This window comes from Solanum verrucosum, unplaced genomic scaffold (genome assembly GCF_900185275.1).
Source record: "Solanum verrucosum unplaced genomic scaffold, falcon-dt-bn FXZP01000177.1, whole genome shotgun sequence".
Classification (NCBI taxonomy): domain Eukaryota; kingdom Viridiplantae; phylum Streptophyta; class Magnoliopsida; order Solanales; family Solanaceae; genus Solanum; species Solanum verrucosum.
The window spans coordinates 1,595,566-1,667,654 of record NW_026020401.1 but is presented as its reverse complement, the minus strand read 5'-3'; the positions used below and the strand labels follow the sequence as shown (position 1 = coordinate 1,667,654).

The 72,089-nt window shown below is 33.3% G+C and overlaps 1 protein-coding gene across 1 annotated transcript; it reads right to left on the bottom strand.

The window, feature by feature from the left end:
* Positions 1-24,410: 24,410 nt before the first annotated feature.
* LOC125840029 (geraniol 8-hydroxylase-like) lies at positions 24,411-29,844 on the bottom strand. Its single transcript, XM_049519012.1, has 3 exons — positions 29,203-29,844; positions 28,693-28,977; positions 24,411-25,016 (listed from the first exon to the last, which is right to left on the bottom strand). Exons 1-3 carry the CDS (start codon positions 29,800-29,802, stop codon positions 24,411-24,413), a joined length of 1,491 nt encoding a protein of 496 aa, XP_049374969.1. The 5' UTR covers positions 29,803-29,844.
* Between the last annotated feature and the right edge of the window lie 42,245 nt (positions 29,845-72,089).

Below are 72,089 nucleotides of genomic sequence, written 5' to 3'. Positions count from 1 at the left end.
AAACAAAATCCATATAGTCTTGAAAAAGATAATGGAAACTTTAAAAGAAAATACTTAGATAATCTAAGAAAAATCACATGTAAGTGTCTTAATCTAGAAAGAATTAAAGAAAATTTACAAAAATCTTATGGTGAAAATCCATTAGAAAAATGGGAAAAAAATCATGAGAGGGCAATTTTGACCCTAAAAGATCCCAGTATAATCATCAGAGTAAGACCTATGCTCTATAATGAAGATGATAAAATTGAATTTAAGATTCAAATCAAGGAATTACTCAACTTAAAATTAATAAGAATGAGTAAAAGTCTACATAGTAGCCCAGCATTTATGGTAAGAAACCATGCTGAAATAAAAAGAGGAAAAGCTCGAATGGTAATAAACTATAAAGAGCTAAATAAAAACTGCTTATTTGATGGATATTTTATCCCAAATAAAAATAATCTAATAAACCTTGCAAAAGGAAAAACTTATTTCTCAAAATTTGACTGTAAAAGTGGATTTTGGCAAATAAAGTTAGCAGAGAACTCAATACAGTTAACTGCATTTAGTACACCTAATGGTCATTATGAGTGGTTAGTTATGCCTTTTGGGCTAAAAAATGCACCACAAATATTCCATAGGAAAATGGATAAAATATTTTCTGAAAAAGAATTTTTAATAGTCTATATAGATGATATCTTAATATGTTCTAAAACATATGAAGAACATTTAAAACATCTGAAAGAATTTTCAGAAATTTGTTTAAAAAATGGAATAGTGTTAAGCCAGAAAAAGGCTGACATAAATAAAAATGAAATAGAATTCTTAGGGATGATTATTTCAAAAAATGGAATAGAACTCCAATCACATATCTCAAAGAAGATAATAGAGTTCCCTGATAAATTAACAACAAAGCAAGAAATTCAAAAATTTCTAGGTTGTTTAAATTACGCAGGAGAATTTATTCCGGATTTAGCAAAAAAATGGAATATTCTACAAAAATTAATTAGGAAATCCAATAGACTTGGATGGACTGAAGAACACACACAGTGTGTTAAAAGTCTAAAAGAGGAATGCGCGAAATTGCCAAAACTAAGATTACCAGAAGATAATGATAATCTAGTTTTATAAACTGATGCATCCGACTATCATTGGGGAGCATTATTGCAAACCGATTTAAATGAAATTTGCAGGTACACAAGTGGTACATTTAACGATGCAGAAACAAGATATTCCACTAATGAAAAGGAATTGTTAGCAATTGTTAGAGGAATCAGAAAATTTTCTGCTTTTCTTTTACCAAAACAATTTGTCATTAGAACTGATAATACTCAAGTTTCAGGGCTAATATTCAATAAACTACCTTCAGAACCGCAATACAGGAGATTGCACAGATGGCAGGTGTTATTATCTTTTTATTCGTTTTCAATCGAATATATTAAAGGAAATGAAAATTTTCTTGCAGACTTCATTTCAAGAAACGTCCAATATGGACAATCATACAAAGATCCTAGTGAACAGGATATATGATGGAATGAAGAAAGTGGATGAATCCATTGATGAAAAAAGCCAAAAGCTTTTTAAAATAAGAGACGAACTATCAAAGTTGTCTGAACAATCTCGGATAATGCAATCCGAATTATATCAGCTCAGTACCGCTCAAGCTGAAAACATGAGAGAATTTTTACTCTTGTGTGAGCATTTGGACACCCGTCCAACACAGAATTCAAATCTGAAAGGGAATATTACTCCCAACAAATTGGCAGGAGATGTCCCACTAGCACCTAGTGCCAAAAACATCTCGATGGTAAGCAAGGATATGCCAACTTCCGAATCGAAAGATAAGGAAAAAAGCCTAGCAAATGAAGCCTCAGGCTCATCATCAACGAAAGTTGAAAAAATTATATCTGGGAAACCAGAGAGTAAAACTAACCCAGTTCCATCAGGAACAAAAGTTTTTTCTTCTTTTCAGGTTGGAAAACAGCATCCGAAGGAAGCAGAATATCTTGCCTTTACAAGATATATCTATAATCTTCCGGAAGAAAGCGGAGAAACTTATGGAGTTTTAGGAACAACAAGTTTGTTTCCTAGAATATCTATTTTCCCAAATGGAATTCCAAGTTTTACAGCTCAATTATTTGAGTTTGGATATTTAGATCGCGTTTATACTAAGCCAGATCTAAAAGAATTGTCCAAATTGCCAGTAAAATTGTTCGAGGCAATTAAAAATTTCGCCCAAGGCAATGGAGTCTACTGCAGGTTCTACAGCATATCAATGGAATGCCAGGATTTGCAAGCTTACTACCCTACTCTCAATTATATTTCAGTTGAGAAAATTAAAGATTTTAATGTTAAGGCCACAGGAGTTGACACAAAACTTCCACATCTTAACAAAAAATGGATCCAAACAAGAAGAGCATTAGGGATAAAAGCCTTATATGCAATTCTAACCAGATTTTACAAAGAAGATTGTAAAGTCCTCGATCAAGACAGCGATTGGGTCTTGATTACCAAAGGTAAAGGAAAGTCCAAAGAACTCAAAGAGAGGATCTTAGACATCGAACTTCACAGGCTCGGAGCCACCGAAGAAACATGGAAACTAGCATGCAAAATGCTAGATCATGACCATGCTTAATGTAGCATAAAGACAAAGACAAAGAAGATGATGTAAGCACTTACGTCAAGGAGCATTAAAGAAAAGGAATCCTTTTCTTTTTCTTAAAGACAAAAGAAGGGTCACATCATTGTCGGCCAATTATCAAAAGAAGACAATGGAGCGCCCATTATCTTATCTCAAAGGAATCTTCAGCTTTTATTAAAGGAAGGACTGAAGAATAATTATGGGATAGTTTAGGGAAGTCCCTAAATAATTTCCTTTTTGTAATAAGTCCCTCCTTATATCTATAAAAGGAGAGGAACTTCATATTGAAGAGGCAGACTAAGTTTTCTGAGAGAAACCCCTTAGAAGATATTAGGTACCTTCCAAATATGAAGTTTTGTGAGTAGTACTTCTCCCGCCAGGGAAAAGTATTTTCTTATTATGTCGTGAGTAGTATTGTGTATATAGTGTGTATGTAAAAATTATCATATGAAATAAACAGTTGGTTTCTATACCCATCTTCTTATAATTTCATAAATAGTCTTAAGTGAAGGTTGCGATCTTCAGCCTTAAGGAGGAAAAGTGTGGAAAGTAACCATAGACTGAGGTCGTTAGGGTGAAAAAAACTGTTCATGGCCTGAAGGGAGAACTTCTGAGGAAGTGATAGGACTATTCATCAAAGAAAGAGAAGGAAGGTATACACGCAAACTTTTTATTCATATTGTAAGTTTTACATATATACTATATTGTGCATATACTTTACTTAGACATAAAAGAAGATACTTAGTACCTATAGGGAAATTAAAATAACAATGTTATACATGCTATTTGCATATCAGGTTAAAAATTTTATAATCATGCTATTTGCATAAAAAATGAAATTCTTACAAAAAAGAGTGCATGTCATTCGAAAAAGGGCTTGGGAGCATAAAAAAGCTTTATTTCATATGAATAGAGCAATCAAAGAAATGGAATTAGTATATGAGCATGCTAATCATTCTTATGAATCTTTACTTTTCTCTATAAAAGAAATGAAAAGATATAGAGCTCAAGAATGGTTTGAATATCAAATGGATCTAGCCATTCTAAAAGTCCATAGAGTCTTTACTGCTTAAACCAGTAATCATTCCGCAACCCTGTTTGTTAAACAGCCGAAAAATAATGGTATCAGAGCCAAGTACTAAAAGATAAATATATGGATAAAACCATAAAACCATTTTGGTATATAGAACAAGAAACCTTAGTAGCCATACTACAGGTAATAAAAGATTTAGATGAAGATCTAAAAAGAAAAATAGTCTCAATAATTACTCTTAGAAATAAAAAAGAGGAAGAGAGACAAGAATTAATCTATAATTCATATAGTTTTCACGAGGAAACTAATATGATGGATACTTCTGATTATTACTATTCAGAATAAAATGAGTTTAAAAGAAGTCTCGGAACTCCTTAAAGACTTAATAGAAAGTCAAAAACAATTAACCTTGCGGTTAAAAATGATAGAGATAGAAATATCCTATATAAAAGAAAATCTACCAGGAAAAATAACAAATATGATAGAAAAAACTGAAAAGTTTGATAAAATAGTAAGTCAAAAATATATAAAAGACTTATTAGATAAAAAGGCTGCAAGTTCAAGCACCTATCAAAAAGGAAGCATGGATGAAATCTTAATCCAAAAATTCCTTGAAAAACAAAAAATGAAAGAAAAAGATCTATACGATCTAAAAGTAAATCCAGAAGAAAATTCTGAAGAACCCAATTCTAATGAAAAAGAATTAAAAAATGATGAATGAATTAGACGAATTGGTCTATTCAATGGAAGACTTAAGCCTTTCAGAACTAAAAGTATTAATGAATAAAGGGGAAACAGGAGGACCCCAAGGAAAATTTGAAGCCTCATCTTCAATGAAACAAGAATGGCAAGAGCCAGAACAAGATGATAGAAACTTTGCTAATAAAGCAAAGAAAAACAATGAATTTTCAAAATATTTTCATGATAAGTACAAATCAAAATTCATGCCGAATAGGCTTCCAACAGGAGACATTGGAGCTCAATTTCTAGATCTTGAATGTAAAAGAGATCCAGAAAATAGCCTAGACCTATGGTCTCAAAATATGCTTCTATATTTCCTATTAGGAAAAGGAAATTATACTGATGAAGAAAAATATACCATCATGATAAACACTTTCATAGGAAAGGTAAATGACTGGTTTTCAGGATTAACTGAAGATGCAGAAAAAATAATTAAAAATGACACCTTAGAAGGACTGAAAAACTCAGTACAAGAAGGTATAACAAATTTAAAGCAATACATAGCAAATGAATTCTTTGGAGGACAAGGAAATATAAAAGAAAACAAAGAAGCTATATATATATATAAATCTAGGGTAAGCATATACAAAATCTGGATCTATACAATTAGGAAAATTCTGAATCTATACAATTAGAAGCCAAATTATACAAATTCTGGACGTGGACCACAATATGGAAATATTTTGCTGGACGATGGCCTTTTTGAGTTCATTTTGAAGAAAATTTAGGAGAAAGTACTTAATTACACAAATATTCCTATCATATTTACTAACTCTCCCTATAATTTAAAATAATTATATTTTATCTCACTATTTAATAATTTAATATCATATTTCAAGTTAGATACACCTAGATGCATGTTTTTTCCTACCTGATACTCTGAAATTGGAGAGTGGCAAATGAGATTTGTCTATTTATCCCAAATACATGCAAATCACACTAGATACAAACTATATGCATATATCTAGTGTGATTCACATGTATATGAAATACCAGACACACAAACAAGATATGAGAGTGGTGAGTGAAATGGGACGGATGCGAGCGAAATTTGTCTATGTATCCCACATGTTTATCCACTTTGACATAGTGTATCTAGAACAGTTATTTAACTTCATGTATCTCGAGATATATGTGTCTGGATGTATCTGGACACACTAAAATCTAGTAAGATTCATAATATTGAATACTAATCTGTATCTAAATATGAGAAAATGGTCTAAAACCCCCCCAATCTATACCCGAAATCCCAACTACACACTTATTCATTACGGGAGTCCTATTACCCCCTGAACATTTTAAAAGTAGAATATATACCTCCTTAAAAACACACAACCAGATTTATATAAAATTGTGAATTGCACGCGCCTGCCACGTAATATTACCTTTTTTTTTAAAAAAAATATTTATTCTGCAATTATTTTTCACTATATTTCCATCTTTCTCTTTTACTTTCCTTTTTCCTTTCCTCTTTTTCTTTGATTTACTTTCCTTTTTCATTCCTCTTTTTCTTTGATCTTGACAATTGATTTTCTAGATTTGGGGATACATTCTATGACTGCCACCATCTTCTTCGAGCTTCATCGGAGTTATGAACACTAGCAAAATTTTGATGCTCTCTATTGATGCAAGAATTTAACAATGTTGAGCAACCCATTTCGATTATTGGGTCTTTTTCATTAATGGGTTTGTTACCTAATGATTTCATTGATGAATTCTTCTCCATTGATGGATCTGTTACTTATTGATTTTTTCTCCATTAATGACTCTAAAGTTCGATCCTCTTGACTTTCTATTTCGATTTTGAGTTCTTGTCAATTTTTCACACTGATGAGAAGTGAATTTACTGTGAGAAACTTGTGATTTGAGAATGAAAGTGAACTTAATGATTAGAACTCGGTGAGGGCGGCGACCTGGTGGTGGAGCAAAGCCGCCGCCGATGATTTTCGATTTTGATTTTGAGTTATTGTCAATTTGTCACATTGATGAGAAGTGAATTTACTATGAGAAAATTGTGATTTGAGAATGAAAGTTAACTTATTGATGAAAGGTTGGTGAGGGCGGCGATCAGGTGGTGGAGAAGAGCCGCAGGCCGACGTAGCTTTGGTGAAGAGAAGAAGAAAGACGATAAAAATAAAAAAATTTAAAAGAAACATAAAGATTTTTGAAAGAATAAAAAAATAATAATATAAAATTTAAGAAATACTTTTAAAATTAAAGTTTTAATTATTATTTTTACCTCTCACTCTCTCAAAGAGAGTGACTACACTTTCTTTGCCACCTCATCATTCAAGGAGCAAATAATTCTACTTTAAAATAGTGTAAGGGGTAATAGGACTCCCGTAATGAATAAGTGTGTAGTTGAGATTTCGGGTATAGATTGGGGGGGTTTTAGACCATTTTCTCAATTAACTTCTAAACTAGTGGATTTTTGTAAGTTATTCAAAAAAATTATTGGTCCTTGCAAAAGCAACTCTACGACTAAGAGACCATGATTGAAACTTCCACGACTCTTTAAAATCTCTTTGGCCATAGAAATTATTTCAATCTTTTCAGAATAATCTTGGTTTTCATGTAGGAGGACAAATGCTTGAATTCGAACAACTACCGATAGTTTCTAAGTTCGTGTATTATATATTACTTTCTGTTCACTTTTATTTACGATGTATCTTACAATTTTATTTTTTTATGACAAGGGGAACTCGCACTCGCTATTTTTTTGGTGCGCACAGGGTAAAATCCTCGCTCCTATGCAATAGCTCGCAAACCACACAGGGGAGATAACCCGCACTATGCAAGACTGGTGCGACGAGCTCGACCCAGAAGACAAACCCCTTGCTTTCGTTGCCAACGGGTTTAGAACTTGAAACCCCCAACATGGAAGTCTCAAGCTCAAACTACGTACTAAAAAATAACAAATAAAATATATATTTATCATAATATTCATATTAACTTATATATTGTCTAAGATACTGAGAAATGATTTGAAGAATAAATAATAAATGTCAAGAGTAAAACTTGAAAAAAAAATATACGTACTCCCTTCATCCCACGTACATTAGTGAAAAAATTTATTTCAAATTACTTATCAATTTACAAAATCAAGATAGAATTAATTAAAAAAAAGTATTCCAATTTATCTTTAAAGTTAATTCTTTTTAAAAGTATAAATATTATAAAGTTCAAAAAATAATAATCTTTATTGTTAATCTTGATATCGATGAATAAGTAAATAAATAAAGTGTATCAAAAAAAGTTAAGAGATAAATTAGTAAAAATATTTTTTCTAGTTATAATTTTTTAAGAGACGAGTAAAATGGATAAATAATTTAATTCAAAGACAATAAATTTTCCTCTTAATATACTAAAAAATATTTAAAAAAAGTGAAAGGCGGAAGTATGCATCATTAATTTCAAAATGGCGAAGGCTGTCCCTTTTTGTGCTTTAGCTTTCTAAAAGAATTTGAAAAAATTACATAAATAGACAATTTAAGATATTATAATCTCTAAATTTTTTTACGATTTAAATTTTTTCAAAAATTCCTTCTAAGATACATCGTTATCCTCTCTTGGATACATCTCTATCCCCTCTCATATATGCACTAGCACGGTGCTCGACCCTTTGTAATATTATAACATGCATATATATTATATAGCATATGCGCTGGTGTGTACCCGATCCAACTATGAATTTTTAGCAGCCAAATTCACATTATTAATCAAGAAGGTCTAAAGATCAATCAGCAAGTAATCAACTCAAGAGCATACATGAAGTAAAGTCTAACTCCAATTAGCCACAACCTACCTCAACTAAAAATCTCGAATGCAAGCTATCCCTAATAGAGCCTTTCCCTTTCTTGAACCTTCAGTTCATTCACAATCTCAAACACATAAAAATCGCATACTCAATCTGTAACGACCCTCTTAATCGTTTTATATATTTTGCCCATTTTTCTAAGATTAACCCTTTTCGTAACTTTTGTAAATAATTTATGACTTGTGAGAATGAGTAATATAATTTTCAAATTTAATAAAGGGTTAGTTTATTGTTAGTTTATTGCTAATAATAATGGGGAAAAAGAAGTAAAATAAAAATAAAAAAATAAAATGGGCCAAGCCAAATAAAATAATAATAATACAGTAAAACCTCTATAAATTAATACTTGGTAAATTAATAATCTCTCTAAAATAATATTTTCCTCCGATCTCGACTTAGGCCAATGGAAAAAATCATCAATTTCGATAAGATAATAAGATAATATATTTCCAGAAGACCCCTATATAATTATATGGTCTCATTAATATCATAAATTAATAATTCTTTAAAAGTACAAATATATCTAAGACAATTTAGTGAAATATGATTTTATATTGTGTTCTCTTTTTTCCTAAAATTTAAATCTAGTTGAAGCTCATTTCTAACTTTTCTTATTGCATCCAAGAGTTCCGGTGTTGTCTTTTCGAACTGCACCATAAAATTGTGAAGAGTTCTAGATACGATAAGTGTTTCCTTACGCATAACTGGTTACAAAGGTATAGTATCATCTTCAACTTCATCATCAACATTGCTTTTTCCGATGGTATCCATAATTTCTCCTAAGCTCTGGAGCTCTGAACATATATCACTTCCACCCGGATAATCCAACAGGTTATTGACATCCATTTTATTATGGTAACCGAGATCATTAATCATGACCTCAAGTTCATGAATGACGTTTTCACAAGTGGGTTCATTCAAATTCTCTAAGATTTCATCCCTCGAACGAATTTCACAGTGTCGAAAACAATATGGTATTGTTCTGCTGAACATTTGTTGTCCAAGCAGGGATTGCAAAATTGATAGCATCCAAAAACATTAATTTTTGTTGGATCAGTTTGTCCCACTTCATAACCTTCTAATATCCTACGATAAAATCTGTTATGATAATACATCTTGAAAGTTGTTACTATCCCAGCATCACAAGGTTGAAATTAGTAAGATACAATGATTTTGATGTATTCGTTGTACTTTATTATAATATTTTTTTTATGTGAAATCAATAAATATGATACATAAATTAGTAAGAACAATGATTTAGATATAATCAAAATTAACCTTCATTATATCTCAACTAGATTGCACTAACCCACCACACAAGGACCAAACGATAAATTGTGAAGATAAAGTGTCAAGGAATATTGTGTGCTCTAACACCTTTAATGCCCTAATGACCAATTCTGATCAAGAGCTCCATGCTTTGTCCAGTCCAATTCTTTAAGTTTCTAATCCAGAAACTACTCTGAATAAAGAAAACCCAATGATCATACCACATTTCAAAAGAAATGACAAGAATTTGGTCAAGGAAACGAGTGATTCTAGATAGGCAGATTTAGTTAAGGAAGAGGAGCATGCACCTACAAGGAGTAAGTTAAGTCCTCAAGCACCCATATTTGTGCCTTCAAGTAAGGCAAATCCATCTATGGCAGTGACAATTGATAACTCCAAAAAGATCTTGACCATTAACACCAAGGTATTGAAAATAAGTCATGAGCCAGAAGCTGAAGTTTCAAGACGTAGTCCAACTACAACTTATGATAGTGACTTGGGCAGTGAAATGTTTGACGAAGATGATGAGGATGATATGTTAGACATATTATTTGATAAGGTAGCCAAGGATGGAGATCTCTCGCCTAGGCAAGAAAGAAGTGGAAGCAACAAAAACAAAAAGAAGACATATGAAAGGCAACATAGTTGGGATGGTAAGGTGACTGAGGAATTTATTCCAAGGCAACTATCAATGCGACTAGATAAGCAAAATCATATGACAGTTTCAACAACAACACGATCCAAAAAGAAGTGATGAACTATCAAGTTTTGTTGGACATATTTGATGAAGAAGACAAGAGGGAAATACTTCAGGTTACTTTATACGGGCAATCCATCTCTTTTAATTCTTATATATATAAAATAAAGTTTGAGGTTGATAACCTAGCTTTATTCTTAGATTTTATATTTTTGCATTATTTAAGCATCTTCATTTGTAGTATCATCACAGAGTGTATTATAAACTCTATGACGATAATAAAATATCTACTTTTCTCTAGCTCTTATTTTCTTCATGCTTGTTAATTAGTAGAGGTTTGTTACCTTGTTACCTCATTAAGATTAGTAAGGTAAGGCCTAGCCCCCCTTGCTTGTACTCTTATCTTTGAGATCCTTTTCATTTTATTAATAAAACTAGCCCTAGGCACACCATGCGTAGTGGACATGCTTAAAAAAAACATTCATTAAATTAATAAATATTAATTTATCGATTAAATAATGTCACACCCCAAACTCAAGGGGCACAACTAGATTCTAATACCAAAACTAAGGCCCGAGCCGACCCTGCTGAACCATTTGCTACTAGCGCATGACAGCCACACGCAATCAAGAAAACAAACAAGTATACCTCGACTTAAAACTATGCCCTCGGTCGGTAAGGCCCCTGTCAACTGATCTATAAAAAAACAGCTACTCCCAAATCTACTGATTGACCGAGTCTATCTAATATGCATTCACTACTGAAAGTTCAAAGGAAACCTGTCACGACCCAAGGGTACACCCTAGATGTAACATGGCGTATAGGACCCCGAAAGGTCCCATACAAGCCACTTAACATTTATAACATAAGACATAGAACAAAAGAGGTAAAGAAATACATTTCAAGTCTTAATAGTTTTTTATAAAAGTAGACTGGAAGTCTAAACACTTTGTCTCATTAGTTATCTAGTACAATAGAATGAAATTGGGCCTAGCCCACACATCATGTCCAAAACTGAAAATAAGAAAGAGGACTGAAAATAATGAAAATTCGTCCTCGAAGCTTGAGGACTCACCAAAGCTCGAAATCTCTCAAGTCAACCTCTAGCCACGAAACTGAGAACTCTAACTGTCGGACCCTACATTTGGGGGAATGTAGGCAAGAGTATGCGTTAGTACAAATATATACCAAGTAAGATAGTCATGCATATAAACATTTAAATCATGCTAAAATAGGACATTTTCATAACATGCAAGACCAAGCTAAAACATGATATAAAAAGGGTTAGAAAACATGAGTCATAAAACATGGTCAATGCAAGATAACTTCTTTAAAAACCTTTGAACACATGTGAGATACTTATTGAAGTAAACTTAGTTCATTATTATGGTGGGAAGTATCCTTAACCGACATAGATACCATGTGAGCTATAACATGATTCCCCAGTGTCTCTCACACCGAAAAGGGTTGTCCTACTTGCCAAGGTAAGGACCATGAACTTATAGCTTAGGTGGATCCACTAGCTAATGTCTATCTAGACAATCATCATATGGGGGCACATAGGTAAGGGATAATGAAATTGCTTCTAGAAACCCGACCTCTACTAACGGGGGAGATTTCATCTCAATATCCTCTCGATGCTAAGCATAAATCCCACATAATAGTAATTTTCTTTACTTATTCTTATTATCCATGGAAAGGCACGTCATCTTGCCAATCCAAGATAGGTTTATTAGTCATCCATGGAAAGGTATCATTCAATAACCAATCCAAGCTAGGTTTAATTAGGATAACTCTTTATCTTTGATTCATTTAGGTGAGAAGACCTTTCAACCTTTAGAACCCTTACTATGTGAGAAAACCTTTCATAATCATGTTTTTATGTGTATGTGAGAAATCCTTTCAACAACACAACAACAACAACATCATCATTTATACTTCACTCTCAAAGCATCCTTAAAACATTTACATAAATTTCATAAGAACATGCTTAGTTTCAAAATGTCACGCCCCGAGCCTACACCCTGGGCGGGACCGGCACTCGGAGACCATTGCTGGCCCCAAGCGAACCCTTGGCCTGGCTTTCTTAACTCAGCGGAAACCTACTCAACAGAATAACTCAATGCTATGCAGAGGCATAAACAACTTAAATGATACATATCTGGCCAAAAAGGCAACTCGAGTCTCAAAATAGAATACTTACATATGTACATAGATAAGAGACTCAAAACTAACTGACTGACTGTCTATGAAGCCTCTAAAATACTTAGATGGATGTTGGGACAGACCCCACAACACCCTAATAAACAAAACTAAGAGAACAAAATAACTGAGCCCTTTGGAAGCAAGGAGGCTCACCACTGACTCTAGAGTGCTCAACTGGATCAACGGCGTGCAGGATGCTGATCTTGGGTACCTGCGTCTGCATCATAAAACGATGCAGGCCAACTGGCATCAGTACATGGAATGTACGAGTATGCGAGCTGGACCGCTAAAAACAACTTAAGCTTGAAAAGGGAACAAGAGATCACTTACCTTGACTCTGAACGACTCATATACATAACTGGACTCAAAGTAAAGCAATAAGACACGAGCCACACATTTAAAGCTTGTAAAAGAATGTAAACAACTTAGATCGTTAAGGATAAAATGACAACAAACTCCACTTTTCTTTTATAAACATAAAACAGCTTTTGTGGGAGGTTCTTTAACCGACAACCACCACTACGAGCCTTAGTGATGATACAACGCTTTACCTCACGTTGCCAAAGGACCATCCTATACCTTGCCATCGATATAGGACCTTACTTTTGCTTAGTGGATCCACTAGCCTAATCTTGCGTGATCATCTAAAAAGAATGATACGACAAGTCCCATGTTGGCGCATGGTTCTTAGGGAGAGTTGAGTTAATATGAACTCGTGTCCCCCAATTCGGTGCTCAATACTACTCCCAAAATTACTTTGGCTCATGCTTTTAAAATAACTTCTTTCATTGATTGAGATAATTACTCAAAACTTTAGCCCAAAGGCTCCTTTGGGGAAAGAAAACATGATTCCCTTTTTATTCAAATATAATAGCATTTACGACCTCCTTTGGGAATACTTAGTTCCCTAATAACTTTCTTTTTTTTTTTGAAGAGAATTCAACTTTAAACTCATGACTTAGCTTGAAACTAAGACTCTTACTCGACTTGAAACTTCACTTGACTTGGAACTATCTTTCCTTGAATTGGAATTATGAGTTCAAGGTGTTCGATCACATGTTATGGAAGGATTCTTGAACGCTTAGACGCACTTTGGAACGTCGAAAACAACTATAAAACATAGGTAAATTACTTTGAAACATGTATGAGAAAGTGAGAAAAGAAGAGGGGAAACTTGACTGAGACTTCAGATTTCTGGTGACACAGATGGGACTTACGGTCGCCATCGACGGACCGTAGATGGACCTACGGTCCGTACTGCAGGTCCGTAGATTGCGTCAGAGATTTTCCCCAGAATTTCATTTAAGAAAAAGACTAAGTGTTGGCCTACGGTCATGACTTACGGTCCGTAGGTCAGGTCACGGACCGTCGGTCGCGACCGTAGATCGACGCCCCATAACCCCAACTTCTGTCCCAATCGACGGTTGACCAGTACTGACCGTTGATCTATCTACGGTCCGTAGGTCAGTCCCGTAGATGGGGATCGACAGCCCAGAAACTTCTGCAAATCGATGGTGGATCAACCTCTAAAGGGTCATAGCTCTTAGAATCATAATCCCCTCAACATACAATAGGTTTCAACTTAAATATACGACCCAATCATGTCTCACAACGTACAATAAATTCAACAACACCACCAACAACCTCAACAACAACTAACAACTAACAACTTCAACACTTCAATAACAAACTCCCAATCTTTTCTCAAAGCAAGGAATAAACTTGGGGTGTGTGGGGGAAAGGATCAACCCACACGGAAAAACTCACATACCTTGATAGGGATCACCCCCGACGAAAATCCACAATGGTCTTGACAAATCTCCTCTTTCTTCTCTTCTTCTTCTTCTTCTTCTTCTCCTCTTCAATCTCAAGAACCCTAACTCTTTCTCTTTCAAAAATGGGACAAAAATGATCCAAAGATCATCCTAATACAACAATATGAGCTCAAAAGCATTGGCTAGGGAAAAGACTAAAATGCCCTTAATGATTCCCGGACGGATTTCCTTGTCAACTGCCCAACTTTCAAAGGTCATAACTCCCTCATACGAACTCGGAATCAAGCAAACTCGGTGGCGTTGGAAAGGTCGTTCCACGAACTTTGCAACCATAACTGGAATTCCACCTAACTCATCCTGAGCTAGAATTTATGGCTGTTCAAAGTTGGCCAAAATTTCACATTTTCCATACTTAGCCAAAATTTCCAAAACTTTAAATTCTTTCCAAAAATGAAAATTTCCAATTCTAAGCCTCTTCAATTATTTCATATTGCCGGATGTTACACATAAACTCTTCATTCATAATCCAAAACCCACGTCATATCATCATAATTTGGAAAACATGGGAATTACATTAGTTCATGGGGATATCATCATAAAACCATAGAATTTCATCAATTCATGCATAAGAGATCATAATTCAATCAATTAAATCAATAATAAAGAGAACCCACAATATAGAAGAAAACCCTAACTCAATTGGGGAATTCTAACTTTGAAAATAGGAAAATTTGGGAACTCCATGAATGGAAGGAATCCATGGATGAAAACTATCATACCTCAATGTCAATTGCTTAACTTCAATGGAGGAATTGGAGAATTAACTTGCAAACCCTAGTTTGGACCCTTCTTCTTCAAGTTTTCTAGAGAGAGAAATATTTGGGAGGAAGACTTGTTTTTCTTTAGTAAATTTGAGAGAATGATTTTTAATTGAAAAATTTTAGAGTTAAAACACTTATATAGGGGTTTTAGGCATAGGAAAAATGACATAGTATTAAGCTAGACTAATTAGGAAAAGACCCAACTGCGCCTAGGAAATAATTGCCGCCAGTAACGACGGGTGAGACCGACAGACCGTGGTTTGACTAATGGTCCGTCCTGCATGTCCATCATTCGACGTCAGAAAGTGAATTTGAGGCCATGATCCATGAACCTCAATCCACGGACCGTGGACCCAATGACGGTCTGTTGGTCCAAGCCATTGTTCGTGGTCCTCTAGGCCTTGTTAGGTGGCCAATCCACGGACCAGACCCACAGTCTGTGGCTCAGTCCATGAGCTGTGGCCGGCCTCCGTCAGGTGGCACTAGAAACTTCTGAAAACTGATATTATGCCCCTTCTCGAATCCGAGGTGTTACAAAACCGACTTATCCAGATGCAATAAATCCTTACTTATGAGTCACACAGTTTTTCATGCATATGTTTTAACAATAGTCATTCTCATTCATGTGGGGGATTTTTGGGTTTTAAAGGTGTGAATAGGAACTGAAGGGTTGTGACTATCATAAAGGGTTGCAACTTTTACGAAGGGTTGTGACCTTTACAAAAGGTTGTGTATTTTCCTAAGGGTTATGACCATTTGAAAGGTTGTGCCTTTTCCAAAGTATTGTGACCTTTGTGAAAGGTTATTTATTTTCCAAAGAGTTTTGATATTTCCAATAAGGCACAATTAACACATTTTCATACTACCCTTTGTTAGCTATAAATAGAGAGGCTTTCTCTCATTTTTTCACATCGAATTCTTCCCTTCTTCTGCACACGTTTCTTACAAACAAAATCTATCGACCATGTCTTTGTGTGTGATCTTGCTGCAGATTTTTGAGTTCGTTGAAATTATCAAAGTTTAAGGTATCACTAATTCTTTAATGGTTAATCTGCTTTTATCTTGGGAGGAATTAATCTACAAACTTGGGTACTTGAGGGAATTAAATATCTTCAGGACACACAGTGAGTTTTGTGGACTCGAATAATTCTTATCTTTTCATCTTTTAATAGTTCTAATTTGTTAATCTTAATACAAGAGACAACAAAATCTACTCCATATTTATCCATTACCCATATATTATGAAGCCTCTCATGGCATTCAATAATAAACTCGTAAGCAACCTCTGTTTCAAATCCCTAGAAATTGTTTCTTCAATGATACTAATGTATTGTTTGAAATTTATTTCTAGAGCTCATCATGTTTCCGAGCTTACCCTTTGCACTACGACAGTCTGCTTACCTTCTGCTTGGAATTGTTCGAATACACTCAAAGCAAGTTAAATACTTTTTCCAAGAATGTAAATCATTAGAAATGGGGATAAGAAAGACATTTTTGTCTACAAACTCTTTTCTTTGTTTATCACCAGGGTGAGTGCATTATTTATAAAACCTATACAATGGCAAATTACATGAAACAATTGGTATATATGGAATGAATATACCTTTTACAAGATTGAGAGTTACATTTTTTTTTTCAGTGTATATAAGTAAAACTATTTCAATTACTTACCATTCTATTTCACTGAGTATGGCAGTGAACGCACATCTCTTATCTGGATGTTTATTCGGATTAACTTGATCATCACCAGAATTAGGGACATCAATGATATCACAAATAAAATCCATCTCATTTGCCGGTGTTCTATGGGCCGAGGACGATATATCAAACAAATAATTGTGGAGCGCCACCGTGGAGGTCAGTGAACCCCTCATCGAAAAATTACACTGTATATATAAGGTCTATTTATGATTTTATGAGTACATATATTAGAAAACCCCCTCAAATATAAACAGAAGCATGGCTCAGTGGTTAAGGGGTTCAGCTCTAACCAAGAGGGCCTGGGTTCAATTCTCACTTGCAACATTTTCCCATTTGTTTTTTATTCTTTGAAAGGTTGAATGAGCTCTTGCTTTGGGCTCAAATCTAACTCCATTTCATTGTTTTTGGAAGGCTGTATGGGCTTTAGTTTCGGGCTCAAATCCCAACTCAATGAAATGTCTCACTATTTTTGGTTCAATGTAAAGCTTTAATATTTTTGCTATCATTATTTTTCTCTCTATGCTATTTCTTTTTCTCAATTTATCTTTGTTTAAATTTATTAGACATATTATAGATACTTTTGTCTTTTATTCCTCTTATTTATACTTCTCATTTTATTTCTACATAAGTCTCTTTCCATGTACTAACGATGAATTATTATTAAATTTGAAATTGATTTACAAAAAATATTATATAAAAATAAATTAAATTTAAAGTTAATCAAATGAAGAAATTTAAAAGTCGTGTATAATCTTTTAATAAAATCTAATTAATTGATTCCCCCCCCCCCCTTAATTTTATAGTATTTCTTTCTTATTTTTTTTCAGTTCGATTTTAAAAAGGTGAAAACTAAACTAAACTTATTTGTTCTATTCATCATTTGTCTTTTTCACGAATGACTAACCTAGTAAATTGAATTAAATGAACTAAAAAATCGACGATGTCAATTATTTATCTTATGAATATATATTATAATATCTTAGTGGTTGAATTTAAAAAAAAAACAAAAAACAGAGTAGAACACTACGATATAAAAGAGAAAAAAAGCACAAGATTTTTTTTAAAAAAAAAAGCTCGATGAAAAAGGGTAAAAGTAAAAAAAAATTAAACGCGGCATGACAAGACAAGTTAAACTTATTTAATTCAGATTACTAGTTTCCTCCTATATCTCGCTCAGTTTTTTATCTTGTAATTTTCATATGTTTACTTCTTTATATTTCAAACCCCCTCCACAGAAATCCTGGATCTGCCACTGTGTATATATATATATATATGACATATGAAACTATGTGTAATATATATATATATATATATATGACATATGAAACTATGTGTATGTGTTTAGTGCTAAATTTACTAATAAAAATGATTGAGTGAATCTTTAAGTAAATACTTAAAACATAATTAGACTGAAGAAGCTTGTTTCTATATGTTCATCCACGAGAATCATTCAACCATATGTCGGAAATAAAAAGGCATGCCAATGAATTTGATTTGTTAGGCTTTAAATTCAATTTAATATATGCTCGATTCATCTTCTTTTTATGTTCAATGTATAATCACGATATTAAAAAAGTTATAAACAGACATTTCAGATTAATAAATATACACATGGAAGAATAAGATAATGGATTAAATCAATTTAATGAGATAAAAACACTTTTTTTTAGACTTTAGTAGAGTTCCAATGAAAAATTGAAAATTATTCTATTGAAAAGTTAATTATATAGTAGAGTCCAGATTTAAAAAATTTAATCAAGGATGAAGGGATACTTATTATTCACTCACAAATGTAATTCTAGTATTGGATTGACATGAATCATGTAACTTTTGAAGCATAAATTTACCACACAGACAGAGCAAAAACGTAGTGGAAAAACAATTTGGAACGTACCTTCATCTATAGTTGTTCAAGTGTCATAGGAATCACCTTCGATCTAGAAAAGACTTGTAACTCCTAATTGTCAAAAATGTGTGAAACTTGCCTTGTAAAGTCCACAACTTCAAGGAAAATTGTTTGAAGTTGGTATTGGCAAGCCGTACCAAAATTCAGGCAAAAATGTTTAATGCTTGGCCATGTAAAGTCTACAAGTACTACAATAAAAAAATGTTTGAAGTTGACCTTTACAAGCCATGCCAATCTTCAAACAAAAATGTCTAATGTTTGACCACCTTCACAGGGCCATACTTCAGACAAAAATCTTCGTAGTCAAACACAAATTTTCAACTTCAATTGTGTGCATTTAAAGTTGTGATCGAAGTAGAAAACTTGCAAAAATTAATTAACACCAAATATAAGTTAAATAACTATCTAAAAAGCGATATTTGTGCATGTCGTCTAGTATTCCTTTTTGAGTTTGGGAATTTTCTTTGTATCGTCATTTGATAGTTGACATCTATCTAGCCTAAGTTATTTCAGCCAACAAAAATGACTCGACAAAATGGGAGGATCTGGGGCAGTGTGGGACGTTTAAACCTGGAAGAAGTTCAACACTCTTTGAAGGAGGCGGACCAGAGCTACCCATGCACTCCAATCCAGGACCATCTACTGGAAAACAGAGGTTGCATAGCAACTTAAGGAAATGAGAAGAAGTGTGAAGACTTAACGAGGGAAGGAAAATCTCTCCAATAGACAAGATCTACGAGCATATTAAAATATAAAGAGCACAACTCATGTAACCTAAGAGCACAACTAAAGATAGAAAAGTGGTTAGTAGCAAAACAAAAGGTCACAATACAGGGACGAAGCTACTTACTCTTGTTAGCATACACACCAACACGAAAGAATAGAACTCCAGGTTGTTGATGATCCAAATCAATAGAAAGTCAAGGCTTGAATTAGTCCAAGGCGGTTACATATCTCAGGAGAAAAAAGGTAGAGAAAGAGGCAAGAATACAAAGAAGGTAATGAGGGGATCTGCTTTATGAAACCCTACTTTATATATATAGCATCACCGGGGTAAGAGTTGGATTGGGTTTTAGGTGGGTAGAATAGAATGTTATTCTTTTATGTATTTTTTTTATTTGGGCTCGGTATTGGTTGGGCTATGCCCGAGGTAGTGTTTATTTTTTTTATTTTTAGATTATTAATAAAATACCAAAATTTTCTTTAAAAAAAAAGAAATCTATGAGATCTTTAGTTCATTACATCATATTAAACACAAAAGGGGGAAGTGCTTTTTATTAAAAGTTCTTTTCTCATCTAAACTTAACGTCAAAATTCTTACCTAATTAAGAATGAAAATATATTATCTCATCCATCACAATCCTCATAGACAATCCATTTTGTGTGTGTTGTATAATAATTTGATAGATGCACAATTCTTCATCTGCATATATATATATATATTGTTGCTCCCCAATATACACGCAAGTGTACGTGGTCGCGCAAGTAATATAGATTATTTAAAGAAACGAGTTATCGTTCCCAAGGGACTTATGATCGATTTATAGCTAACACTCAATTCCACAAATAAAATAAAAGTAACATTTTCAAGAGTTGGTGATGGTTGTTTACTATTACTACGAATTATACAATAACTAAAAGTAACTACTTGTGAATGACTTTAAGATGATGTTTCAAGCAAGTAAAAGACAATTCCAGGGCTGCAGCATGCAATGAATCTCATGTATCATATTATCGGCTTAGAACTAATTTTAGTTGTCAAGTTACTGGTTTACAGGGTTAATTGTATGAGTCGGGTTACACACCTCTAGTCGCCTACTCCAGTTAGCTGCCTAACTACATCGTTGAGCAGGGATAAACAGACTAACTAGTGAGCATTTATATTTCATCCTGTTTCGTAACCAAGCGAGTTGTTTGTCCGGGCGTCACTCTTGAACACAAATCACCTCAACTTAATGGGTCGATCAAGCTCTTTATATTCTCTATCTATCTAATTCCTCCTCTCCCGATTTTAAGATTAGACAGTAGATTTATCTTATGGTGCGCAAGAATAAAATACTAAAACAATAATATAGAAATAATTTATAATGACAACCAAGAATTAATTCATAAACCTTAAATATTCAACATTTGATTCGTAGCTACAGCCCCAGAACTAGGGAGTTTAGCCACTCATGCTATTAGAAAACCACAAAATACTATTGTTCATGCGATTTTCGGAAAATAGAAGAGTTAGGAAATCAAAACCTATTACAAACGATGAAAATTACTCTTGCACACCAAAATAATGTCGAAGCCCCACAAATTAGCCCTAGAGGACTATTTATAGAAGTTAGGAAAACTAGAGCCTAAATCTACTTCAATAAGGAGTCTTTTTTAAATCAACTTTCGCTCAAACGTCCGCACAACACTGGGGCATCGCGCCCTAATCGCACCTGGCAGGATGGCGCACCGCGCTGCCAGTGCGCCAAAATGTAGCCCCAGTAAACTGGGCCTTGGCGCGTCGCGCCCTTGCTGCGCCAGTGATTTTGGGGCGCTGCGCCAGCTTGTACTCCTGGCGTCACTTGTCGTCTTCAACTCCTTTTCCTTCCTTGAATCGATCACTTCCCTTAGGAACCATGCAAAATTGCTAATTATGTATGTTAGTATGCAATCATCGCAATTCTAAGTAAAACATATTAGTTAGATTAGTGAATGTCCTTAAACTCCAGTTAAAAGATGGGTAATTTATAGTAAATGGGCATATAAATATGCCCAAGATCATAAATATATATATATATATATATATATATAAAGGCATTACTTTTATCACGATCCAAAAATGGACGTGATGACACTTGTCTATTCCCACCAAGGCAAGTCTACCTCAATCCAACGAAACGAAAGAAATGCGGAAAGATAAAGCAAGCCAAGATAAAAGTGAACAACTTATTCATTCTATTATAACCCCAAAACTTAGTTATCACGTGTACAAGTCACTAATACATAAAGTGCAAAATTTAAATATAACTACAAGTCTCAATGTCTTTATTTGTCAAATAGAACAAAGCATAAAATAAGAAACAACAGGGCCCACCGAGATGACAAGAAACTTCCTCTCAAAGTCCTTTAACAATCCTCGGAAATAGAAGAAGAAGAGAAATCACTTGATACCATGCTCAGAACCTAAACAAGTGTAGAAGCAAGGAGTAAGTATCAACCAACACAGTACTTATGAAGCAACCTAATAAACAAGAAAAACTAGCTAGAAATCGAATACTCCTTTCATCCCAACCGGACCTCCTCAAAGTACAACCTGCAAAGAAATCAGTCCAACCTAACAGTTTCACAATACACAGTTCACAAGGCTTAGCCACACAGTTTAGTAGTCACAGTTCAACAATCAACATGAATCAAGTATGTCAATCACAAGTAACAAATAGATCGATCAGAAGTAACAAGTAGATCAATCACAAGTAACAAGTAGATCAATCACAATAGTCAACTCTTGTCGGAATCATTTCCCTTTTGGCACAATTTCACTAGCCGGAATCATTTTCCACCGGCTTTATATCACATCACTAGTCGGAACCATTTCCCTTTTGCTTTATTTCATATCACTTGATGGAATCATTTCCTTTCAGCATCATATCACTAGCCTGAACCATTTTCCTTCGGCTTTATATCACTTCACTAGCCAAAACCATTTCTCTTCGACTTTATATCACATGTCTCATCACGATGTACAACAATCAAAACTCAACCAATTCAAGTCCACATTCATGCCATCAAAGCATTTCATCAATCAATAAAATACGGGTCACAACAAGGAAATTCACAAAGCATAATGATCAAACATTGCCTTTTAATTAATCTCTCTTTAGTTTATTAATGATTAATCAAGTGGAACAATGAATCCATCATCTCATTCTCATTAGTCTCCAACACACACAATGAAGAGAAATACACGATTCTACTAGATTCACAAGGTTTAAGAGATCATTTGCCTTAATTCAATCAAATAGTCAATACAAGACTTGAGTCTTTCCCTTCCGAACAACGTCCAAAGCCACACAATCTATTTCAATCAAGTACCCACAATAAGATTTGGGAAACAATAATACCCACATCCTATACTTTGAAAAATTGGTCAATCAACTCAAAAATCCAATTCCGAAGATGAGGTTTGAGTATGAAAATCTTTACTTGAAGAAATTACCCAAGACATTTGGAACTCATTGGTGAAAATCATTTTGAAAAAGGAATTAAAATCAATTCACAATCTCCATTTTAGTTTAGAACTTAGGTTTTTGAAAAACCTTATCATTTGCCAATCAATATCCTAAGTATTGTTGTTAAAATTCATAAATAATCAAAGGGAATAAAGTTTTAGGGTCACAAAAGCTTACTCAAAAGATTTAGCGCAAGAAATCCCTTCAAAATTGCCTCCAAGGATTACACCAAGCTCAAAAATGGAAAATTGGGCTAAAACCCTGAAATGGGTAGGTCTAAAACCCTCTCTGATGTGGCAAAAGTAGACCCAAGTGCGCTTAAGCGGTAATCACTAAAGCAAACCTCAAAAAGTGGTGCCTCTCGCAATAGCGAAGCCTCATTCGCTTCTGCGAACTTAGCTTAAGCGAACAAGTCTTCCCAAAAACGAGGTATGTAGGCTCAGCAAAATAAATACAACCAAATATAAATCATTGAAGGGACCCTTGAGATTCGTTCGAAACCCCGTGCACTTAAACCATATATGAAAATCGACTATACTCGATGTTTCAGACTCAATGGAACAGTCGAAACATGAATCTGAGGTCTCTTTGACCCAAAACTTGTGAAAGTCACAAGAAACTAGCATAATGCCTAAAAAGGTTAAAACAAGGTCGAGACCTCTAAAAAATTAACCAAGACCTCACCTAAGCATAAAATTATCCCCCAAATCCAATGGAACTCTCAAACTCCTGTCCGAGCATCCAAACCCCGAATGCTGATCAAAGTCAATCCAAAGGCTAAATTTCCAATATTTTCTAACTTAGGACCTCAAATCCTCAAAAAGACTGATCTGAATCTGAAAATGACGACTCTCTTAGGCCAGATTCCACATTCTAGGACTGATAGAATCGATAAAATTTCATTCCGACACTCGAAACTCCAAAAGATTCCAAAAATCACTTTTAAGCAACTTAACCTTTCAAAATCACAAACTTACCAAATTCTCAACTTTTAACTCAAAGTTCGAAATCAACTTTTCAAACTCAATATAAAAGACTCGGGGTCGATATCGGGAGAGGTAAAACGATAAATTCACGAAACTTTTCAAAAATGACCAACTAGGTCATTACATGTAAAAAAACCAACAAAAGGTTGTTTTATTTTTTTTTTATCACCAAACTACTCACAAAAAGTCAAAAACAACTCCAATTTATAGTCATAACCAAACATTATTAATTTCCAACTATCATTTTTCACTTTAAAAATAAAATATATATTTTTCAATCTTGACAAGGAAACATGGTCAAAAGCTTTCCACCAACAAAGGAAGAAATAATATGATAGAAATGAAAGATAACCTAAGGAGACGAATATATGTCCCCATTTGAAAAATTAAATGTCAAGTGGACAATCAATTAAACTCTATATAGTAGCTTTTCTCCAAATTCCGTGAATTAACGGGCAAGGTGTTTATTAAAAAAAAAGACACTTTCAAGTGCAAAAGAGGACCAAAAAATGTAAAACATACAAAATTTATTTTGTTTTGAAAAGGAAAAGGACCAAAAATAATAAACCTGAAAAAACAACAACAGTAGGAAATCTTACGTGCACTCAATTATTACATTATACAAACATCAAAGAGGAGATGGGATAACTCGCAAAGGATGAGCTTTGGATGAGATGAAACTAAATGTTTCCTCCATGTCCAAGTCTTTTGGCTCAATGTTTGCTTCAAGTTTCCAATTGAAGGAATTCAAGAGTGAACCCAACATTATTGGGACTAATCTCAATGCCAATGGTAAACCAGGACATATTCTTCGACCAGCACCAAAAGGAATCAATTCAAAATCTTGCCCTCGCATATCCACTTCTAAACTTTGGAATCTCTCGGGTTTAAATACCAAAGGATCCTTCCAAAAAGTAGGATCTCTGCCAATCGCCCACACATTAACTAGTACTAGTGAGCCCTTCGAGATGATATAGTTACACAGTTCAACATCTTGCTCAACTTTTCGGGGTATTAAAAATGGAGTTGGTGGGTGCAATCTTAACGTTTCTTTGACAATGAATTGCAAGTAAGGGAGTTTAGGAATATTTGATTCTTCTACTGGTTTTCCTTTTCCAACGACTTCTGCAAGCTCAACTTGAACTTTCTTCATAATTTCTGGTTGTCTAAGTATTTCTGCCATTGCCCATTCTAATGTGGTTGTTGGTGAATCAGTACCACCAGAAAATAAGTCCTGTAATATTTAATAATTCTCTTAAATTATAAATTAGGGGTATAGGCAGATTGACATGAATTTGAACGAGTTAAAATGGATTAAGATGATAAATATATGAGCCAATAATTTGTCTAAATATTATTTGGATTGAAATATATGGGGTTAAAATGAACTAAATAAATGGAAAGATTCATAAATACTTGTGAAAGCATAAAATATTCCATAATCTACAATTATTAACTAAAAATCACATAACCTACAATTATATTAATTAATAAATTACATAATCTACAATTCATTCCTTCAAATTCATTCCCCCTCTTGTGAATTGGAGTTAATATCTTAAAAGATCACTCAACTTAGAGAATTTATCTAGTAAAGTCATTAAACTTTATTTTATATCAATAAAATCACTCAATTCATGCATTTGTATCAATAAAATCACTCAACATATGTATTGTATCAATTAAATTGGGCAAAATTGAAAATTATTTTTATACCATGAAACATAAATCCCATAAGTAAATAAAATTAAATAAAACTCATTAAGAAATTTTATGGACAAATTTAATTAGTGAAATAAATACTCTTATGGCATTTCAATAAATAAATATACAATAATATCGTATGAAATTTCCTGCTCTACAATTATCATTTATAGCGAAAAAAGTTAAGTACCTATCATTTTCCATGAAATTAAAGTGTTCCACAAATATTTTTATAGAAAAAACATTAAAAACGAAACAAAATAGAAGTTCAATACTCACTTTTTTTTTGGAAAATACTCACCAATGCGATGCATTCTGAAATTCGCCGTAAACAGAGAATAATTTTTTTAAAAACATTCTCACAACTTTCTGAAAATAGAAAAATAAAAACTCGTAGACAGAAGTGGAAAAATAAAGTTAAATTTTGTGACCTTCGAGTTTTCGTCGTGAATTTGTTTTGAGTATCAGTGTATATTTGTTTATTGTAATGTAATATCATAAGAGTATTTGTTTAACTAATTAAGTTTGTCTTTAAATTTTTTTTATTGAGTTTTAAATTTTTTATTTATTGTGGAGTTTATTTTTACATGTTATAAAAAGTAATTTAATGATAAATTTAGCTGAGTGATTTTATTGATATAAATACACAAATTAAGTGGTTTTATTGATACAAAACAAAGTTCAATGACTTTACTAGCTAAATTCTCTAAGTTGAGTGACCTTTTAAGATATTAACTCTGTAAATTGTGATACTCTCGTCTCTCGATGGTAATACTCTATTTTTTCTCTCTTTGGTTTCATATACTTTAAAAACTACAGTAAATCTACAATAGGGTTAGTACTGTGGCTGGCAACCCTTCAAATAAAATCAAAATAGTTATTTTAAATATATAAATTGATCCCATTTACTATCACGTTTGCTCTGTTCATGGTTCATTAATTAGCAATTCAATTCTATTCTCTTTTTCAATGGTTACTAATACAGGTCAAGTATGGTACACACGGAAAGGTTTAGTGGGTCGATGAACTTCTTAGGTCTATCAATGTTGTCCTAACAACAACTTTCAGAAAATACTTTAACCTTTACATTTTTAAAATTCAAATATTTTAAATAATGAATCCTTTAAATAGTTAACTTCAAGGATCAAAACCACACATTTTCCATAATTTAAAGTTCAATGTGTACAATGGAAAGAAAAGGATTACTCTAGAAGAGATATTTTCTTTACTAGTCTTCTATACTATAGGAATAAATTGTTTTGACTTTAAATAATTTATTAGTTTGAAAGAGGGAAAAACGTTTTCCTTAAAAGGAGAAAGAAAAGAACATTTTGTTGTTGATTGCATTTTAACTTCTCTTAATGATGTTTAACGGTTGTTAATTGTTATTGCCGGGGTTAATGACTGATAATGTTTTCTCTTTCAAACTCTTCTTTTTTTGCTGAAAAGTATAAATAGGGGCGGTGGTTCTTAAGAAAGGATCATCATTTTCTAAAAAAAAACACTTACCCACATTAGACTTGATTGAGAGAATTAGTTAGGAAATAGCATAAAACTGCAACCCTAGATTCATTGTTCTTAAACGAGTTTTATAAAAGTTTCAACATGTTATAAGTTATCCTCTCAATTCATTTAGATTATGTTGTTTAGTTATTAGGTAAGATTTGTGATCTTGAATAATGCTTTCGATGTGCATATTCTAACACTGCATACCCTATCAATTCTCATAGTCCCATATGACTTTTCATAATTAAATCGATCCCTTAACCTTAGAAAAATATAATAGGGATAGATGTGACATTCAATGAATCTTTCTAATGGGTCACACTCATAAGAAGGATGGAGGGTAAATTTATACTAAATCTCATAGTTTAAGGATATTTTAGGCCCTTTTCCATTAAAATAATTTGAAATTAATTAATATATGGACTTGTATGATTGGCCTGATTTTGGGTTCCATGGTAAATTAAAAATAGAAAAAGATCAATCCTCTACTATCTACACTCACCTCCCCCCCCCCACCCAACCCTCACTTCCTCTCTCTTCCACTTTTTTTTCTTCTTGGATCTTGTCCACCATTTTAAATTTTAATTTTTCTCAATTAATAACAAATTAAAGGGAGAAAAAAGGAGAAACATAACAACGACATTCATTTATAAATTATTAGTTCATAGAAGATGATTTAATTAAATAACTATGTACGTACTGCAATTTTTCTTTTGTGTATATCCAATATAGTTTTTATCATTTATTTGAGAAGAGCTTAAATTTGAACCAATCAGATTAGCCAACATAATAATACATATTTAATAATTTTATTTTAGGGGAGCCATTAAAAATAAGGGCAAATATGAGCCAAATATTTATATCTAGAGTATTCTGGAGCCAAATTATTAAAGTCAAGAGTATTTGGAGGCCCAAAATGTGGATGAAAGATTATTTTGTACCAATTAAATAGTTGAGGGACAAGTTAGGTCCTTCTCCCTGATAAATTTTGGCATTGTCTAAATTTGATTAGCGTGTGCAGTACTAAGTAAATACCTTGCTAGGGTTGAGGGCAGGAGAGAGAGATGTTTCAATTGATAAAGATAATTCAAAGTCAAGGAAAATAGTTGCTGTTTATTTCTTGAATTTTGTGAATTTTAGTTATACTAGTTCTCCTAGTAGGTTTGGGAAACTCATTGTTTTCTTATAAATTTAAGAAATTCTTTACTCTTATAGGTTTGAGAAAGCCATTTTCATGTAGGTTTAGGAATAATTGGGACTTGTAAATAAGGGTTATAATTACAAATTCTTTGTATTATTCTTCTTATTTATAATGCACAACCCTATATATCTACTTTTGTCCTAAGTAAGTTGGCCCGACTAAATCTCGTTAAATTCTTATGTTATTTCTTCTTTTCTATTTGTTAACCCTTGATCTTCTACCACACAGTTAGCCAGTTCAATTAGCAACACAAATCCAAGTGTATTCTCGATTATTATTTTCTTCTTCTTTCATACTCAATTAGCAACACAAATCCAAGTGTATTCTCGATTATTATTTTCTTCTTCTTTCTTACTTCATGGACAATTTAAATCAAAATAATGAGACCAGGAGGCGGAGATGGGGGTGAAGGAAATGTTGAAACAGGAGGCGGAGATGGGGGTGAAGGAAATGTTGAAAATTTTCTAAAATTTAAAGGATAAAATAGAAGAGCACGAACCAGGAGCAGTGATTTTATATGATTGTGATCTATCTCTTTGGGATTTTCTGCACTGAGGTTGAGTAATACTTCCAAAACATCATTCTTTGCACCGTGGCTGCTTTGTTTTTCCTCTAATCGTTCATTGATCAAATCACCTAAAAGTTTAAACAACTTACCAAAATGGATATTTGTGCGATACCTTATTTTTTGAAGATCAAACTTTTCAAGTATAGGGAAATAATCCGCTAGGTTAATCTTCCCAGCCTCTTCCATGATGCCCCAAATCATATCCTTCAACTCAACCTTTAAAATTAAAAAGGGTCAAAAACAGGACAATATACTTCTTCTATTCTAATTTATATGACTTATTTCTTTCTTTTTTATAATACAAATTTCAAAAGTCTTCCTTTCTTTTTTAAACTCTGTATCAAGTCAAACTAACTCATATAAAATGAGACGCAGGGAGTACAGTTTAGTATACAAAAAATCATAAAAAGGTATTCACAATCATGTTATTTAGTTTTTTACCTTTGAATCCGAAAAGGGGTCAGCCAAGTCCTTGGAGAAAAGGGTGTTGCACATCAAATTGAAATTAGTCTTGAAAACAACTTGACATATATCCAAAGCTTTACCTTGTTGACTACATCTTGCACAATAAGCAATCAACTCTTTCACCTTTTGAGACCTTAGATGTTCATTCACATCAAGCCTATTGGATGAGAAGATATTTGTGTTCAAGATTTTCCGAAGCGTTCGCCATTGAGGACAAACAGGAAGACATGCCACAGAAAATTTGCAATGGTTATGTGCTTGAAGGGCATTAGTGATAAATCTAGTGGAAAAGGGTAAGTCTTGCTTTTGAAGCACTTGTTTTGCCATGGTTGATGAAGAAATGACCACTAGTGTTTTTTGTCCTATTTTTAAACTCATAATTGGACCATATATTTGTGCAAGATTGACTAGTGATCTATGAGGTTTTGTACCTAACAAATGAAAATTTCCAATAATTGGCCATGGTGATGGACCTGGTGGAAATTTTTTGTTGCCTCTATTGCATATTTTTGCTATAATAATGTAAAAAAAGCTCAAGGCCAAAGTTGATCCAAGCACGAGTGTATAGTTATCCATTTTTGATAATCCTTCAACTTTGATACTATTCACAAAGTTGATGTGTAAGAAATTTGCACCTATATCAATGGGGAATGCACATTTATATAGAGGAAAGACATAGAGTAGTATCTGAATTGTCACGAATTTTTTTTTAAAAACATCTTAATTATGCGGGTGTTTTATTGCCTACTTAAATAATTTGGAAATGATACTATTATATCGCGTTTCAATTACTTTCAGATTTTAAAAAGCAAGTGTTATCACACACCAATCATTATGTGACACATATTAATTTGACTTACTCCCTCCATGGAGTAATTGAATTGTTGAAATATTTTTCATTCTTCAAATTAACTTAACTGTTCAGTTTTCAAGATTACATTTAAAGTGTTCTTCCAATTTTACCCTTCATTTGTTAGTATTGGAATTAGTGATTAATTAATATTTAGTTATTTTAATCATAAATTTGACAATAATTAATAAGGGTAAAAATGAAAAACTATGTTCACTTTATGTCTTAATCTACTTTTCTTAAAGGGTCTGAAACACCTCAAAAATTCAATTAATATAAAATGGATGGAGTATAATATATATTTTTTATTTTAGGTTTTTCTTTATTTTTTTCTCATTTACTTTTTATTTTTATTTTTTTTACTTTAATTTTGAATTCTCCTTAAATTTCACTTCATCTCCCACCCCACGTTCAAGCTGACCCCCACCCCCATTTTCTTTCTTTCTTCTTCGCCTCTCACCCCCACCCCACATTCAAGCTGAACTCCTCTCCCATTTTCGTTTTTTTTTCTTCTTCTTTAGCCAACTTCCTTTTTTCGGTGATTATTTTTAAAAATCATACTATTTTTTAGACTTTGTTGAGTTATTGATAACAAAATTAATTATTTTTCTAAGAAATTTTAATATTTTAAAGGTATCATCAATTAATTTATCTCGTTTTCATATAACTTTCAAAATTAAAAATGATAGATTTGATTCTCCAAAAATAAGAATAGCTTGATTGAAATTCAAATAAAATAAGTAAATGATACCTTATAATCATCTTAAAATCTAATGGGTTTTGTCAGACCCAAAATGAGTCGTGAATGGCACCCACACTTAACCTCCTAAGTGGGCGAACCAAGGAATTCAAACCCCAACATATATCAATAATTCAACTACGAATAACAACAACAATAATGCGGAAGCTCAAAACTTATTAAAGTAACCAATCAAATAAACCTCTAAACTCTAACACTTATTATCCCCAAAATCTGAAAGCCATCACATCAAGGACATCTAGCCTTCAAATACTAAGTCTAAGAGTATTAAAGACAGCAAAATAAATGAATAAAATAGTTTATGTCTGAAAACTAAGGACATCATGCCATGACCAAGAGAATCCAACACGAGCTGGAATGAATAGCTCACCCTGTAACCTGATGTGCTGGAGATTGGCTAGAGCTGAGGGAGAGTCGAAGTCACTGATACACTTGCTGCATTCAAAAGAAAACAAAGAAAAACACAAGTAGCGCTCAGTACAAGGCAACATGTACTGAGAAAATATCATCGGCCAACCCAAAATATAAACTAATATGTAATGAATAATAGTATAAAATCAATTATGACACTTAGCAAGTGGCAAGCAACAAACACATGAACCAGTGTCAACAACACTAAAGTAAGTACGTAATCAGTCAACAATATCAAGATCACACGTAAGGACTCATGGCTCCAAACCAAACTAATTTGGGAATTGAGTTCTTTGAGATTGAGTACATTAAGTTAATTCAATATCTTTTTCCTTTAATGTTACCGTGTTAGAACGTGACATTCCGATCCAATAATACTGTGTCGGAACGTGACACTCCGATCTAATAATATCATTAATTTATCATTTATTATCACCACTTTTCAATTCATTAACAATATTTCATCAAGCCTTCTTTATTCAAGGCATCACTTCGATAGAGAGGGTTCAAGATTATAAATTCCACGGTCTCAGGATTTCAGAACAATCACAAACCACACAATCAAGCTACACAATCACACAATCAAGTACATAGAGAACTTCACAATATCATTCAATGCATACCAATCACTATTAAGAGTCTATCTATCAAATAGAATAAACCATAACCTACCTCCACCGAAGAACCGAAGTCAAGCAAGCTACTTCTCAAATAACAATTTCCTACACCACATATTATAATCATTAACTTTCAATTCTTGACCAATAATATGCCATAATTATTCCTCAATTATGTTGCTGTCATTACCCAGACAAACCCACAACAATTTATCCCCACCATTTTCATATATAGAAGTTGTCCTAACGTCCTTCTCATTCATTATCCAATTACACCCATATATATATATAGAAGTTGTCATAACGTCCTTCTCATTCATTATCCAATTACACCCATACATATATATATATCTCAAATAACAATTTCCTACACCACATATTATAATCATTAACTTTCAATTCTTGACCAATAATATGCCATAATTATTCCTCATTTATGTTGCTGTCACTACCCAGACAAACCCACAACAATTTATCCCCACCATTTTCATATATAGAAGTTGTCAACTTTCAATTCTTGACCAATAATATGCCATAATTATTCCTCAATTATGTTGCTGTCATTACCCAGACAGACCCACAACAATTTATCCCCACCATTTTCATATATAGAAGTTGTCCTAACGTGTGTATATATATATATATATATATATATTACCTTCCTTAATTATTACAACAACCTAACCTTTCAAACATTATTTGTTTTATCTAACCCCCAATTTGACCAATCATTACGTTAATCAACTTTGCACCTTTCAATTCTTTAATCTTTTTCCGCTATTCATCATACAGACCCACTAACGATAATTAACCAATAATAGACAATTAGAATGCTGAAAAAATTTCAATGAAAGAGTTGCCTGAAGCCGTCTTTCCAATCTTGCGCTATGATCGTGCGACTCTTTTGGTTTTCCTTTCTTCTGCAGATTAATTATTAACCCTAATTATTATATGACTAATTATAAAAGAGGAAAAAATTGCTCACTACTAATTTTATTGTTAATTCTTTAAACTAAATTAATTATTAAAACTACCCCACTAATTTAATAATATAGTTACGAATAGTCCAAAATACTCATTTAGAATCAATCGAAAGAGTCTTTTATGCTATAAAAAGTTCTAGTACTCAAAACGACCGAATGAGTCGTTACATTAGACATCAATTATCCATCGTTCATCCTCGAATGATCAAAAGAAGGTGAGGGTAAGAAAGGATAGTTGTCTCAACAATTCCTTCAAAATATTAGTACCCAAGGTCTCATATCAAAAATATCAATCCAACCAATTGGAGATCTCTACACCTCCTCCCAACAATGCCTCAAATGGGGCCATCTCAATACTCTAATGATAAATGTTATTGTATGTAAACTCTACTAACAACAAAACTATTCCCAAGTGGACTCTTCAACTGACCGATTCTCCAACTAGACCTTGACACAACCGTCGGGACAAATATTATCTACTTAACTGGTCTGCTAGACTGTTATCTTTTCCTTTTATATATTCAAAAATAACATTTGGATAAATAGATATATTATCCATAAAGTTTAGCCATCGTCTCTTGCTACTAGCTTTTTGGTTTATCTTTTGATGAAATTTAACTATGGCTTCGCAGTCAGTCCGTACTAATATTTCATTTTTATTTAAAACAGATAACTTAAAACTGTTGAGGCCATATATTATTGCTAAAACTTTTGCATCTATACTACTCATATTTCCTTTTTTTTTTATATTTCCCACTTTGATAAGCACAAATCTTTTCTTCTGTCTTATCACTGTATTTATTTGGTCTAGCTTTTAACATAGCTCCCCATCCTTGGAAACTGTCATCTGTTTCGATTATTAAATAATCTGTTTTTAGTGGTATGCTTAATTCGGGAATATTTTTAACTTTTTCTTTGATTAGTTTTACTAATTTTATGTCTTATGTGTTGAAATGTTTTTGCTCTTTGCTACCTGTTTTTGAGTATAATGGTCCTGCTAATTTTCCCAAGTCTTTAATAAAGTTTCTAGCATAATTTACCAATCCTAGAAATTTTTGTAAATCTTTTGTATTGTCTAATTTATCAGGCATATCTAATACTTTTGTCGCTATATGTGGTTGTAATTTAATTTTTCCTTCTCCTAATGTTACTCCTAAAAAATTTATATGGTTCTTACATAATTCCATTTTCTTTTTACTTACTATTATTCTATTTTTCACAAATAATCTAAATACTGTCTGTAGATGTCCTAAATGATCTTTAATGTCTTTGCTAAATACTAAGATATCATCTACATATACTAAGATGAATCGTTTATAGTCTCCGAGTATATTATCCATTTTTCTTTGAAATATTGGCGGGGCAGTTTTTAGCCCAAATGGCATAATTAACCATTCAAAATGTCCTTTAGGGCAAGTGAATGTTGTCCCTTCTATGCTTTCATCATGCATTTTTACCTGCCAATATCCTGATTTACAATCGAATTTACTAAATATCCTTTTTCCTTGGATTCGATTGATTAATTCATTTTTATCTAGTAATTTATATGCATCTGTTCTAGTGTTATCATTAAGTCTTTTGTAACTAATTATCATTCTTGTTTTACCTCTCACTATCTCACTATGATTTCTTACCATGAATGTTGCTGACCTATGTTTGGATGTAGATCTTCTTATTACTCCCAAGTTTAGTAATTCTTTTATCCGTATACCAAAATCCTCTAAGTCTTGATTAGTTGCTTCAATAGCAGCTGTTTTTATTATGTATTCAGGGTTTATGATATCTAATTTACATACTACCTTATTATTTTCCCAATATTTTAAAGGTTTCTCCCCTATTATTTTCATTTCGTCTAATATTTTTACTATATTGTCCAAGTCTTTAGGACTTCTAATTGTACCTATCCTATCGATTCCTGTTTGAAAATTATAGAATTCATTTTCTACTTCTATCAAAGTATAATCTTTTTCTCTTATATCGTATTTTTCTTCTTCCTCGTATTGTTCCTTATGGTCTTTACAACATTGACTTTTATTTTTGCAGTCTTTACAATATGTCTGTACGCTATCTTTTTCGGAAGTGTTTGGAGATATCTTAGCTTGTCTTCCTTTTGTTTCAAATTTCATAGTTTGTACTGGTGTATATGTCAAATGTTTAAAGAATATTACCCCATCTCTTGTAATTAATGTTCCTCCATTATTTTGTATCAAAATTTTTAATCCTAATACAAAATCTACATTTATGTTAAGGTCTCGTACCCATATCCTATCAAGTGTGTACATTGGTTTATAAAATTCATTACATGTATTGATAAAACTTACCTGCGTCTTTCCTATATAATGTTGGTATGTATTATACGTTCCATCCATTTGCATTGGTGCAATTGGTTTGTCTAAGGTCCTTATTAATTTTTGTGGTAAAATCTTTTTATTTATTATACTACCTGTACATCCTGTGTCTACCAATGCTAAGGTTTCTAACTCAATATCCTGTATTCTAAGTCTAGCTAGTACTTTAATAGTAGTGAATTTTTTGTCTTCGTTACATATTAAATTCTCATAATGATTTACCATAGTTTCTATATTCATTAATTCTGCTTCTTGGGCAGATGTTTTGCACATCCCCCATTCTTCTGTTCTTTGTACTGATTCTGTCATATTTTCTTCATGTTTTTGTTTTCTTTTTTCTAACAACATTACCTTTTGTTCTAGTTCATTTATCCTACTTTCTAATGTTATTATTCGTAAGTTTATTGTATCGTTACTTATATCTCTATTCTCACGTCCTTCTTTTACTTTTATTTTTAATAGATTTTCTATGCATGTGATACACCCTTCAGCATAGCAAAACTTACATTTTGCCCTTTTTTCTCTGCTTGGATACCATCTACATAGAATACATTGGTTACTATCTATTCTTTTATTTCTTTCAAACTCATAAGTACATTCTTGTGAAATATTCATCATTGTACTTATTTGTAATACTTCTAAGTCTATATTTTTTAATTCTAAACCTATTTCATTTATTAGTTCTTCATTAGCTGAATCTGACTCATCAGACCATGTTGTTTCTTCTATTTCTACACTTACTATTGAATATCTACTTTCATTATCTGACATGTATTCATCAACATTAATCAACGTTTCTTGAAAATCTTCTATTAATTGCGAGTTTCTGGAGATACATTTCCTAAATGTTCTATACTTCCACATGTGAAGCATTCTAGCTTATTTTTATAGTTCCTATCGTTTCTATATTTTCTAACATGTCTATCTTTATTTAGATATGGCTTTCTGGCTGAAGACCTTCTTAAATAGTATCTTTTTTATTATTATATTGCTGATTATAGTAGGGTCGACACTTCTTGTATATTTTCTTACTTTGTTCTTTATCATAACTTTGGGTTGTATATATAACATTTTTACAAAAACCCATTTCATTCTGCTTTAGTTGTTTTTGTATTTGTATATTTGTGCATTTTTCTGTTAATATTTCCATTATATGTTGTACTTTGTGTCTTATGGACCATTTACCATTTGGGTTTTGTATTACTCCGTCTCTTTTATACCATCTTTCTTCTATTTCTCTACCTAAAGCTCCTGGTAATTTATTAAATAACTTCTTCCCTAATTCTTCATCAAAAGAGTTTCCACTAATTGTGCAATAATAATAATATTCTTTTAGAAAGTTCTTTATGTGGAACCAACTTGAAATGCTTAATTGTTCTAGTTTATTAAAACATTTCTTTGTAGTACTACTAAACCACTATTTGGGTCTTCCCCTGTAATTAGACTATATATTTTATTTGTAAAATTATATGGGTTTGCTCCCATATTTACCAACGCTTGGAATTCTTGTGGGAAGTTAGATTTATATGTTTCCCATAAGGCTTTTGCAGATTCGCCTAGAAAGGTTTCCATGTATTTGTACATTGTTTCTGCGTCTGCATCTTGGTATGTTTTTATATAGTCTGCCACACCATTCCTTTCTATAGTCTATTACTACATTCCACATTTGAGGATCATGTGCTACTATGTTTAATATTTTTCCTTTACTTCCCCCTTCTTGTAACCTAATAGGTTCTTCTATAGGCATCCTTCTACCCATTGGTCTTACATTTTCAGTTACTGTGTCTGGATTTACCCTAAATACTCTTCTTCTTGATACATTTCATGTACTTGTGTCTATCGTATGTGGTTGAGCAGTTCGTTGAAATGGACTAGCACTTGAACTAGTGGATTCCATAGTTCTTTTTGACTTATTATAGAATTTCTTTCTATTTCATCTTCGCTCTCATATAGATTTTTATTATCTTTTCAAGGCTTTCGAATTTTTCTTGGTTATTGTACTCTTTCTATATCCTAGATTATCTGTTCTGAATTTGCATGTTTTAAAATGTTTTCTACTCTACTATACCCATATTCTTGACTTACATCCTTTAAATTTAAAGGTTATATCATTATTATTTTTATGTCTTCTTTCAACTTCTTGTAAGGCTTCATCTACTTCATATCATTCTTGTATTATTTCTACATTCATAAATCCTTTTCTTCTTCCAATTCTAATTCTTTTTCTAAGTTCGTTTGACTAGAGTAATTATATCGGTGAATCTTATAGATGTTTCACCTTTGTATTAGTATACATTGAGATTCTGGTGTGAGTACTTTCTTTTTATTAAATTGTTCTAGGTTCCATTCTAATCCTGCATATTCTTCCGGATTTATTTTTATTGGTTTTATTAACTTTATGCCTTTGTTTCCCATTACCTTTACTACATCTTCTACTTTTAATCTAAACCTTGTATTACTTCTAGATGCAACTTTTCCAATGAAACCTATACACATAAGTAGATTATTTCCGCTACTCATTTCTTCGTATCCTTTAGTCTGTATTCCTATTTTTATATTCTTTCCGAATTCTCTTAAATTAATCATAAAATCCGGGCTAATATAGAATATTCCTCCATTATTAGTCATATCTACTTCTGTTAATCCTATGATGGATTTCTTTAAGTCAGTCCACCTATCATCGTATATTACTATTAATACTTTAGTTCTAGATTCTTTCTAGTTAATCCTTTTAATCCTACTACTATTAATCCATATGCATTAATGTCAATTTGTTATGTATTATTCCTTGTAGGGATTCTTGGTTTACTAGATTCATAGTAGCTATTTCTTTTCCTATAACTGAAATTAGTTCTTCTCTATAATGTCTATGTAGCTGATTATTTCTCGCAAAATATCCTGTATCATATAATATCTTTGGGTTAAGTAAGTTCAACTGATTCTGTTGGAATTTCTTAGGTCTTTATCTAAATCTATTACTTGGTTTAACTCCTGGATTTGTTTATCTTCTTGTCTATTTCGTGTTAATATTCTTGATATATGGCTATTTCCTATTCGATTTTCAGAAAAACTTACTCGTGGTCTTTCTTCGACTGTTGTTCTTCTACCTGAAAGAAAGTCCATTTTTGAGATTTTCTAACTATTGTTGGTCTTTCTTTAGGTGGAGTAATTTCAATACTTTTTAATTGAGTTATTACTTCTTCTATTTCAGAGTGCTTCGGTTCTTCTTTTATAACCTCTTTTTCTTTAATTACTTGTCTAGTTTTTTATTTAATTCTAACAGTAGTGCTATTATAGTGTTGTTTTGTTTAATAATTACTTGATCTGATTTACTTGCAGGTTGGTGATCAGACAGTCCTTGTGGATCTGGTTGGATGCTTGCTGTAAATTTTAAGGCTTTAGTGTATAATGGATCTTGCATAAGTCGTTCATGAAAGGAGTTTGTCCTCTAGTTGTTGTATTGTCTTTTTTAATTCACTAACTTCGCTAGTTACTATTTCTACTTGTTTTGTAATTTTTTTAATTAATTCAGTTGTTTTTATCTCTAATTCTTTAGGCTTTTCTGTTATGGTCTTTATTAGCTTTTCTATTTCAACCTTTGTAGGTATTTGTTCTATATTAAACTTATGGTTCAAGTATTGGATTTTTCTATCTAGTTCTAGTTCTTGAGATTTTAAGAAATCAAGTTTTGTTCTAACCTTTCTAATATCTTCTTATGTTTATTTTGAGTTATTTCTATTGTCTCTAGTAATCTTACTATATTATTTTCTTTTTCTTGTGTTTTTTCACTAAAGTTTATTATAAGATCTATTATAGTATTATATTGCTTATCTTCTGAATGTAAAAGGTGTTCTCCTTGACTGAAGTTGCACCTTATTACTGAGTTTTCTTTTAATATTCTATATTTCTTTTCAGGATAAATTCTTAAATCTAAGTATTCTAATTGTTGTAATGGATCTATAGTTGTTATTTTAGCCTAGAGGGATATCTATTTTACTAATACTTTTCCTCTAAAATTTTATTCTATTATTTGCGGATTGAATAACACTATCGATGCTATGTAATTCCCACTTTAGAACACTTAACAATTCTGGGTTGACTAGTGTAGGTCTATTTAATGAGTATAGGCCGCCGTGATTACAGAGTCTATCTACTAAGTCTCTTGTTTCTAATACTTTTAAATATAAGCTTAATGCCTGTTTTAATTTTGACCACTCTGATTTTATTTGTATTTCCCTGTATAAATATCAATATCTTAGTTGTAGTTGGTTAGCAAAAGGGTGTTTTTTAATATATTATCTCTGTCTTGATTTTAACTGTGTAATGAATTTATATTCTAGTCTAGATATTATTTCTATTAAATAATCGAACCTTATATTGTCTTCTTTTGTACTATTTAGTCTCTTATATTCTAAGTGTAAGCTTTCCAACTTTCTTTAATTTGTTTCCAAATGTATCTGAGTACTACGTAGAGGTCTTTACATTAAATGTTACTTCCCAAAAACTTCTTGCTCTGATACCAATTTAACAGAATGAATAACAGAATAAAATAACACAAATTGAATTTTGACAATTTAACAGAATCATTAATGATTGCACAATTATTGGACAGGATGATGAAATGATGTGAATCATTACTTAAATAGAAATTGAACTTGGAAGTAACTTGATAGGAAATTGAAGTTGATTTAATGTTCAAAACAACATCGTCTTTTTGCATGAAATGGTTATTGAACATGCGATGTTGTGAATTTCAAGACTTGTCAAGTTACTTACGCGTAATATGGAATCCAACATCTCATGCATTTAAAACCAACAAGGTTTGTGCATCTTTCCTTTTGATGGTATTAAGAATGAGATAGTTACTTCAAAGTACAATAGACTCAACATATCAATATTTCTTTTTTCTGTTCATCGAATTTAGTCACCAACCTATTTAGTCAAAGTTGTAAGGTTTTATCAGATATAGTCAAAGTTGTAATACTTTACTAGATTTAGCTGCCAACCTATTTAGCCAAAGATTTAATAGTTTACCAGATATAGTAAGAGTTGTAATGTTTTATCAGATATAGTCAAAGTTGTAATACTTTACCAGATTTAGCTACCAACCTATTTAGCCAGAGATTTAATGTTTTACCAAATATAGACAGATTTGTAATATTTTACCAGATTTAGCCATCAACTTATTGATATTTCTCTTTCCTCTCTTCTTTACACACTCAAAACACAAACACACATACGCTCTCTCTCTCTATGCTTGTACATTTCATTCACTAATCATCTTTGAAATTCTCAAATTTAATTAATTCATGTTGATTAGTGTGATTTTTTTACTGTAACACTCAAATTCTACGTGCTTCGATTATCAAGTAGTATCAGACCCATATATATATATATCATTAAATATATATGATAAGTAGTCTTTAATATAATATCATTAGATAAGACATCCTCTTTTAATACTATCATTTTTATTTATACTAATATAGCCTAGTTCTAATTTTTGTAACGTTTTTTAAAAATAAAATAACTATATATATATATATATATATATATTACCTTCCCTAACTATTACAGCAACCTAACCTTTCAAACATTATTTGTTTTATCTTACCCCCAATTTGACCAATCATTACGTTAATCAACTTTGCACCTTTCAATTCTTTAATCTTTTTCCACTATTCATCATACAGACCCACTATCGATAATTAACCAATAATATACAATTAAAATGCTGGAAAAATCTCGGTGAAAGAGTTACCTGAAGCCGTCTTTCCAATCTTGCTCTATGATAGTGCGACTCTTTTGGTTTTCCTTTCTTCTGCAGATTAATTATTAACCCTAATTATTATATGACTAATTATAAAAGAGGTAAAAATTGCTCACTAATTTTAGTGTTAATTCTTTAATCACTAACTAAATTAATTATTAAAACTACCTCACTAATTTAATAATATAGTTACGAATAGTCCAAAATACTCATTTAGAATCTATCGAAAGAGTCTTTTATGCTATAAAAAGCTCTAGTACTCAAAACGACCGAATGAGTCGTTACATTAGATATCAATTATCCATTGTGCGTCCTCGAACGATCAAAAGAAGGTGAGGATAAGAAAGGATAGTTGTTTCAACAATTCCTTCAAAATATTAGTACCCAAGATCTCATATCAAAAATATCAATCCAACCAATTGGAGATCTCTACACCTCCCCCCATACAATGCCTCAAATGGGGCCATCTCAATACTCTAATGATAAATGTTATTGTATGTAAACTCTACTAACAACAAAACTATTCCCAAGTGGACTCTTCAACTGACCGATTCTCCAATTAGACATTGACACAACCGTCAGGACAAATATTATCTAACATAACCATGAGTCGTTACAAGTTTATCAAAATTTTCAAAATGTATAAAAATATTTATATAAAGTTTTAAAATTGAAGAGTGTTAAACTAATACTCCTTCTGTCCCTAATTACTTGTCGACTTTTGAATTGACACACATATTAAGAAAACAATGATTGTCATAATGAGTTTACCATTTTAACCTTATTAATTATGAAGTGGATGAATTAAAATTTTAATATTTTCAAGATGTTTTACATTTTTCAATGTAATTAATTGAGGGTATAATAGGTAAAAAAAATTGTCCTTTCTTGATTTGTTAAAATTGACAAGTAATTAGGGACAACTAAAAAAAATGTGAACAAGTAATTAAGGACAGAGGGAGTCGTAATAAAAGAGGGAGGGTGGACATGTGGTAAAAATTGTGACATTGAAACTAAATGAGGAGGTTCAATAGACATGACAGTGAATTTTGAAGAAAAAAATAGAAAGAGAAATAAAAAATAATACTCGTAAGAAAAAAGAAAGTTAAAATAATAAGAAAAATAAGAAAATATATTTTAAAACAAAAATAGTACAAAAACGTAAGCTACTGCAACATTAGATAAGTTCTTCCGTCAATTATTAGATAATATGTTCATTTAATAGTATATTCTTTGCATAAATATAAATTATAAAACTATCCTTTTCAATTCTTGTGTAATTGGCGCGGCATTTAACATTTTTTGCAAATGACTTTAAAATATATATCGATCGTGGATCCAATGACAATTAACTAATGTCAATAAGACTTTATTACTCTTTGCTAATGAGTATATATTTATTATCGTTAAAAGTTATTTTTAATTTGTTGTAACAATATGTGGCTGCACCAACAAGGGTTGTGGTAGAGTGGTAAGTACTCCTTCATCTTTAACCAAGAGGTCTCGGGTTCAAGCCCCTTTGGGTATGGAGTAGCCTTTGTTGAGAGCGCTTTACTCCCTAATGTGGAACTTTTCGGCGCGAATCCGAATTTAATCGAGCTCCAATGTGGATATCAGACACCGAATGAAAAACCAAAAAAAAAAAAACCGATATGTGTGAAGTTACTAATAAATGAGCAAGGGACCATTATAATTAGCTTATCCAAAATATCTTTTCAGCTTATGGATTGATTTATTTAAGGTGTTTTAAAGTAATTTTGTACGTCCTCGATCAATTTATTTTTAATTGTCATGATTTCCATTTTTAGAGTTAAACGATAAAAATTTTGACTAACACTATTCGATATTATTTTTTTCATCATAAAAACTTTCAACCAATCTAGGTCGGTGCAGAGGATAATATGTATCAGGTAACATATTAATATATTACTTGTCTGAACCGAACCTTGATTGGCAAGTATTTATTCTAACTTCGAGTTCATGAATTAATTCAGTCAATAATTAAACAAAACTGAATAAAAAAGGACAAACTCATAATATATAAGAAAGAAATCAGGGGCATAAAAAATGAGCCCAATTATAGGTAATTAATCTACGCATAATTTTAAGAGTTGGGTTTAAGATAATTTGAATTGGGTTCAATCTCAACCCATCAAGTCTTAACCTATTTTAAGAGAATCCTCATTTGAGCCCAATTTAATCTCCAATTTCAATCCGTTTTAAGACTCTTTATTTTCATTGATGTAATGTATGTTACTATTTAAAGGTATGAATTACTATCTATTTTATATCTTTTAGGATTTATCTATCCATTTGTAACTTTTTTTAAAAATAATTTTCTTGAATTGAAATTCAAATGGTGGTTATATAACTTAAATAACAATATATTAAAATTTTTGAGATTAAACTGGTCAAATTAGGTAGGTCAAGACCCAACCCGCTTTTATGCTCATTTGAGCCCAAAGTAAATTTGAGCGGGTCAGAACCCAACCTAATTTTTATTTCAACTCATTTAAATATCTTCAGTTTGAACTCAATCCACTCATTTGACATCTCTAAAAGAAACCATTACTATGGCAAGAAGGAGTAATTGCAATAAGAACAAACGGCATTGGTATTGGTGATTTTAAGACAAGCTTAAGTCAAGAACTCGACCTAATACTCATCTTTTTGGTCTAAAATTACCCTTCCATCCACATTTTTGCTCACTTATACCCTTGCAACTAACAACCCTCTCTCTTTTTAAATACTTATTATGTGTCATTTTCTTATTGCATGAAATAAAAATCCACCTCTATTAATTTTTACCCATAATTTATCCAAATCAAAACAATATATCTTTTCAAGATCCAAAAAATATATTTTTTTAAATCTAGTAATTTCTATTTTCTATAGTTTTTTTCCAAAAAAAAATTGTTTTAGATAATTAAAATATTTTTAAAAATATTAGTCATGCCACAATTACAGAGACATAATATATTAATATAAATCCTAAAAAAAAGTTGTTCAAGTTGGTGCACCAGTCCAAGATTTGATCACTAATGACGCGGACGACAAGATTATTAGTCAAAAAAATTAAATGATCTTTTTTTTAAAAAAAGAAGATAGACATTTTTTTAGGATTTATATTAATATATTATGTCCCTGTAATTGTGGCATAACTAGTATTTTTTAAAATATTTTAATTATCTAAAACAATTTTATTTGTTTTGGAAAAAAGCTATAGAAAATAGAAATTACTAGATTTAAAAAAAATTATTTTTTGGATTTTGAAAAGATATATTGTTTTGATTTGGATAAATTATGGGAAAAAATTAATAGAGGTGGATTTTTATTTCATTCAATAAGAAAATGACACATAATAAGTATTTAAAAAAAAAGGGTTGTTAGTTGTAAGGGTATAAGTGGGCAAAAAGGTGGATGGAAGGGTAATTTTAGACCAAAAAGATGAGTAGAAGGGTATTTTTAGACCAAAAGATGGATGGAGGGTATTTTTAGACTTTTTCCTGTACTTTAAGGATATTTTTGGCCCTTTTCCGTTTAAATTATTATTAGTATCTATTGGACACTTAAACTCCTTTATAAGTGTAGCAATTTGACACAGTTTGGAAAATTTAAGGGTCTGTGTATTCGATTTATCAAAGCTATGCAAATGCAGATGATTCTTATAATAAAATGACTACAATTTTGTAATGCCTCGATCCAAAAGGGGGCATTTCCAGGAGCTAGTGCAGTGAAACCACGCCGCCACCCACGGCCCGTAGGTGTGGTCCGTGGTTGGAGCCCCATAATTCCTAGTCTCTGATCTTGATCGACGGTCCACCAGGACGGTCCATGGGTCAGACCACGACCCGTCGACTGGGTTCGTCGTTGGGCACTCAGAAATGGTCCCAACATGGACCACAAAAGGGACCTACGGACCGTTGGTCGGTCCACAGACCGTAGTCCAGTGGCCGTAGGTCAAGGCCAAATTCTCTGACGACCAACCACGATTCACCAAGACGGACTGTAGGTCCATCCACGGTCTGTTAACTAGGTCCATAGGTCGGCAGGTCGGAGGCAGTTGACATTTTAACTTAGGGGCAGTTGGGTCTTTTCCTAATTAATTAGTTCTTATACTATGTCGTTTTGTATATATTTAGAACCCCTATATAAGACCTTTTAACCCCAAATTCACCCCATTTAATTCATTCCTCCTAAATTCCAAAAGAAAACCAAAACTTCCTTCCAAATAAATTCTCTCTCCAAAAGAAGATGATGATGATGATTTGAGCAATGGTTTGAAGAGCAAGCTTTTGCACATCAATTTCTTTGGGCATTGTGATTAAGGTATGGTAGTCTTCATCCATGGATAGTTTTCATCCATGGAGCCTCTTAAAACCTTCAATTTCAAATTGTAGAAATCCCCAATTGTTTGAATTTGATTCAAAAGTCATGGGTTCCTTTAAAACTTGATTTTAATGATTGAATTGAGTTATATTAAGCATGAATTGATGATTTCCTATGGTTTTTATGATGTATCCCCAAGAACCCATGAAATCCTCATATTTCTCAAATTTGATGATAAGATGAGGGTTTTTGTTGATGAAAGAGGAAATTTTATGAATTAATGCATGAGGTGATAGAGTCACATGATTTATAATGAAATCCATGTCTAATGCTTAAATTCTAGATGTGTTGATTCACAGTGAGTTTTGAACCTCAAGGAGGTAAAGTATGAGATTATGCATTTTCTATGAAGTCTATCTAATTGTCTTAATGATGCTTTGAGATTAAAGTGTTAATGATTATGTTAGTTGTTGTGGGTTGATTGAAAGGTTATTCTCATGAACTCTTAATGAACATGATGTGAAAGGTTTTCTCACAATAGTAATGATCCTAAGGTTGAAAGGCTTTTCTCACCTAATTGAATCTAAGAGTAAAGGTGTCATGGATGATGATAGTTGCTCACGCATGGTCTAAAGAGCTAAAGTAATGATATACCTTGAATCGGTAGGCCAATGACACCTTTTCATGAGTAACTAAAAAGACCTATTCCAACGATGTACCTTGAATCGGTAGGCCAAGGGTGCCCTTTCATGAGTAATGATGTTGATAAAGAATTAACTACTCCGTGGGAATTTAATGCTTAGCACCGAGTGTATATTGTATGAGATGGAGGCTGTAATGACCCTAAAGGTCATTTTTAGAAATTTTCATAAAATGACAGTTTTACCCCTCCCGATAGTTGCCCCGAGTCCTAATTGTTGTATTTTCGAAGTTGGTTTGAAGGAAAATTGATGAAAACTTGAGTTTTTGGAAAGTTGAGTTTTTAAGAGTTAAAGTTTGGTTAAAAGTGTTATTTCGAGTCATTTGGAGTTTCGAGACTCGAATCGGATTTCCGTCAATTCCAGCAGTTTTAGAATGTCGAAACGGGTCTGTGAGAATTTACGGAGTCGAATTTGGAGTTAAAACGAAGATTTGAGGTCCTAAGTTGCAAAAATTGTGAAATTTTGATCAAGAGTTGACTTTGGTCAACAAACGAGGTTCCGGTGCTCGAAATGGAATTCCGAGGGCACCGTTGGATTCAGGGGGTGATTCTAAGTCTAGAATGAGTCTTGGTTGAATTTTTAGAGGCCCCGAGTGCGTTTCGAGTTTTTGAGCCTAAAGTTAGTTTCTTGACGCTTTATCGGATACCGGGTCAAGGAGACCTCGAATTCAAATTCCGACGATTTCATTGAGTCCGAAATGTCATTTTCAAGCTAGTAGCATATTTGGTTTGTGTTCGGGAAGTGCCAAATGAGTTTTGGGTGAGCTTTTAAGCTTCTTGGATTTTGACACTATTTCAGCAAATTATGGCAACTAAAGGGTTCATTATTAGTTTTAAAGGTCGAAAAATTATTCCGAAGGTTCTGAAATTTTGAGCATGATTTATAGGACTTATCTGCAAATTTTGGTGCATTTTCGCTAACCCGAGATTGGACTTTTATCGTAAATAAGAAATAATTATGTACCGAGTAGAAATGATATTTGACTGGGCAAACGAGCATGAAATTGAGCTCCGATTGAACGAGCAGGTCCGTATCATTATTTAAGACATTTACAAAAAAGAATCGGGTCATTTCACTATTGTATGAGGAAATTACGGCCTTTTTAGTGAAGGATTAACTGCTGTTTTTCTGGTGCACAACAGTCATGCACTGTTATAAAAATCTCAGACTGTGTTCATTTGGTATTTTGAGCATATCGGGAGTTCTAGAGATCGGAATGGAGTGATTCTTACGGTTTTCTTCTTGAATTAATATGAGGGATAGTATTCAATCTTCAATTCGACATTTTCTCATAATTTCTTTATCTATTTTTTTTTCCCTATCCGTAAGTTTCTTGGGAAAAATTGGGGTTTTATCGATTTTGACTCCCTTTTTGATGAAAAAGGTATATTTACGATCCTTATGTTATGGGTAAACTGATTTTAACATAAAGTTATTGATTCATCGATTATTTTCATCATATTAACCGCGTACAATTTGGACTTTCCTAGTAAAGTTAAAGTTTGATAAATTGAGAATTTCAAGGTCGATCTTAACTCCGTTTTTGATGAAATTTCATATTTGAACTTATCTAAGCATGGGTAAGATGTTTTTCAAGAAATATTTCATTTTCGAGTCGGGGTTTCGAATCCGAATATTTTAGGCTTCTTCAAGAACATGGATTTCCTTCAAATTGAGTTTGTGAACTCATTTCAAATCCTTTTTCGAAATGGTTTTCACTATTGGATTCTAAATTTCTTGGGGAACATTTTTCACTAAAAATTTCCAGATTTCGAGAATATTTTCCGGAACGAGATTTTTGACCATTTTACCCTTGTTCTCCAAATTTCACGATATTGGTGTTGTTAGATTCGTATTGATTGTGGGATTTCATTTATGAATAGATTGTGGTAATTTGGAGCGTGCTCAGAAGGGTAAAACTCAAATTTGAGCTACTAGTTGAAGTGTTTTGAGGCAAGTGACTTCTAAACTTTGTTAAACTCTTAGACTATACATGACTACTTTCCTAATTGTGTTGGGGAGTAATGGGGATTGAGGATGAGTTTTATTTGTTGATTGAAATTGTTGTAAATGAAAGATGGGGAATAAAACGAGCTAAATGTGTTATATGTGACTTAAATTTGTTGAATAAGTCATGTGATAACTGATATTGAGAGGATAGAAGAGCATGAGTAGGCTATGATTGATACAGACATTGATGTTGAGACAGATGATGTGTAATACTATGATATGGTTGTGATTGAGACAAATGATATGTAATACTATGATGTGGTCGTGATATGGTTGTGATTGAGACAGATGATGTGTAATACTATGATGTGGTCGTGATATGGTTGTGATTGAGACAGATGATGTGTAATACTATGATGTGATCGTGATATGATTGTGATTGATGACATGTGCATATTCATTATTCATTCCACGTGTGAACTATCTGTTGCATGAGTTCTGAGACACTGATATGAGGATGGATGGATATGAGACACAATTGAGACTAGCTCCGGCTAGAGATATATGAGATGGACTAGCTCCAGTTAGCGATTTGGATGCCGATGGGATCTGGTTCCGGCGGTGATACATGATCCATGTGTGGCCCCCATGGGTTCTGATTTGAGTATTCAGCGCGGACTGATTACGTCAACAGATGTGTATCGTAGGACAGACATGCATCACGACTACATGCCATCATTATTGCATTTACATCGCATTTGACTTCATCTTTGTCTGTGGTGTGTGGATTTTACCTATTTCCCCCTCTTCATGTGATATATGATCTATTTGCTCTTATATGAGGATATGAGGTTGATGTTGAGACACTGTTGGATATATCTGTTGATTATGAATTATGTAGTATAGGTTGTTGGTTCGTTGTTAGAATGAAGTTTCGGTGGTTCGGTTGGGATTGAAAGGAGTTGTTTGTAGCTGCTAGTTTAGCTTAGTTTAGTATTACTTGAGAGTACTTGTGGTTTTCGGTACTCACCCTTGCTTCTACACAATTATGTAGGTTGACAGCTCTCTCTCAGATTCGGCTTAGTATTTTGTTTAGCAGATTGAGCTTCGGGACATACGCGAGAGGTAGCGGTTCATTCTAGACGTGCCCTTGAGTTATCTTTACTTTCAGTTTTGTTCTATTCGAGAACTATACTCTGAGACTTGTATATTTTTATTCGAATTCTGTATTTAGAGGTTTATACATGTGACAACCAAATTCTGGGTAGTGTTGAGTCTTAATTAAAGTCTTCCGCTTATTTATTATCTTTTATTCTCGTATTTCTACTTCTCTATCGTTGTGGTTGGGTTAGGCTAACGTGTCAGGTGGGAAATGGATACGTGCCATCACATCCGGATTTGGGGTGTGACAGAGGCTCTCCCGTAGTAAGGCCGGGTTTCTAGAAGAAACCTCTTGAGATGGAAGCTCTCCCATAGTAAGGCCGGGTTTCTGGTAAGAATCTCTCTATCCCATAAACTACGTGCCCCCGTAAGATATTTAGCTAGTGGATCCACCTAAGCTAAGAGTTACCGGTTCTACCTTAGGCAAGTAGACCAATCCTTTTCGGTGAGAGAGTCACCAGATTCCATGTTTCAACTCACATGGTCTCATGTCGATTAAGGCTTATTTCCCACAATAACAAGATGTTTAATAGTGAACTAAGACATGCTTCAAGAAGTATCCCGTAAGTGTTCAAATGTTCTAAAGATGATGCTAGCTTGTGTTGAAGATGATGCTAGCTTGTGTTGAAGATGATGTTTTGACTTATGTTTTCAAACTATCTCTATGATGATGTTTAAACTTGGTAAAGTGCATGCTTTCAAATGAAATGTCCACTTTTGCATGTTTCCAGTGTTTTTATGCATGACTACCACACTTGGTGCATTTTTGTACTAAACGCCTACTTTTGCCTACATTTTCTCCAAGTGTAGGGTCCGGCACTAGAGGTGATCATACTTGTGGCTAGAGATTGGATTTGATTGTTCCTGAGTTTAGTGAGTCCTCATGATTCGAGGACGAAGTTTTTGTTTAGTTTCCATTACTTATATTTCCTTTTGGACATGTTGTATGGGCTAGGCCCTATTTCATCCACTATTGTAATAGATGGCTATGATGAAACAAAGTGTCTAGACTTTCGCTTGCTTTTATGAAAAACATTTTAAGACTTGAAATTATGTATTACTCTTATTGTTATATTTCTTATGTTATGAGGACTAAGGGGCATGTATGGAGTCGTTCGGGGTTCTATACGCCTTATTACATCTAGGGGGTACCCCTGGGTTGTGACAAATTTTGGCTTAATTAGAGATTTGTAGCTATAATTTGCTTAATTACGAATTATAGCTACATGTTAGAGAGATGACAGAGGCGAATGAGATCTGAGAGAGAGGGGGGGGGGGGGTTGAATACCAATTGTATTCGTTGTATCACGAATACAATAATTACAACATATTTGTATCGAAATACAGTTGCATTCATTTTAGGAGGAGAGATGCGAGTGAGATCGAGAGAAAGAGGAGAGATGTTGAATGCATGCATATTCATTGTATCATGAATACAATTGATACATAATGCAAATAACGTTGATACAAACTATATTTGTCTGTGGACAATTGATTGGTTTCATATGTCAAATATAATTGTATCAATTGTATTTACGAACACAATTGACAAAATACAAATTTTCATAATACAATTGATACAAAATAATACATATACAGTTGATACATAATACAAAATATAGTTAATACGGAATACAAATATATTTGATACATAATACAAAATACAATTGTCATATTTAAGTAGAATGTTTTTAGGTTGCAACTGTTTAGGATGGAGAGAGGGGGGGGGGGGGGGGAGCGAGACACAAGGGAGAGAGAAATTTGTTTGTTATAAAATCATATATACAATGACAAATTGTAATATTTTAAACTATAACAGTTTATCGTAAATACATATAACATGTTTGTCTTATTGTGTAATTTTCCCTTGGTTTTATATACCGGAGTTGTCAACTTAAAACCTATACTTTTTTACTTTCAAGAATTCTTTTAATTTCTTTGTGTTTTACTCCTTAGTGTTTTATAGTCATAAAAATGTCATAGCATGGTTGAGTTATATATAAAAAAAATCATATTAATTAAGAGTACACTTTCAAAGATGAAAAGGTCAAGTTTGTCAGTTCTTCCGTGCTCCTTCAACTTTACATTGTGTAATTAATGTATAATAGTTGTAAAGTATATGTATATCGGTGTGTACACATTATACATTGATTATACATTTACTATACACAAATTTTACAGAAAAATACGTCATAGTGAACGAAGATTACATGTTTTGATTTGAGAATCATCTAGGTTACATATCTTAGTCATCGTAATTTGTTTCATGTGGCTGTAGTTTGTACATTGAAGTTTTGTAGTCATTCCATTGTTACAAAACTTCTTAAGCTTCATCAGCTATGCTTTGCCTAATCACGCTACATATCTATAGTTTCGTTTGCTTATACAAGTATTTTAATTTGTATAATTCGCTTGTCGTATGTGTAATTCGTTTGTCACTATACAAACAAGATAATTATATACAAATTCTGTATTTATACATTTATGAATTTTTTTAGACCTTACACAAATCAAATGTATCAACAGGATAATTATATAATTATATACTCTCTCTCTATATATATATGCACTAGCATGGTGCTCGACCCTTTGTAATAATATAACATGCATATATATACTATCTTATAAATGGGAATAAGCACGCACCTTGTCAACATACCTGCTTGGCTTTTAAAGAGTATTTTAGTCATTTCACTTAGAATGAAGCAATATAATTGGACCTAGGGAATTTTACTATAGCAACTATGAATACTTTTTTGAGTGTATAGACTAAAGTGTCCCTTGCATATGTCATCTCTTTGCCACACAATAATCCAACCAAGTTAATTCTCTCACGTGTCACGTCCCCAACCATCCCCCACTATTTCTTCTTTATTTAACATTGTCTTTTATCAAGATTAAAATTAAAATAATTTGATCATAAAATTTCAACTAATTTTTAGAAATAATAAATTTATTATTACTATTGTTAGTATTATTATTTAATATTAATAAGTGGCTAAAAGCAAACTTCAAAAAACATTTTGTGTTAATTTATTTGTCTTACTTTAATTTTTAATTTGTTATATATTTGATAATTACATAGAAAGAACAATAAATCAAACTATTAAAATTAAAATAATTGGTTCATAAAATTTCAACAAATTTTTAGAAATAATAAATTTATTATTACTATTGTTAGTATTATTATTTAATATTAATAAGTGGCTAAAAGCAAACTTCAAAAAACATTCTATGTTAATTTATTTGTCTTACTTTAATTTTTAATTTGTTATATATTTGATAATTACATAGAAAGAACAATAAATCAAAATATTAAAATAAAAATAATTTGTTCATAAAATTTCAACAAATTTTTAGAAATAATAAATTTATTATTACTATTGTTAGTATTATTATTTAATATTAATAAGTGGCTAAAAGCAAACTTCAAAAAACATTTTGTGTTAATTTATTTGTCTTACTTTAATTTTTAATTTGTTATATATTTGATAATTACATAGAAAGAACAATAAATCAAACTATTAAAATTAAAATAATTGGTTCATAAAATTTCAACAAATGTTTAGAAATAATAAATTTATTATTACTATTGTTAGTATTATTATTTAATATTAATAAGTGGCTAAAAGCAAACTTCAAAAAACATTTTGTGTTAATTTATTTGTCTTACTTTAATTTTTAATTTGTTATATATTTGATAATTACATAGAAAGAACAATAAATCAAAATATTAAAATTAAAATAATTTGTTCATAAAATTTCAACAAATTTTTAGGAATGATAAATTAATTATTATTGTTATTATTAAATATCAATAAGTGGTAGACGCAATACTTTCAAAAATTTCTTTGTGTCAATTTATTTGTCGTACTTCATTTTTTAATTTGTTATATATTTGATAATTACATAAAAATGACTATAAATCAAAATAATTACAATTTAAGATATAAAATAATTAATTTTCTTGGTTGACTCTCGAATTTTTACTTGTGCCACATAAATTAAGATAAAGGGAGTAACATATATTATGTGAATAATGCATAAGAAATATTATAAATCATAAAATACCTAAAAGAAATATTTTAATTTTTTTTGGTGACTTTGGAAATTCTGCTTGTGCAACATAAATTGAGAAAAAGAGAGTAATATATATTATGTAAAAATTACTTAGAGAGTACAATAAGTTACAATAATTAATAACTTAAAAATCTTTTTAAAAATATAAATTTTTGAATGGCTCCAAATTACATTTGTATCACATTAATTAAAACAAATTATATAGCATATGCACTGGTGTAGTACCCGATCCAACTATGAATTTTTAGCAGCCAAATTCACATTATTAATCAAGAAGGTCTAAAGACCAATCAACAAGTAATCAACTCAAGAAAACACATGAAGTTAAGTCTGACTCCAATTAGCTACAACTTACCTCAGCTAAAATTCTCGAATGCAAGCTATCCCTAATAGAGCCTTTCCCTTTCTTGAACCTTCAGTTCATTCACAATCTCAAACACATAAAAATCACAATACTTAATCTGTAACGACCCTCTTAGTCGTTTTATATATTTTGCCCATTTTTCTAAGTTTAACCATTTTTGTAACTTTTATAAATAAGTTATGACTTGTGAGAATGAGTGATATAATTTTCAGATTTAATAAAGGGTTAGTTTATTGCTAATAATAATGGGGAAAAAGAAGTAAAATAAAAATGGGCCAAGCCAAATAAAATAATAATAATACAGTAAAACCTCGATAAATTAATAATCTCTCTAAAATAATATTTTCATCCAATCTCGACTAGGCCAATGGAAAAAATCATCAATTTCGATAAGATAATAAGATAATATATTTCCAGAAGGCCCTTATATAAATATATGGTCCCATTAATATCATAAATTAATAATTCTTTAAAAGTACAAATATATCTAAAACAATTTAGTGAAATAAGATTCTATATTGTGTTCTCTTTTTTCTTAAAATTTACATTTTGTTGAAGCTCATCTCTAACTTTTCTTATTGTATCCAAGAGTTCTGGTGTTGTCTTTTCGAACTGCACCATAAAATTGTGAAGAGTTCTAGATACGATAAGTGCTTCCTTACGCATAACTGGTTCCAAGGGTATAATATCATCTTCAACTTCATCATCAACATTGCTTTTTCTGATGGTATCCATAATTTCTCCTAAGCTCTAGAGCTCTGAACATGTATCACTTTCACCCGGATAATTCAACAGGTTATTGACATTCATTTTATTGTGGTAACCGAGATCATTAATCATGGCCTCAAGTTCATAAATGACGTTTTCACAAGTGGGTTCATTCAAATTCTCTAAGATTGCATCCCTAGAACGAATTTTATAATGTCGAAAACAATTTGGTATTGTCTCTGTTGAACATTTGTTGTCCAAGCATGGATTGCACAATTGATAGCATCCAAAACATTAATCTTTGTTGGATCAATTTGTCCCACTTCATAGCCTTCTAATATCCAACGATAAAATCTATTACGATAATACATCTTGAAAGTTCTTATTACCCCAGCATCACAAGGTTGAAATTAGTAAGATACAATGATTTTGATGTATTCGTTGTACTTTATTATAAATTTTTTTTTACGTGAAATCAATAAATATGATACATAAATTAGTAAGAACAATGATTTTGATATAATCAAAATTAACCTTCATTATATCTCAAACCATTCTTTAAATTAATAAATATTAATTTATCAATTAAATAATGTCACGCCCCAAACACAAGGGGCACAATTGGCTACTAATGCCAAAACAAAGGCCCGAGCCGACCCTGCTGAACCATTTTCTACTAGCGCATGGCAGCCACACGCAATCAAGAAAACAAACAAGTATATCTCGACTTAAAACTAAGCACTCGGCTGGCAAGGCCCCTGTCAACTGATCTATAAAAGAAATAGCTACTCCCAAGAGTTCATATAAATAAATAATCAACTAGCACAAAATTCCTGATTAGGCCATCGAGGCCACCATGATATATATACCAAAACTAAAAGCAGGTATATATCAAGACAATACATCAAACAGCTCACAAGCTTCAAAAAACCAACAAACTAGGCCAATATGGCCATAACGTAGCTATACACCCCACACACTAGTCTCCAAGCCTCTAAGAGTAGTAAAGATTGGCGGGACAAGGTCCCAGCCTACCCATAAAGATATATACAACAAAAGCTAACAAACCTCTCAACTCTGGCAGCTCTGGAGGAAATGGGCTAGCCAATCGGATAGAAGTCAATCCTGCTACTGAGGAGGTCTACTGGGTCGTCTGTCAGGACCTGTATGCATGAATGCAGTGCCCTCAAGGCAATGGGGCATCAGTACAAAATAATGTACAGAGTATGAAGAGTATGAAAGGGTATAGACTAAATGAGCAAGTATCATAATATACCAAAAGCAATCACGTAAGGAAATAAAATTTTAGATAAGCATGCTAACCCACTACCGAATTAAAAATTCCAAAAATGATCAAACATCAACCTAACCAATCCCCCATAAGCTCGACAGGTACAAACAACATACCACATATCTAGGCCCCCATAAGCCCAAAAAGTGCCAAATCAATCTACATACCCCTATCGATAGCCCCTTGTCTTTGTAAGAAGTCATATTACCCATTTTGGCAACGATATAGCCTCGTAGGCAGCACATAGCTCTTTTAGGCAACATCATAGCTTTGTGGACTGCACATAGCCCTCTTTTGCATCAACATAGCCCTATAGGCAACACATAGCCTTCTTTGGCATCAAAATAACCTCGTAGGCAACACATAACACTCTTTGGCATCAATATAGCCCCGTGGGCAACACATAACCCTCTTTGGAAATAACATAGTCCTATTAGACAACATCATAGCCCCCCTAGGCAGTTCATAGCTCAACAAGTAACCACAATAGCCCTAAGAGCGACAACAAACAATTGAATAGGCTAAAGGCGAGCAATTTAGCTATAAACAATACATATATATGAATAATCTCCAAGTCGTTCATAACTTAGGGTCGTTCTTAACAGATTATAAATCCCTAAAATAAGGGTTTATAACCACTCAATCAGCCAACCACTCACAATTACAACTACAAGATCACCAACATTAACTACCATATTATATCATTCTCAAGCTTTAAGGAAACATGTTGAACAAAAGCAATAGCCTTAACATACATTTCCAATGAACGCTCGAAATACCATAGTTCTTTTTTCACGAAAGTTGTTCCTTATGTCCTAAGCTTCACAAACACTATATATACACAGTTGGTACACACCTATAAATAGTTCATAATTAATCTTAAATCTGCAGATTTGCCATATTGCCCCAACTTGTCGAAACGTCCGTAGAAATTCATAAAAACAATCATAAAAGACTCCCGAGATTATTACCTTAGTTAACCAAGTTTAAACCTTGAAGAAACACTAATAACAACAAATTTATATCTTCAAAAACCAGGTCAAAACGCAGCTACTAGAAGGGAAAAACGATTGTCACGTGTAGAGATTACGTTTCTAGGCACGGGGGAAACCTTTAATGGTAGAAATCGTCAAAAACTAACATTCATCATGCACAAACTCCATAGGAACCCTATCTTAAGCTTTATTTCTGGTTTGGAAGTGAAAAGAAATGTTTTCATGGATTAAAACGATGAGTAAGCCGACATACCACATTTTTTACCCAACCTGGATCCGACCCGGATTCTGCCGCAGTCCGTAGTAAAACCTTCATAACTTTTTACTCCGATGTCGGTTGGATACAGGGTTTTGTGCATTGCAAACTAGACTCGTAGGCCTTCGATTAAATGGGTGATAGGTCTTCTAACTCTTCATATATTGGGTGAAAGCATCCAAGATATTTGACCCAAATTTCAGAGAAATCTTTAAAAAGTAATTTATGATAACTTTCGCCAACTTTTATTTTGCCACTTATCTAACTTCAAAACTTGAGATACAACCTTTGAACATTTAAAATATGACATACCACATCATTCTTAATTTATTACCCACCCTCCTTGTTTTTTCACGAAAATACAAGTTAATTTAGACGTTTTGAAAAGTCAGAGAGTTACATCCTTCATCCCTTAGAAACATTCATCCTCGAATGAAAAAATATGAGTCACATGGTTAAGTCCTTAGGAGTTTCAAATATTTAGGAAGAATATCCTTTATAAATGTGACTATCCAGGAACATGAAACACAAAAATTCTAACCTAGGCGTCTCACAGGATGACATAAATAGCTAAGCACTATAGCTCCACAATAACAGTGCGAGCAACTATGCAATGACAACAACAACAATAATAAACAACAATATAAAAATCAGATTAGTATCTAACCTCACTACACTAATATAAATTGATATGTTATCACCCTGGGGTATGAAACAAGTGAAGATATTTGGACCTCATGTCATCCTTAGCTTCTCAGGTCACCTCTTCACTATTCTTGCTTCTCCACAATACTTTAACCGAAGCCACCTCTTTGATCCTCAATTTACGGACCTGCCAGTCTAATATGGCAATTAGAGTTTCCTTGTAGGACAACTCCTCAAACGGGACAACCCAAGAAGGGTCTCCTACGCACTTTCGTAACATCGATACATGGAAAACTGGATGAACAGATTCTAGCCCTGAAGGCAATTCTAACTCATAAGCCACCCGTACTACCCTCCAAAGGATTCGGTATGGCCCAATGAATCTTGGACTAAGCTTACCTCTTTTTCCAAATCTCATAACACTCTTCATAAGCGAGACTTTTGAGAATATCCAGTCATCGACACAAAACTCTAAATCCCTTCGTGGCACATTTGAGTATGACTTCTGTCGGCTTTGAGCTATTAGCAACCTCTCTCGAATGAGCTTAACCTGCTCCACTGTCTGCTATACTAAGTCGGATCCAATCAACCCTGACTCACCTACCTCGAACCATCCGATGGGGAACCTACATTTTCGCCCATACAAAGCCTCATAAGGTGTCATCCCGATGCTGGAGTGATAACTATTATTGTATGCGAACTCAATAAGAGGTAAGTGGTCATCCCAACTTCCCATAAAGTTTAGCGCGCACGCCCATAACATATTTTCGAGTGTTAAAATTGTGCGCTCAGCCTGGCCATCTGATTGAGGGTGAAAGGTTGTACTAAGATTTACCTGTGTCCACAGTCCTTTCTGGAAGGACTTCAAGAAGTTGGCGGTAAATTGTGCTCCTCTAACAGAGATAATAAATACTGGGACACCGTGTAGCCTAACAATATCTCTAATATAGAGCCCTACATAGTCTTTGGCTGTAAAAGTACCCCTGACTGATAAGAAGTGGGCTGATTTTTTTAGTCTATCAATAATTACCCAAATAGAGTCAAACTTGCAACGCGATCGAGGTAACCCTGTAATAAATCCATATTAATTGTTTCCCACTTCCACAAAGGAATGACTATCTCCTAAACTAGCCCAGCGTGCTTTTGGTGCTCAATATTCACCTGTTGGCAATTAGGACACTGTGCCACAAATTTAACGTCCTTCTTCATCTCGTGCCACCAATAGATCTCATTAATATCAGGGTACATCTTCATCGAACCAAGGTGAATAGAATAACTGAAATGATGTGCCTCTTCCATAATCCAATGTCAAAGCCTTGCTGCATTCGAAACACACAAGTGATCGTTATATCTAAGGACTCTATCTCCTGCTATATCAAATGCTAAAGACTGCTGATCTTGAGTCTTGGCTCTGAGCTGCTCTAAGTTGGGATCCTCTTGTTGCCATGATTTTACTTCTACAACTAGAGATGATACGATTGTGTCCTGAATCGTTACCCCACTATCATCTGCCTCTAACAATCTGACTCCCAAGCTAGCTAACTGGTGAAGCTCTCGCGCTAGCTCACGCTTCGCAACACCTAAATAGGATAAACTACCCATAGATCTTCGACTGAGGGCATTGATTACCACATTCATATTTCATAGATGATATAAAATATCCACGTCGTAGTCTTTCAGTAACTCAAGCCATAGACGTTGTCGCAGATTTAACTCCTTCTATCTAAAGATATATATAAGGCTTTTATTATCTGTAAAGATGTCAACATGAACGCCATACAAATAATGTCTCCGTATCTTTAACGCATTAACAATTGCAACCAACCCTAAATCGTGGGTCGGATAGTTCTTCAAATGCTTTCTCAACTGCCTTGAAGCATATGCGTTAACGCTACTATGTTGCATTAGAACACATCCCAACCCAACACCAGAAGCATCGTAATACACGGCATAGCCTTTTGAACCCTCTGGCAATGCTAGAACTAGTGTTGATGTTAACCTGTCCTTCAGCTCCTGAAAACTATGCTCACAAGCCTCAGTCCCCTATACAAACCTTTTGTAATACCCATCTAACCCTAAGAAACTACGAACCTCAGTCAGAGACATGGGTCTGGCCAAGTATTTACGGCCTCAATCTTTTGTGTATCAACCGCAATGCCTACATCTGATACAATATGGCCTAAGAAAGCTACAGAGTCCAACCAGAACTCACACTTAGAAAACTTTGCATAAAGTTCTCAGTCTCGAAGAACCTGAAGGACTGCTCGCAGATGATTTGCATACTCAGCTTTTGAACGTGAATATACCAAAATATCATCAATAAATACAATCACAAACAAGTCTAGATACGACCTGGATATATTATTCATCAGGTCCATGAACACTGCTGGGGTATTAGTTAATCCAAAAGACATTACCAAGAACTCAAAGTGTCCATATATGGTTCTAAAAGCTGTCTTTGGAACGTCTTTCTCCTGAACTCGTGTCTAGTGGTACCCTAATCTTAAATTAATCTTTGAGACACACTTAGCACCTTGTAACTGATCAAACAAGTCATCAATCCTCGGAATGGGATACTTATTCTTTATAGTCGCCTTATTCAGTTGTCGGTAATCGATACACATTCTTAGTGATCAATCTTTCTTCCTTACGAATAACACTGGCGCACCCCATAGTGAAGCACTAGGCCTAATAGAGCCATTATCCAGCAAGTCTTTCAGCTGATCCTTCAACTCATTTAGCTCAGCATGAGCCATTCTATAAGGAGGAATAAATATTGGTTGTGTACCTAGTAGCATATCGACAGAAAAATCAATTTCCTGTTCTGGAAGGATACCATGGATCTCATCTAGAAACTTATTAACTACCGAAATAGATTGAAGAGTCAGTGGTTCTACATCTATATCATGAATGTGAACAAGATGATAAATACAACCCTTAGTAATCATCCTCGCCTTAAGATAAGATATTAACCTACCTTTCAGCGTTGTTGTATCACCTTTCCATTCCCGAACTGACTCTCCTGGAAAGTGGAATCTAACAATCTTTGTCCGGCACTCAACATTAGCATAAATAGATGTTAACCAGTCCATACCCATAATGACGTCGAAATCGACCATCTCTGACACTACGAGGTCTACAGAGGTCTGATGGTCGATAATTTCTATCGTGCAACCTCGATAGGTCCTAGCAATAATAGACTCACCAACTGGTGTAGATACAATAAAGGGATGATCTAACGACTCTGCTACTACACATAATTTCCCCGCAACTAATGGAGTAACATAAGACAGAGTAGATCCAGAATCTATCAAAGCATAAACACAATCGAAGCAAACAATCAATGTACTTGCCACAACATCTGGTGATGACTCTGATTCCTGTCGGCCACCTAGTGAATATGTACGATTATGTCCACTACCAGAACTAGATGCTCCCTCACTACCCCCGCCTCTACTTCTACTGCTGAAGTTTGGGGTCTACGCCATGTAGACTGTGCTGATGAGGATGAACCTACTACTGACCTAGTCGACTGACCTATGCCACCCTGACTTATGGTCGGGTAGTTTCTCCACCCATGCCCCTCATGTCCACAAGAATAACAACCTGTGGAACCCTATCTACACCTCCCAAAATGCATCTTACCACAAGTAGCATATGTGGCGGAGCTGTCCTAGCCTGGCCTGAACGCCTCTGTTGCTGAGAGCCGAACCCTCACCTGGGCCTGATTATCCCTGACGATCAATCTACTACCCTGGAACTACTGTTGTGGAGGTCTAGGTGGCCTAATAGTGGGATCACCCTGAAAATCTCCCTGTGAACCAGCAGGCCTATCCTTCTTCTGTCTCTCTCTCTCAACCCTCTCACTCATATACTGTAAATGTCGGCGATCCTCTATGCTTTGTGCAAAGGCCTGAATTCGTGAGATATCCATATTGTCATTTAGTGCAGCGGTAGAACAAACACCGATAAAGTCTGAGTCGATCCTTTCCACAAATCTATGAATCGTATCAACAAATGCTGGTGAATATCTAAGCAATGAATCAAATCTCAACCCGTACTCTCGGACACTCATGCTGCCCTGTCGGAGTTTCAGAAACTGGTTCACCCGGCCATCCCTAATCTCTTAGGCAAATAGTGATCTATGAAAGCTTCTGTAAATCTATCCCAAGTGGGTAGAGATGCATCTTTTCCCCTAGATCTCTCCCAACTCTCGTACCATAATACTGCAACATCGCGTAATCAAAATACTATTAACTCAACTGACTCAGTTGCTGAGGCAAGCATGACTCTAAAGATCCTATGAAGCTGATCCAAAAAGTGTTGATGGTCCTCTCTGCGATCTGTCCCTGTAAACTGTGGAGGATTCAAGACAAGAAATTCACGAACTCTCGAACTTCCGGGCCCTTCAGAAGGTCTGGCAACATCTGACGCAACTGGCTAGCGCTGTGCAGCTACTAACTGTGCTAACATACATACTGCACTCTTGAAATCCTGATCAGATGGAATAGAAGGAACTAGAAGTGGTACTGTTGGTGGAGCCGAAAGTCTTGTAGCCCTCGGAGGCTCCTGAAGCGACGGAGAAGCTATAGGGGGCTGAGAAGATGTCTCCCCCTCGGTCTCACAATGGGCTACTTCCACCTGAGGTACCTTGCCGGTACCCTCGCCTGCAGCTGTATCTAGCCCCTGGCTAGCTGTGGTATGTCTGGTGTCGACCATCTCTATCTGCATACAAATATCAATTATAAGCCAGAAACCTCAACCCTTAAGACATCGCTCTATAGCACGAGGTGAGCAAAAGAAGGATAGTCATTCTAACATGCACGGTAGCTTCTTGCTTATCAAATGTGGTACACAACACATTTATAAACAAGACTCTACTAGACACGGCTTGCAGACTCCCTAGGATATGACATTGCTCTGATACAAAGTTTGTCACGCCCCAAACTCAAGGGGCGCAACTGGCTCCTAAAGCCAAAACTCAGACCGTGCCAACCCTGCTAAACCATTTGCTACTAGCGTATGGCAGCCACACGCAATCAAGAAAACACACAAGTATATCTCGACTTAAAACTAAGCCCTCGATCGGCAAGGCCCCTGTCAACTAATATATAAAAGAAACAGCTACTCCCAAGAGTTCATATAAATAAATAGCCCACTAGCACAGAATTCCTGATTGGGTCATCGAGGCCACCATGATATTTCTACCAAAACTGAAAGTAGGTATATATCAACAACTAACCACAATAGCCACAAGGGCAACAACAAACAATTGAATAGGCTAAAGGCGAGTAATTTAGCTATAAACAATATATATGAATAATCTCCAAGTTGTTCCTAACTTAGGGACGTTCTTAACAGATTATGAGTCCCTAAAATATGGGTTTATAAGCACTCAATCAGCCAAGCACTCACAATTATATCTACAAGATCACCAACATTAACTAACCTATTATATCACTCTCAAGCTCTAAGGAAACATGTCGAACGAATGGAATAGCCTTAACATACCTTTCCAATGAACGCTAGAAATTTCGTAGTTCCTTCACGAACTTTACAAACACTATATATACACAGCAGGTATGCACCAATAAACAGTTCATAATTAATTTTAAATCGGCGAATTTGCCATATTGCCCCAACTTGTCGAAATGTCCGTAGAAATTTATAAAAACAATCATAAAAGAGTCCCGAGATGATTACCTTAGTTAACCAAGTTTAAACCTTGAAGAAACACCAATAACAACAAATTTATATCTTCAAAAACCATATCCAAATCCAGCTAATAGAAGGGGAAAACGATTGCCACGTGTAGAGGTCACGTTTCTAGGCACGGGGGAAACCTTTAATGGTAGAAATCGTCAAAAACTAACCTTCATTATGCACGAATTCCATAGGAACCCTCTCTTAAGATTTATTTCTGGTTTGGAAGTGAAAAGAAATGTTTTCATGACATAAAATGTTGAGTAAGCCAACATACCACATTTTTTACCTGACTTTTATTTTGCCACTTACCTAACTTCAAAACCTGAGATACAACCCTTGAATACTTAAAATATGACATACCATATCATTCTTTATTTATTACCCACCCTCCTTGTCTTTCCACGAAGATACGAGTTAATTTAGACATTTTGAAAAGTCGGGGTATTACAAATAATATCTCTATAAATAATAAAATTTCATGGTCCCACCTATATTAATTTATAAAGGTTTTACTATACTACCACTACTACTACTACTACTACTACTAATAATAATAATAATAATAATAAGGGCAGAATTGTTGCTACTGCAAAAGCGCAGAAACAGAGGGGGGGGAGATGCACGCAGACGAGAATGTGGAAAAAAAAGGGAGAAAAGAAAAGCAAAAAGGAGGAGAAAAATTGGGATTTTCATCCCAAAGCATTAAGGTAATGATTCTCGTTCTTTCTACTAAATTTTTATGTGATTATGAACAGATTTTTAGGGTAGAAACGTGTATAATTTATATTGATTTAAAAAAATATAGGTCTAGGGTTCTTAGAACAAAATCTTGATTTGGGAGTCGAATAACAATCTATTTTAGCTGAAATTTTGCATGTGAGTTTGTTTAATCATGGGTAAACATGATCTGAAAGAAAATTTCAGATTCCAATTTGGTGGCTCGTGATGACTTTTTTCCCCGATTTTTTAGCCGAAACTACATATATTAATATGAGTGTCATTAAATTTGTATTCTTATGAGGATTACATAATTGATAGATTGGAAATGTTTTGAAGCTTTACAAAAAAGAAAGACAAAATCTTGAAGAATTTGTGGTACGTGTTCGACTTTTGAGGTATGTTAAGACTTTCTAGACTTCGTTGAGGGGCGTTTTCTAATTAAAGATTAAAAATAGAATAGACAATAGGTAAGGGCGAAAGATAAGGATCTTGTACCAATGGTTTGATGAGAATTGGTACGAGTACCGGTGTTATTAAAGGGAAAGTTCATTACTATAATATGATAGATTGTAATTTGAGAATTCCAAAGCATATGGGCATTAGCTGATGTATTTAGTGACTTGATTTTTTTGTGTGGTTTTGTTTCTTTATTGAACCCGTATATTTTAATAATTGAGGTGATTATATGTCATAGCGACATTTGACTTATTGAGATGCGTCATCATCCCCTTTGATTGATATCACATTGTGCATATGAATCGATATGAGATTGAGTATGAGTAAAGGTTTTAACACGTGGAGATAGTTCGTGATGAGATCGAGTTATGATTATAATTTAGGCACGTGAAGATCATCCGTGCGAGTGATTGATTATGACTATAAGTTGAGCACGTGCAGATTATTTGTTCTGTGGATTATTTGATTTTATGGTAGTGGTTTGAGATCGTCCGCACAGACATGTGGAGATCATCTGTATCGGTATATGAACCTCGCGAGTCCCCCATGGTTCATGAACTCTCGATGTATTTCTGAGGAGTATCATGTAGATACGATTGAGAGAGTACTGGCATTTGAGGCATATTATTTCATGGTGTCACATTGCATTGCATTGCATTGCATCTCATTACATCCTTCATTCTATTTTGATTATGTGCTTCATTGATGTTTTGACATTAAGTGACATTTGATTATCCCTATTTGATTAAAACTTGGTTGATAAGTACAAGGTGGATTTGTAAAATTAAAGAATTATTTCTTATATACTCGTGTCACTACTTCTTCGTTGTCAGTCTATAAGATATACTGGGTACACGTGGTTTCGTACTCATACTACACTTGTTGCACTATTTTGTGGTGCAGATTGTATTTCAAATTTGAGCGCATTTCTTGGAGCTTGAGTCTGAGTTTGGATTATCTTGGAGTTGTGGTGAGCTGCTTAAATATTCTGCGGCTAATACCTTCATCTATCTCTACTTATTAGGTTGTGTTGGTCTTCTGATAGGATATTTCTTATGTTTAGACTTGTTAAATAATTAGAGACTTGTATTGACTTTAGAAGCTCTTGTACTTGTGACACTAAATCTTGGGTGGTATTTCAATTTTTCCACATTTTATTATAAAAGACTTAGTATTCGAGATATTGTTTGCTACTTACATTTCCATATTTTAAGTGGAATTGGTTAGCTTATTGAGTTGACTTACCTATCGGTTGGGACGTAGATGTCATAACGACTAGTGATTTTGGGTTGTGACACAATCATTCATTCAATAGTTTTTAGCCTTAGTGCTAAAATCCCATTGATTTTTACTTTATTCATAGCCTAAATTCTCAACTTAGGGTTTTTACCCATAAACTTCCAAAATTTCCAACAACCCATATTGGAGGGAAGAATTTATATGTTAGAAAGTAGAATCCAACAATCCAGAATCGATACAACACACATTAAGGGGCACTGATAATGAATTCCAACTTTTCATGAATTTTTGGTCTAGTTTTAAGATTTTCTACCCCAATATAAAATCAATTTAATAAATTAAATGATGTCAGAAGGGCTTAATGGACTTACCTTGATGATAGGAAAATCCCTAGCAGGTCAAACACCGCAACTCTCAAGTTTAAGAATATGTTTTTTGAAGTTGGGGAGAAAATGATGTCCAAAAATATGATATAGTCATCAAAAACTGTCGAAAGTCGTTATCGCGCTATGATAGATCCTCTATCGCTGGGAAGGAGCACTATGATGGCCCTCATCTTGGTTGAGGCCACTAAAGCGAATAAGGTTTCTTCTATAGTGGTCCTCAACTAGGCTAAAGCCGCTACGACATACCCATCTACCATAGTGGTTCAACTACAGCGATGGAGGTCCCACTATTATGAGTTGTGGAAGCGCTTATGAGGGCCTTAATCAACTCCCCCATTTCAGAACACACTCAGGATTTTTGGTCAACAAAGAAATACCATATGACGAAAAATGTTATAACCGAACTAATCTTTTTTTTTCATTTTAAAAGATTTTATGGATTACTAATCCGCTCCACTAACATAATCTAACATTAATCTAATCAAACCTTACATCTGCGTCGCGAAAGATTTCAAACCCTATAATTCCCAATTTTTCCTATAATCTGCTATAGCCTAAAATTTGACCCAGTATCATCCAAGTCAAACTCTACCCGAAAAATCAATTATGAGAACTATCATAATGATGAAATGAGTTGTTATATAAGATACCAGTTAAACAACCATTTTTCCCCAAATGACAAAAGAAGTCAAAAGGGAGCAATCACAAGAAATACATGAATCGATGAATAACTAGAATACTTGTTGCACATGTCTACTTCGTTATCCCAAGTAGCCTTCAATTGATTTGTTCTTCCATTGAACCTTTACTGACTCAATCTCTATATTTCTCAACTTAACAATAGGTTCTTCTTAATAAGATAAGATTTCATCAACTAACACATAATTCCAATGGATAATGTAATTACCATCACAATGAAACTTCTTAAACATAGGCACATAAAATACTGGGTGAACCCTAGACAAACACGAGGGCAATGCCTGTTAGTGAGCCACCAACCTCACATGCCTAAGAATTTCAAACTACTCAATAAATATCAAACTAAACTTCCTCTTCTTGCCAAATGTCGTGACTCCTTTCATGGGTGACACCATAAGTAACACTTGCTCGCCTTTCATAAAGTGCATGTCTCTTATCTTGCAGTTTGTGTACTATTTTTGCTGACTATGTGCCGCTACAAGTTTCTTTTAAGTAAACCTTACCTTATCTAACGAGTCCTTTAACAGGTCATACTCCCCACAGTCTCACCTCAAAGAAGCAAACCAGCTGATGGGAGAGCTGAACCTCCTCTTTTACAAAGCCTCAAATAATGTCATATCAATGCTCGAGCGAAAACTATTATTGTAAGAGAACTCGGCCATGGATAGGAACTAATTCGAATATAGAGCCTTAAAAGTCCACGATACAAGAGTGGAGCATGACCTCTGAGACTTGAATTGTCTGCTTCAACCAGCCATTTGTCTAAGGGTGAAACTCTATGCTAAGATCAAACATGCTCCCCACTCTTCATGCAACTTCCCCCCAAAAGTTAGAGGTGAACTATGTTTCCCTATCTGAAACAATCGAAATGGGGACCCAATGCAAAAAAAACAATCTCCTTGAGATATATATAAGCTAATTTCTCTACCATATAAGTCACTTGAACATGAATGAAGTGTGCAAACTTGGTCAATGTATCCACAATAGCCCATATTGAATCAAATTTTCCCAAGGTCTTGGGAAGTCCCACAACTAAGTTCATCGCTATTATCTCTCACTTCCACACAAGGATAGACATTTCTTGAAGGGCGTCGTCTGGTTATTGATGATCATACTTAACTTTCTAACAATTTTGACACTTAAACACAAACTCCATTATGTGTGGCTTTATTTGACTCCACCAATAATTTTGTCTCAGGTTGCAATACATCTTAGTTATGTTGGGATGTACCAAATACTTTGAGCTATGAGCCTCTGCAAGGATGGTAAGAATCAATTTACCATCTCGGGGAACATAAAATCTCCCCACGATACGCAACGCATCTGCACCATCAAGAATGGCTTCCTTAGCCTTACCTTTCACCATTGTTTCATGAATTTTCCCCATTTTCAGATCTTCAACTTTCTTGGCATTAATTTGATCTAAGAAGGTAGGCTTTTCCTTAATGTTGGCTAGTAACCCACCTCTTTTGGATATCTCAAGTCTCATTACACTATTAGCCAAGGTTTTCACCTCCTTAGCTAACAAATGTCTGGTGACTACTTGACATGCAAGGATACCCATTCTCTCTATCTTTATATTCAACATATCAGCTACCACGTTTGCCTTAGTCAAATGGTAGAGAATAGTAACATCGTAATCCTTCAATAGTTTTATCCATCTATGTTGTCACAAAGCTCTTTGTGGGTGAAGATATGTTATAGACTACGGTGGTTAGCAAACAATTTGCAACGAACTTTATACAAGTTATGCCTTCATATCATAAGTGTGAAAATTACAGCAGCCAACTTCAGTTCGTGAGTCAGATAATTCTTCTCTTAAATCGTCAATTGTCTAGAGGCATAGGCGATTACATTCTTTTCCTGAATTAACACAACACCTAACCTAGACCGTGAGACATCACAATAAATAATGAAATTTTTACCCTTCACAATCAAGGAGAGAATAAGAGTGGTGTTCAGCAATTCCTTGAGTTATTAAAAACTCTCCTCACATTTCTCGGACCACGGGAATGATACTTTTTTTTGAGTTAGGTGGGTTATATAAGAGGCAATTGAGGAAAATTCCTTCACATGCACCTTATCAATCACTTTGCCAAAAACATTCGAACTCGATGCTATCAATATTGATGATGATCTTGACCTGAATGTAAGTACTTTTTTAGTTTTTGCCATCTAGAGCCTGCAAGAAGTCCCATGTGCATATTGATTTCCAGATTTGAGGATACTCATCTTCAAAGTCTCGAATAGATTACTTTGGAAATCAAAAACATATGTGAGACTTTGTGCAGACTCTAGATGACTAATACTAAAAAGTAATAATATGGAAAATTACCTATTCAGGTCAATATCATCATCAAAATTGAAGGCATCTTGTTTAAATGTATCTGGCAAAATAATGGATTAGTAAGGTGCATGAATAGCATCTTCTTTAATTTTTATATGTTTTTTATACTCATATTGGGACCCAATTGAAGAAGCTTATTTCTATATATTAGACTGATTTAGTAACTGGGTAAGAGTTGGACTGGGCTTTAGGATATGGATAGAAAAAATGTTATTCTTTTATGTGTTTTTGTTATTTGGGCTCGGTATTGATTGGGCAATGCCCCATGTGGTGTTTGATTTTTTATTTTGAGATTACTAATAAAATACGAAAATTTGCTTTTAAAAAAATCAATGGAATCTTTACTTCATTACATCATATAAAACGTAGAAAGGAGGAAGTGCTTTTTATTAACACGTCAAATTCTTAACTAATTTAAGATTTAAAAAAAAAAATCTTATCTCATCCATCACAATCTTCATAGACAATCCATTTTGTGTACATTGTGCAATAATTTCATGGATGCACAATTCTTCATTTGCATATATAAAATTAATAAAGAAAAAATATATATATAAAGGCTTCTTACTTTATTCTAAAATCTTAACTCAAGGAACCTTATTGGAGCATGTGCTCCCTCAGTGCATGTCGAATAGGAAATAAAATTAATTAAAAAGAGAGAGAGAATTTTATTGTTTAGTGACAAAAATTGTATGTCTCAATAATAGATAAACGTGCATATTTGTTTTTTAGGAATATCACTATCTAGGTATTGCTACATCTCTACCTACTATATTTGTCAATTAGCTACTACTTAAGAAATGTAACACCCCAAAATTTTTTAAGTTAAGACTCGAACCATTCTTCATTTACTTGTAGAGTCATATCAAGTGATTCATAAATTATCCATATGTGTAAAGGTAAAATTCTTTAGTGTGGGAATAATTTGGATATGAATTAAGGTCACTAGAATCCCATAGCACAAAATAGAGTTGAAAGTTTCCTTATCGATTAAATTTGATGTAAGATTCCATTTGGATCAACTTCAAACAACCATATCTCTTAGAATATAAAGAGTTACGTGGCCCATAACATATCAAATTAAAGGTATTTGAATCTACTTTCCAACTCCACCAATTTCACGTCAATCCATTTTTTGAGTAAAAAGTTATGACAATTTTAGTAACTGATATAGTGCAGCAACGAATTAGCCGACAGAAAAACATTAAAAAGAGTCTTTTTGTCTTTTTACCTCCAAGGAAACCCTAAACGAATTTCTTGACTAATATAAGGCTCAAAACAATCAGATTTTCATCTCTTAAACCATCATTCTCTTCTCTCTCAAACCCTAAGACAAAACCCTACCTAAGGAAAAAAATCAAAGTAGAAGACTCCATTCAAGATTCTTCCAATCTTTTTAAAGATTCTTCTTCAAGGTAAGTCTTTCTCCAAGAATTCCATTCTTTTCTACTCAAATTACTTCATACAATTATGAATTAGGGTTTCAAAGCTTCTAACCAAGTTCTGTTTCAAGATTCTTCAAAATTCTTCAAGAACCTTGTTCTTCCATGTATGTAAGGCTATCAGACTGTTGGAATAGTTCGTCCTCACACCCTACATCTTCTTTCAAATCAGTAAAAGAGTAATCTAGGATTCCACCCCTAGATTTGAGTATTCTTGACATGAGTTAATTTTGAGTTCTCGAGTTCCTATTTCTTTTTGAAAGTCTACTCCTAATTATTGAATTGCTATATGTTATGCATTAACATTCTTGAGTTGAGTCGTTCATGTCCATAATTCCGCATGAAATCTATGAATTGAGTTATAAATTTTGAGAAGCTTTTTAAAGCCAACAATTGAGTTTTAAACTAAGTTTTTGAGAAAATAAAGAAGAGTTTTGAGAAAAGTGTTTCTAAAACATGATTAGTATAACAATTGAGAATTCCATCAATGTATGAGCAGTATGGTATCTAGATATATCATCAATGTTTATGTTGTATGACTTTTCAAGTCATCAATGATCATATTAAAATATGATTTTGATATGTATTTTAGAAAGAGTTTTCAAGTATGAATTGACTAAGAGTATAAAAAGGACTGCGTATTTTCAGAGGTATCAATTTTTGCATTGATAAAAGAAAAAATGAGATTTCTAAATGAGTTATGAGTTCAAAAGATATTTCAAAAATAGATACCTCTTTTAAGAGGGTAGTTTGAGCAATTATCTCAAACTAGAGGAAGAGTTATTTTTTAAAACATATGAGCATGAGTATATATTATTGGGAGTAGTATTCAGCACCGATATGGGGATGAGTTCAGACAACTCAAAGTCCTCATAAACCATGTATGCCAACATAGGTAAAGTGTCTTACTTTTTAAATGATTTCTTATTGCTTTTTAAGCATAGCTTAGTGGATCCACTTAGTTGAGGTGTTCTATACCCCTACAAGGTAAGACAGTTCTGGCAGTGTGAGCAAGATGTTGTATCATCACGTAGCTCATAGTGATGGTTGTCGGTTAGAGAATCTCCCAATAGAGTTAAAGTGTATTTTTATATATCACTTATTATGTTGAGTTCAGAGATGAGAAAGTATTTTGTAAAGCTTTAAATGATTTTACTCTTTTATTTCTTTACATTCAGCTTGAGTTCATTGTTATCTATTGCAGTTCTTTCTTTCAGCTATTTGTTATTCAGCTATATTACATACTCATACATTCAATGTACTGATGTCATTTGACCTGTATCTTTTAATGATGCAGATACAAGTTCTTAGGATCCTCAACAAGAGTCTATTGAGATCATTTCATCCGCTCATCTGCTTATGAGTGAGACCTATTTGCTTTCATAGGACTCCAATTTTATGAGTCGTTAGTAGTAGTTCTTTGCGGAGATGTGGGTCTTGTCCCAACAATCATATTTGTATAGTAGAGGCTTCATAGATAGATAGTTTTAAGGAGCCTTTCAGTTTTCAGATATTTTATTTAAATCTTATGTTTCATACTCACTATATATTCAACGAAGTTTTGAGATTCAGTAAACTGTTTTTAAACGTTTATTTCAATTTGATGCTTATGTATGCTCAAGTTAGTCATCCGCTTGTAGTCAACCAGG

What these genes read in the sequence shown, in the direction of transcription:
- LOC125840029 (XM_049519012.1), bottom strand. Translation starts at nt 29,802, where the DNA reads ATGGATAACTATACACTCGTGCTTGGATCAACTTTGGCCTTGAGCTTT. An exon ending in ACCCCTTTTCGGATTCAAAG is followed by an intron (nt 28,978 to 29,202) that starts GTAAAAAACTAA and finishes TTAATTTTAAAG; the next exon opens with GTTGAGTTGAAGGATATGAT. An exon ending in ATATAAAATCACTGCTCCTG is followed by an intron (nt 25,017 to 28,692) that starts GTTCGTGCTCTT and finishes TAAATATTACAG; the next exon opens with GACTTATTTTCTGGTGGTAC.